Below are 72,089 nucleotides of genomic sequence, written 5' to 3'. Positions count from 1 at the left end.
TTATTGTCGCGAATTTCTAAAGCTCGCAGTAGATGTTCGTGAAGCCGAAATCAACAGATTAAAATTGTGTACAAATTGTCTTAAGCCATCACACGTTGCTGTTCAATGCAAGGGTCACCATTGCTCTCTTTGTAATAAACTGCATAATACACTTTTGCATAATGACGAAGTGCCTCAACCAATTGCATCAACATCGGCCAACTTTTGTTCAATCTCGCAAACAACACATGTTTTGCTCTCAACGGCTGTCGTAGCAGTCGCCGATTCAACGGGTGATTTTCAAAATTGTAGAGTCCTATTAGACGCGGGTTCACAGTCAAACCTCATTACATATGAAACTTGTACGAAATTGAAACTTCACTTAAAACCAATCAAAATACCAATCATGAGCATAAGTCAATCAGTCAGTAACATCACCCACAAGGTAGACATCCATTTCAAATCGCGTCATACGAATTTTGCAGCAAAGTTGGAATGTCTCGTTTTGCCTAAAATCACAGGCAATCTTCCAACAACGGCCATTGCAAAGTCTCTGATTCAAATACCGCCCAACATAAGATTAGCTGACGAAAATTTCAATGTGTCGCAGCCCGTAGACATACTACTTGGTGCCGAACAATTTTGGAAACTTTTATGCGTCGGTCAAATTCAAACATCAAAAGAATCGCCAATCTTCCAAAAAACCCAGTTAGGGTGGATTGTTGGAGGCAGCATTTCCCTTCCAAGATCAGTCATACCGTATCAATCATCCAGCAGTTGTAATCTTCTAAACATTTGAAATGCCAAATTAAATAGCAAACTTCAAAAATTTTGGGAATTAGAAGCCTGTAATCCTTCAAGGTCCATAGTTTACACAGAAGAAGAATTGCAATGCGAAGAGCATTTCTGCGACACCGTGCAACGATTGGCTGACGGGCGATTTCAGGTCAAACTACCATTCAAATCAAATACATCCACGGTCGGTAATTGTTTAAAAGTGGCGATTAAAAGATTGTATTCCTTGGAGAAACGGTTTCTCCAAAACAAGGAGCTTAAGATTCTATATTCAAATTTCCTGTCCGAGTACAAAGAGTCGCACCACATGACATTAGCAGGGTTTTTAGCAGATCTAAATTTATTATCAGCGCCGCAATTCTTTCTTCCGCATCACGCAGTATTCAAGGATGACGGAGAAACAAATAAAATACGGGTAGTTTTTGACGCGTCCGCGAGATCGGAAAATGGTATTTGTCTAAATGAGATTCTGTTAACCGGACCTAAAATTCAAAACGAATTATTTGACATTGTCTTGAGATTTAGGACATACAAGGACGCCTTTTCAGCGGACATTACCAAAATGTACCGCCAGATCATGGTCGATCCAGATGATCGCAAATACCAACAAATCATTTGGCGGGATGATCAAACTCAATCCCTACAAGTATTTACACTCAATACAGTTACATACGGGACATCATGTGCTCCTTACTTAGCTATCAGGTGCTTACGCGAATTAGCAGAAACTGAAAACAAAAATCACCCAAGAGCATGTAAATCAATTCGCGAAGATTTTTTCGTCGATGACGTGTTAACGGGTGCCAACACAATCGAGGACACAATAAATTTACGACAGGAAATACAAGACGTGCTGTCTAAAGGACTAGCTAAATGGGCTGCCAATATCACTAAAATCTTACCCAAAAACACCATAAACCGCGATGACCATCCTATTGAAGTAGACATTAAGAGCGAAAAATCCAAAACCCTCGGTTAACTGTGGGACACAAACAGTGATTCCCTGAAATATGAAATAAAATTGCCGGTTTTTCAAAAGAGGGTTACAAGGCGGTCAATTGTGTCGGCAACAGCTCAAATCTACGACCCCTTGGGTTTATTGGGACCAGTTATAGCCCTGGCAAAATTCTTAATCCAGTCATTATGGGTTTTAAAGTGCGATTGGGATGAAAGCGTCCCAATGTCAATACATTCTACCTGGACTACTTTACTTCAACAATTACAGTTTATTAATGCTATGCAAATTCCCAGACACATTACGGTACCAAACAAATTAACAGAGCTGCACGTATTTTGCGACAGTTCAGAAAAGGGGTACGGGTGTGCCGCCTACCTGCGAACAATAAGTACAGAAGGGTCAACAAAAGTAAATCTGCTAGGCGCCAAGTCTCGTGTAGCGCCACTCAAAACAATATCTTTACCACGCTTAGAACTCTGCGGGGCATTATTGGGTGCACGATTAGCACAAACAATAACCCAATCGTTATCAAAAAACCCAGATTTAAATATTAGCAAGCGGTACTTTTGGTCAGATTCTATGATTGTATTGTCCTGGATTGCAACCGTCCCCAGCTCCTTAAAAACTTTCGTTGCCAACAGAGTGGCCGAAATTCAATCAGTTACTAAAAATGATGAATGGCGCCACGTACCGTCTAAAGATAAACCATCTGATATAATTTCAAGGGGGATGATGCCCAATCAAATAGTTAATTCAAGCCTTTGGTGGCACGGGCCATCATAGCTGCAAGAGCATAGCGATCAGTGGCCAATTATGTCAAGCAATTTGGGAAATGAAATTCCTGAAATCAAAAAATCATCAGTCACACTAGTCACCACAAATCAGCAAACGTGTGACATCATAACAAAATATTCGAACTACACTGAACTCATTCGCACAATGGCATGGATTCTGCGTTTTATTGCCAACACCTCACATCCAACGAGCAAGTTATCTCGTAAATTGTCTGTTTTCGAATTAGAAGGCGCGTTAACAACTATCACAAAAATTGTGCAATTAACGGAATTTGCGGCAGAAATAGATCGTCTGCAAAAGGGAAAACCCATTCATCGCAAAAGCAAACTTCTATGTTTAAATCCATTTTTAGACGATCAAGGGATATTAAGAGTAGGTGGCAGAATCCAAAATAGCACATTAATTAGTAAATCACAAAAACATCCAGCCATTCTTCCAAAAAATCACCACTTCACATTATTGATAGTAAAAAAGGTACATTTAGATCATTTACACGCCGGCCCCCAGGCCACTCTCGCAGCATTGCGACAGATGTTTTGGATAATTTCGGGAAGAAGCACCGTTAGAAACATACTTCATAAATGCGTACGCTGCTTCCGCGCTCATCCACATACGCTAAATCAGATCATGGGAGATTTACCAAAATGCAGAATTGAACCAGCTCGTGCGTTTCACCACACAGGCGTTGATTACGCAGGTCCGATACTAATTAATGAAAATCGAGGCAGAGGCAAGCCAAAAATCTCAAAATCTTACATCGTTCATATGCATGGTGACAAAAGCTGTGCACTTAGAGTTGATTTTGGACTGCTCAACTGAATCTTTTTTAAAAGCATTAAAAAGGTTTATCTCGCGGCGAGGTAAACCACGTCAAATATTCTCAGACAATGCTACCACCTTTGTCGGTGCTGATCGAGAGTTGCAAGCCTTTAATGAACAAGTCATTGACAATTTAGCCAATAACTCAATAAAGTTTAAATTTATTCCACCTGGTGCTCCACACATGGGAGGTCTCTGGGAGTCTGCTGTTAAATCAGCAAAGATTCATTTAAAACGTGTTGTGGGCAATGCCTTGTTGACTCCAGAACAAATGTATACGCTTCTAACGCAAATTGAAGCATGTCTCAACTCGCGTCCCCTATCACCTCTATCATCTGATCCAAATGACCTTAATCCCCTAACTCCCGGCCATTTTATTATTGGAGCCCCACTCACCGCATATCCAGAGCCAAGCATCATCGATGTAAAGACTGCAACAGCAGTTTTGGAAGCGTTGGTCCATGGAGTATCTTAACAATCTCCAACAACGAAACAAATGGTGGTGGTGACCATTAGGACCTCATCAGGAACACTTAAGAGGCCCATTACGAAAGTGTGCCTTCTTCCCATAGACAGTTAAAAGTGCCGTGTGTACAAAAATCAATTTCGCGAGTGTGTATCAAAACAATAGTGCGTCATCCACATACGTGTGACAGTGCGCCATAAGTCGCTTTTAGTCTAACACTTTCTCACCTTTATGTTTATCTCGTATGTCAAGTCAATTAAAAGCTTAAAAATCTATGTAATCTAGTTCTTAGTCTATATTATTCATAACATTCTTTATTTCATTAATTATATTTGCCAAATAGCTTTCATTATCTTATGTTGTATTATACAGGGTCCGGCAACACTTGTGTCCACCCCCAAAATCGTCTTTAATTTTAAAAATAAAATTTTGAAAATTTGCATACGCTCATAGTTGACAAAGCTCTAGAAGCTGACGCAAAGATTTGTTTTTTATCACTAATAATTTTGGCGTCGCGACGCCTTAAAAATGTAATTTTTGGTTAATTGTGAGGGTTTGTGATATCAACCTCTAATTTAATTTTTTTTCAATATAAATGTGTTAAAAATATCTCAGTTGTCGTTTTAGATTCAATGCAAATTGTCTTCAAAATTTGAAAAAAAAATGCTATTTTATCAAGTTAGTTTCCAATTTTATTACGTCAAAATTGGGAACTACGTTTACAACCATCTGTCAACATCTTGTGTCCAAATGACAATTATCTCTTGGTTCGCTTTAGATTGTAACAAAAGTCTTAATTGGTGAAATTGTCGATTTGTCGATGTTAATTAACGATTTCTGGTGTCCATAAAGTGCAACATACCCGTGATAATCAAAATTAACCTTTATAAGAGTGAATAATGTGACTTGTGAAATTTTGGTGTAAACGTAGTTTGCCGCTGCGCTGTCAGAATTTTGAAAACTAACTTGATAAAACAGCGTTTTTTTCGCAAATTTTAAACACAATTTGCATTAGATTTACAATAAAAACTCCGATATTTGTATCACAGTTATGTTGGAAAAAAATTGAATTCGCGAATATTTCCGCAAAAAATCGAAAATCGCTAAAAATTATATTTCTTAGACGTCGCGACGCCAACCAAACCGTGATAAAAAACAAATTTTTGCGTCAGCTTCTAGAGCTTTGTCAACTATGAGCGTATGCAAATTTTCAAAATTTTAACTTTAAAATTAAAGACGATTTTAGGGGTGGACACAAGTGTTGCCGGACCCTGTATGTATAAGTATGTTCATTGCTCATGAATTGTATTAAAAACTAGGGTTTTCAAGGCGCCCGACCTATGTTGGGTGTACCAACATATTGCTGTTTACAGCACATTTTTCTTCGGTCGTAATCTGTGTTTATATTGAGCTTTGATAACGATAAGTGATATGGCGCAGACGACCACCATCGAGACTGTTACCATTTTGCAGGCCGCTTAAGTATAAGCATTCATTCCAATTTCAACATCCGAAGGAGACAGTTCTCGTCTTCGGATAAACACAAAATTCAATAAAGTAATACAACTTAAGCAAGTGTATCATTAAAAGCCAGATACACGACATTACAATTACTAAATCTTAAAATTGGTGGAATTTTTTTGGTCTTACCACAAAAATTTCGAAAAATTCGACTTTTTGATCTAAATTTTTGCAAATTAGTGATATTATTAAAACAAACAAAAGAACCAACATGCATGAATTTCGTTCCTGTCGTACTAAAAATAACGAAATTACAGTGTTGAAGAAAATTGACATTTTCACTGTTGTCCAAATAAAAATTTCTAAAAATTCTCCGTTTTGGTCTAAATTTTTCTAAATCGGTACTCTTAATAAGACAGTCAAGACCTATAAACTCCACAAATTTGGTTATAGTGGCATTAAAAATGAAGAACTTACAGGTCATTAAAAATTTTTGGTCAAAAAACAATAGTATATTATAATACAAGTTTATAAGCAAGCCTTTAAAACACGCACGACGAGTTTAAGAGCACGACGCGTCAGCGGAGTGCTTTTAACGTCGTAAGTGTTTTAAAGGCGCTTATAAACGAGTGTTATACGCTATTTTTTATTATACCTATCCATTTACAATCCTTAAGGAGCATTGAAAAATTGTGAATTTACCCAATAAAATTATCGAAGGTTGTTTGCGAATCGTTTTCGTAGAGACGGTTAGCAAGCAATTGTTTGTTTACGTTGTTAAGCACATTTTTTCACGTTTGTAAAAATCCGTTCAGAAAATGAGTGAAGATATTAAAAGGCTAGCAGAACATGCAGAACTGCGGTTAATTCTATCCGAAGCTGAGAAGTATACTGGACATCCTTTCCGACGAACTTTATACTATTATTGCAAACAGTGGTGGCATCGATGAGTTGAAACGTCAGGTGAGATGGAAATCCTCGAGTGTGGCTAGTAGCTATATTGAAGTATCCACTTTAAACAAAATAGTTGTTTCCAAACGCACTGCTGGTGTTCTGAACACATCGGTTGCTAAATCAACTTCATCAAGAGCTATGGACGTCCAACAGAAGAATGAAAATGAAAAAGCTTCTACTAGTTATGAATTAGAAGCAACAAACAACAGTAACCAGCTTCAAGCGGCCGGCTTTGAAATTTCAAACAATAGTAATTGTAATTTTCATGTATACAGGGTCTATCAGAACTAGCGGACCAAAATGAAACGATGTATTCACAATCTTCTGGGAATAATTGGAAAAATGTTTAAAAAAATCCATCTTTAATAGTGATCAGAAAATGAACAATTTAAACTAACCAATCGTGTTGTTGATGTTAAGTTACCTGAAAATTAGCTTTTCCTACTTTATTTGTAACTATGGATGCATCTTAAATATTTTTGCATTGTTGTTACACTGACGTAATTTTTTAGGTGACGTCTTCTCATAAAAATTGACAAGTTTATTTTGAGACCAACAAAATGAAATAATAAACTCAAACTTAAAATAAACAGAATCCGAAAAACAAATTAGTAAATAAATACAGAAATAACAAGAATGAATGAATTAGCGGTATAAATTTGAATAAATAGGTAAATAGTTTTTAAAGTAAATGTTCAAAGCTTCTTCCTTCCACTGGAATGCACAGAGCAGCTTTTCTCAGTAGACTTGCCCTAGCATTACTGACCATTTCAGCTGTTATTGAAGCAAATGCTTCTTGAATGCGGTTTCTTAACACGTTAATATTTTCAGGCATATTTCGGTACACCAAATTCTTGACGTGTCCCCAAAGGAAAAAATCTAAGAGCGTAAGGTCTGGCGATCTGGGGGGCCAACGTCTTGGGCCTCCGCGGTCTATCCATGTATTATAGGAAATCTAACATCTAAATGGTTCCTAGTTACATTTGCAAAATGTGCTGGGCATCCATCATGTTGGAACCAAATATGATTAATGTTAACATTTCTTAATCTTTGTAGAGGAATATTGTCTAGCAGCATGTCCAAATCATCAACTAAAAAATTTGTATAAATTTGGCCGTTGAGTCTAGCGGGAAATTCGTACGGGCCAACCTTAAAGAATGTGTGTGTTCAAAACAATTTACTATGGCGTTCCCAAAAATTCCAGCCCAAAGATTGACAGAAAATCTTTGCTGGGTATTACTTTGCCTGAAGACGTGCTGATTATCTCGCCCTCAAACATGAAAATTTCTTTGATTGAAAAATCCATCTTTTTGAAAGCAAGATTCGTCTGTAAACAATATGCTTCTGACGAAGTTCTCATTTGCTTCATGTTCTCGCAGAAGCCAAGTACAAAACTCCACTCTTAGAGGATAATCTTCCGGCGTAAGACATTGCACTTTAGTATAATGACATGGGTGCATTCGTTCGTCTTTAAGAATACGTTGCACAGAAGAGGTGGACATTTCAAGATTTCTGGCCACAATACTAATGCTCGTTTCAGGTTCCTCTTCAAAAATCTCAATAACCGCTTCTTCGTTGTCCACGGTTCTCGCAGTTCTTGGGGCACCCCCAACCTCCCTTCTGCATACTTTTAAATTACCAGATTCTCTTCCTCTCTGTACTAATCTTAAAATAACATTTCGGCTAGGCTGTTCCCTATTTGGAAAACGAAGTGCGTATTGCTGGATAGCTGTTGCACTGCGATTACACTCTCCATACAACAAGACCATATCAAAATATTCTTCCGGGGTAAACATAATTAATTATTAAATACAATGAAACCACAAATCAACGTTTGGAATGACTGTCTAATTGTCAGAAATACTTTGTTATGACATAACAGTCAATTATTTTTTGCACATTAACAATTAAATAGGTTTCTATGGTTAAAAATATATCTTTTAAGGTAATTTTACATCTACAACACGATTGGTCAATTAAAACCGTTCTTATTTTAAAATCCAACAAGGATGGATTTTTTTAAACAATTTTCTCTTTATCTGCAGAAGATCATTTATCCATGGGATGATTTTGGTCCGCCAGTTCTGAGAGACCCTGTATATTATAAATAAAAATTGGTCTTGACATTTCACTATTTCTTGTTACCTAGACGACTTTAAAGCTTTAGTGTTTTAAAGAGCCCTTTTTGCACGCTTTTGCGTGTTTTAATTTAGAATTATGATGCAGGTATAATAAAAAAAATTTTCTTGACTTCTCGAAATCAAAATTTCTAAAAATTCCCTTTTTCGGTCTAAATTTTTCTAATTCGACACTCTTAATAGGACAGTCGAGAGTGATGATTTCCACAAATGTCGTTAAAATCGCATAAAAAATAAAGAAACTACAAAATTAAAAAAAAAAGTGGTGGAATTTTTTTGGTCTTACCACAAAAATTTCTAAAAATTCCACTTTTTGATCTAAATTTTTGCAAATTAGTGATATTATTAAAACAAACAAAAGAACCAACATGCATAAATTTCGTTCCTGTCGCACTAGAAATAACGAAATTACAGTGTTGAAAAAATTGACATTTTCAGTTGTCCAAATAAAAATTTCTAAATATTCTCCGTTTTGGTCTAAAGTTTTCTAAATTGGTACTCTTAATAAGACAGTCAAGACCTATAAACTCCACAAATTTGGTTATAGTGGCATTAAAAATGAAGAACTTACAGGTCATTAAAAATTTTTCGTCAAAAAACAAAAATTTTTCTTGACTTCTCGAAATCAAAATTTCTAAAAATTCTCTTTTTCGGTCTAAATTTTTCTAATTCGACACTCTTAATAAGACAGTCTAGAGTGATAATCTCTACAAATTTCGTTAAAATCGCATAAAAAACTAAGAAATTACAGGATTAAAAAAAATTGGTGGCATTTTTTTAGTCTTAAAACGCAAATTTGTAAAAATTCGACTTTTTGATCTAAATTTTTGCAAATTAGTGATATTACTAAAACAAACAAAAGAACCAACATGCATAAACTTCGTTCCGGTCGCACTAAAAATAACGAAATTAGTGTTGAAAAAAATTGACATTTTCACTGTTGTCCAAATAAAAATTTCTAAAAATTCTCTTTTTCGGTTTAAATTTTTCTAAATCGACGCTCTTAATAAGCCAGTCGAGAGTGATAATCTCAACAAATGCCGTTAAAATCGTATAAAAAATAAAGAAATTACTAAATCTTAAAAAAAAAAAATGGTGGAATTTTTTTGGTCTTACCACAAAAATTTCGAAAAATTTGACTTTTTGTTCTAAATCTTTGCAAATTAGTGACATTACTAAAACAAACAAAAGAACCAACATGCATGAATTTCGTTCCTGTCGCACTAAAAATAACGAAATTACAGGATTGAAAAAAATTGACATTTTCAATTTCTAAATATTCTCCGTTTTGGTCTAAAGTTTTCTAAATTGGTACTCTTAATAAGACAGTCAAGACCTATAAATTCTACAAATTTAGTTATAGTGGCATTAAAAATGCAGAACTTACAGGTCATTAAACATTTTTGGTCAAAAAAGAAAAATTTTTCTTGACTTCTCGAAATCAAAATTTCTAAAAATTCTCTTTTTCGGTCTAAATTTTTCTAATTCGACACTCTTAATAAGACAGTATATGCGTTTATCATCAATTTGAGTAAGTTTGAGTCAGTTGAGTGACAAAATCACGTCGAAATGTAGACTTGTAAGGAGTTGATTTGTAAGACTGACCAGCTGGGAAAAAATATTTAAAAAGTCAAAGCCATAACCGCACTAGAGCGTTTGTTAAACTGTACTTGAACAAATTTGGTACCCAAACTTGTGAATTCGCGTTGCGACAAAAGAATGCCTTTGTTTTAATAATTTCGGCTAATTTTATGTTTATTTGTTTTTTGTTTTATTAAATAATTGGTTGATTGTTGCTTTTGTATTTTTTGTTTTTATTTTTTATCGGTATTTTTTCTATATCGCTCTATAACTCTTTCTGAGCTGTAGTCCAAATAATAAAATGCTATGTTAAAAACGCTTCGTTTGCCGAGTCTGAAATGCAAAATTCAAAACTCTTCCGCGGCGTTGGAGGTTTCAAGCCACAAGTAGCGTAGCTCCTCTTCTGGGAAATCACCATCATTACAACAAAGAACGATCTTCCCATTACAATTTGTTTGCTTTTGTTCGCCCGAAGCTCCTGCTTAATTGCGCTAAAGATGCCCATACGAATTAATAACCACCTGTCAGTATTAATAACCATAAACCTTCGACACGACTCGAAAGATCAATCGTGTGAATTTCGGAGAAAGTCGATTTAATTGGGAAAGCAAAACCATCAAACACATACCCAAAAGTGTAATTTATCTTTCCCATCGATCAATTAAAATAATACCAATGACCTCTTAACGTGGTCCACATTTCAGATGTTTCAGATGTGCTTCCCCTCCGGCGGCCATTATTTTGCAAAGCAAAAACAATGGTTTAATGAAAATTCTTGTTGCCGCTCCTCCGGCGGCCATCATGCCTTTCTATCTTCGGAAAAGTGATACGTTATGGTAATGATTGTTTACACAAGTGATAAGCATTGCTTGTCATCGATTATGATTCATTTGCGACGAGACGACGTTTTTGCTTCCCCTCTGGCGGCCATTAACGACCCAATTATTTTTCGAAACTAGATTGTTGTTACAGAGACTTACTTTGTAGCAATTATGTTTTCATCGTTAATTATGATTGGCGTTTTTTGCACTTTTACAGACATGGAATGGAAACCATTCCGATTATGGTCGTAATAGTGAAAATACATTTTAATTATTATTAATCAGACCCATTTTTCTAATAAAAAAAAGGCACAGAAAGTTTATTAAACCAGAAAGTGATAAGCTCGGCGGTTGTTTTTCTTTGTAATATTCATAACTAGGGCTCGGATACTTTGCGCTGTTTTTTGCGCTCGCTACGAGCGCTCGGCTATGTGCCTCGCAGTGGCAGTGGCGTATCATTTTTAAATGATGGAAAACCTATTGCCGTATTGTTTCGCATATAATAAGACGCTCCCGAATATACGTCGCACTCCTGTTTTATAAAAGCTATTCTGGATATTTTTTTAAATATCGAATAAACGCATCCTGATAAAATCTTACAGAAAAAAAACAAAAAAGGTTAATTTGATACTTAATGGGTATTTAATGCGTATTAGGTATTTAAGTACATAAATCCTAATAAAAATTGAATTTTTAATTTATGAACCCTAAACAAATTTATAAAAGAGATAAAAATGAAATTTATCCCATGTGTACAGCCAGTTCTTTCTTACGTAGGGAACTATGCACAGTAAAATTGTTAAACAATTAGTAGAGCCAATTTTCCTCCTATTGGGACAGTGCCATACTGATCCCTCATCGGCCGCCGCGCAATCTCCCACTCCTACCGTAGCTACGACACTGCAAAATAGCGCAAACAATCCGAGCCTTATTCATAACTGACATTCACTACGTTCTTGATCGGATTTTAATAATTTAGAAACCATCCAGTAGGCGAATAACTTCTCCTATTTCTAAATTTCGTTATTCTTTGGTTATGCAGTGGCCACGGTGAATCGAGTATATACGGTGGCCGCATCTCTCTAGCCGAACAGAATGATGACGTCACAATTGCCCTGTAGACAGCGCTTGCATGAACATTTTACGATTATTTCAATTAAATTATCATATCATATCAGAAAATTGTACAACAATTCTTTTCACTTTAGGGAAAAGCATTTTCTAACCATTTCTTAGCTGTAATTTAGCAGAAATATTTTCCTAGTTTTTTAACTGTTGTTACAATTTTTGTTTCTGTAACATGTTCTATCTGTTTTTTGAATTAAAAATAACAAAAAAACACGTAATAATAAAAAAGAAAAGTATGTATATAATACTAGTGTTGGTTTTTTTGTTTTTTTAGCATTTTTAGATTTTATGTGTGTTTGTGATTTTCTTTTTGCCCTCGCATATTCTTCTTGACTCGTATTTAATCTTTATACCTTCATATATGTGCGTTAAAAAAATATATTGTCAGCTTATTAAGTCGTTAAGTTGCTAAGTCCATTTCGATTTTTTTTAACCGAGGTCGACATATCTTCATTTTTTTTTTCTACAACCGTCAAAAAAAGGTGACATTTGCACACCATTTACATTGCGTGAAGTAACTGTTTTGCGCACTAGACTAAAAAAATAAACGAAAAAACACTGTGACAAAATAATGTCAAAGTTTATTTTCTTTTAAATTACAAAGGCCATAATTTAATTTATAACAATAATAAGCTCTGTACTTCCTGTAGATTTCAATGTACTCCGAATTTGAAACACTAAAAGTTCTTTCGCAGTGATTTTTACTATCCGGAACAGTAACAATCAAAACGGTCCCAACATCTTGAATGCCATCAACAGTCATTTTCATCAGTTCTTCTCGACGACAAGCGCTACTCCCAAAATTAAAGCTGACATTCAGAGTGGCTTTCAGCATGGAAAAAGTACTCCATAAAGTTGGTGGTTTTACCTTCCTGGACTTCTCTTCTAAATATGATAGTAATACGTTTTTCTTCGTGCACCATTCTCGAAATTGCATGTAGGCTTTCTCCTACACCGGTTTTGATTCACCAGGGAGAAGATTGGATATCGCAGCAGCAGCAACTGCTTCTACATCGTCGTCTTCGTTAGTAAAATCCATTGTTTGCACTCCAAAAGTGGAAAAACGCCAAAAAACGGTTTTTTGTTTATGAAAACAACAAGTGCATTTCCTTAGATACGCGCGACGCTGGTAACTCTAATTTCTGCAATTTTTTTTACAGGAGGAGTTTTATTCGATTACTAGCGGTTGTAGAAAAAATATTGTTTGTATTTCGTGGCTCATTCGTGTTTTTATGGCGCTTTCGAATGCCTTTACGGTCTCGACCAAAATTAGCATTCTTAAGCGCCATTAAAAAAACACTCATTTTGCGCACTTAATACAAAAATAACTATTTTTGGGGGAACGAAAATAGAATGGTTCTTAATTCTGAAATCATAACACATGAAAGGATCCAATGCTGTACTATTCTGTTATTCTTTTTATAAAATTGAAAACGCATTTTGTTCAAAAATGGACTTAGCAACTTAACAACTTAAACCGACGATATGTGGCAATAATGCTTTACAGCTTACAGCAGTGAATAATTTACGGTGTACAGTACAATATTTTGTTACAAAAAATATTATTAACAATACGTCGTACGAAAATGAGGCCAAAATGCATTTTCTAACTTGATAGTTTTGTAAAATACAATGAGTACGTTTTAAATGACCAACCGTTCTGAACTCTATTGTGTTTATTATTTTATTACGCGTTGATAAAAAATGCAAGGTGGCGTTTGATCAGACACCGACATCAAAAAGTGCCGAGTGTCTTGGCTTGAGACTGCAAATAATTTTGAGAAATATTTTAAATCTTTTCACAGTAAAGCCGTAAACAAAAATAAAAATATTGTTAAATCTATTACTAATGAAATAAAAAAAAAATTAAAGAATTTCCAGAGGAAATTATTACTACATATATTCTTCAACGCACATACAGGGTGATTTATAAAAAACGGCAGGCGTTGTAAAATTTTTATTTATGAACCAATTTCAAAAATTTTAAAAAGAAATTAAATAGATTTTAATTTACTATAAACTGCCGATTTTAGAATTTTTCTAAATGTCTTAGTATCTTTTGGGCGATACTCAACTTTCTTATTTTAAATTGGCACGCATATTTTTTTTTAGATTTTTTAGATTTTATTAACTTTAATTGCCTAATTTTTATCGTTTTTGATTATTTTTTTAAAAATATTTTTGTAAAAATAGAACATACTACACATTTCGGAATCATGAAAATTAATATCTTCCAAATTATGAAAAAAAATGACTCCCAATTTAATAATAAATAATAAATTTAATAATTATCTTATCTTGCAAAAGTAAAAAGTTGAATATCGCCCAAAATATACTAAGACATTTAGAAGCATTCTAAAATCATCAGGTTATAGTAAATTAAAAGCCATTTAAATCAATTTTTAAATTTTTGAAATCGGTTCAAACATAAAAAAAATTCTACAACGCCTGCCGTTTTTAAAAAATCACCCTGTATATAAGAGTTGAAAGATTAAATACTAGTCAAGAAGAATCCGCAGGGGCAAAAAGAAAGTCACGTACACACATAAAATCTAAAAATTCTAAAAAAAATGAAAAAATTATAACCTAATATTTTATCAAAACTTTTTTGTTTTCTTGTCAAAGCTGACATTTTTGGTTTAAATACTAAATAAGCTTTTGTTTGATGAATACATTAATTAACAGAAACATTTTTTATTTAAGGTTTTGGTCCACTTTTTCTCTGAACCCCACAATTATAATGTTTTGTGTATTTCTCTCTATATTCTAGTTTTAGGTCTTATATTTATATCTTGTATAATCCTTTTAATTCATGGGTACCAACACTAGTATTAGATACATACTTTTCATTTTTATTATTATGTGTTTGTTTGTTATTTTTAATTAAAAAACATATAGAACATGTTACAGAATTAAAAATTATAATAACAGTTAAAAGTAGACTATAAAATGTTACTTCTGGACCACGGCATTTGGCGTCTTAAAAATCACGGCAAAATCCTACAAATTTAACTGTTTGCCTAAAAGCAAACAACCAAAAAAGGGCTAAAACCCTTTAAAAAGCATTAATTTTTATGCACCCCAAAAGTACCCAAATATCTGTAGACCACCAAAAATTGGGCACACGAAAAAACGGGGTAGAATTCTACAAATTTAGTGTTTTTCCAAAAGTAGACAACCAAAAACGTTCCAAAAAACTTAGAAAATGCCTTGTTTTTAAACACCCCAAAATGGCTTTCTATTTCTGGACCAGGGCATTTGGCGTGTTAAAAAACAGGACAGAATCCTACAAATTTAGCTGTTTGCTCAAAAGTCAACAACCAAAAAAGGCATTAATTTTTATCCACACTCCAAAAGTACCCAAATATCTGTAGACCACCAAATATTGGGCACATGAAAAAACCGTTAAAATCTCCCAAAATAATGCAAAATCATCTCAAGAGCACTCTGAAAAACTTTCCAAATCCGTTGTTTTTAGACATTCCAAATGGCTTTGTATTTCTGGACCAGACCAGTTGGCGCATGCAAAAAAAAGTAAAAACATTACCAAATCAAAGAGGTATATTTGGCGCCCTACAAAACAAGGCAGGATCCTAAAAATTTATGTTTTCCCAAAAGTTAACAACCGAAAAAGACATAAAATCCTTCAAAAATCATAGTTTTTAATGTGAGCAAAAAATACTCTAAAGTTTCTTTTCTTGTAAATCAATAGCCCATCAGAAATTGGACATATGAGAAAACTGTTGTAAATCATCCAAAATCAAACCTAATTATGTTAAAAGCACCCAAAAAAAACCTTACCAGAATTCCTTGTTTTGAGTCACCCCAAAATGTATTTACTTCTAGACCAATACATTGGCGCATGCGAAAAATTCACCGGTCGGAATGGCGACTGGTAAAAATATTAGACAAATAAGAGCTCTTGTTTTTAAATACCTCAAAATAGATGAACCAAGTATTACGCTTCCCATCTACGATTATGCACATTGTTAATATTAGTTTTTAGTTTAAACAAACGGTTTCGGATTGAATGTATTACGTTTATGCCAATTTTCTTATTAATTAAAAAAATTGAATTTAGATTGTTTTTGTTATATCACAATTAAATTTTGTTACAATATAGGTAGTATAGTATAAAAAGTTAGAGACAAAATTTTAAACCACGGCCATTTAAACATTCACATTTCATGTGCATCAAAAGTTCAGTCTGCTCTGGATTGCCACTTTCCAGCCATTTCAAAATTTCGCTTACACTTTCGGAAAGATTCTTTCAAATCCGCCAAAGTTTTACAGCATTCCTTCACAAACATCTTTATGCTGTCTCAAGATTTCAACAAACATCCACAACTATTTTGAGAATTGATGTGAATTCAAATTGGAGCAAACGAAATAAGAATATTTCTGTATATTTGGCGTGACACTTTTAATTATGTATTATTATAATAAGTGAAATAACTGATAAATAAAATAATTGACTCGTTCTTTGAAATTTGTCAGATTAGTGACATCTGAAAACTCTAACCTTAAAAATGGCATGGTGGAACTAAAACGTTGGTTTCACAGTCGAAAAGTTACTAAAGTCACGTGAGTTAGTTCCGTATAATGAAAATACATACATATATCTACATATTACATGCATGTTTCATAGTGTCATAGTTACTAATCAACAAACGACAGGGTTCTTGCCTAGTTACTTACTACTATGGGAGTAGAAAAAATAAATTATTATTACACCAAAGTAACGACACGAACGAAAAATTAGTTTGTTTGCTTTATAATTATATAATTTGTTTTTGTAACACAACTACTAACTAAAATTGATTTTCTTATTTTGTGATATTAAAAAGGTACAGATTTTCTTATCTTACTTTGTTGTAATTAAGAGAATTGTTTATATTTAGTTATAATTTTCATTGAACATATAAATAATAATAGTTTGGTTTTTTTTCAACTTATTTTCTTACCATATCAAATATTATGTACCAACTAACATAAAGTCGTAAGTCCCGGTTTAATGAAATATTAAAAAATACTCAAGTAGAAATGTATAATTTAATCAAAGATTAAGGGCAAAAAAATGAGATTATTTTCCATTACAATTTACAGATTCTCAAACTACCTTAAAATCAGCGAAATGCACATAAAATAAAACAGGGTACATAACTAACAGAGAGAATGATTTTAACATTCATAGCTATCCTCTACAATTGTTTCTATGTTTGGTTCATCTTGCAGTGTTTTTTTCTCAAAATTTTCTAAATACCTGATGCTAACTTTACGATCATCAGAGAGATGAAGACCAATTAAAATTTTCTTTAAACCCTTTCTTTCATTTCCTTCAAGTTCAAATGCTTCATAGTATTTTTTCCGTAGACACTGTTTTAGGGCCTTCTTTGCAGAATCTTGTTTATGCCGCTTTAGTTCAATTATAATTACTGCACATTTTGAAATAATAATTAAATCAAGCTTGGGTGAGCATCCCTTTTTGATTGCAAATTCTGAAAAGCAATCCAACTTCCCACAACTAGAAATTAACATCCAAAGGTCACAGTGAAAGTGAAAATGAGCTTTTGGTAATTCTCGGTCGGTATACAAATTTTCCACAGATTTTTTAAACGCAACATATTTCATAGGTTCATGCTTCTCTCCACTTCCTAAAGACTTTAATGCATTCACAAATGACTCTTGTTGTTCTACAGTAAACAGGTTAGTTTTAAATTTTACCAAAGCCTCCTGAAGTTTGTCCGTAAATACTTGTTTCAATTCTAGATTCGGAATTTGTAATGTCCAATTCCCATCATTCTTGTCAATAACGTTAAAGTACCCACATTGTGTGAGAAACTGAAGAGCTAAGTCTACCTGCACTAGTTCGATACAATTCAAAATTGATTCACGTAATGATTTCAGATTATAAATATCGTTCAACTCTATAGTTGTTGCTATGATGGAAATTTTCTCATTGTCTCTAACGGCAGGAAACACCTTCTCCCGCATTTTTTCGAATTTAAATAGTTGGCAGATATATTTGGTTCCAACCGATTCAATCCAATAACTTTTTCGTACGAGATTCGGTAAATAATTGGTAATAGACACAGGATTAGAAATAGTTGTATCTTTGTCTCCCACTACAGTGTAATTGTTGTACCAAAGAGTAATTTCATCAAGAGCTTTTTCTCTTTGACTTCCTTCTTTGACACAGTTGTTAACTAAAGCGTTTACTTCTTCTCTGGTAAATCCAAAGAATTTATAATAATCATAATCCTTGTCCAAGAATGTTCTACGTTTCACATTGTTAGCTCCTAATGAAATCGTACCGCCTGATGCAGTGACAGAAAAAATTATTACTCGTTGAACAAATTGTGCTGATATCTCATCTTTACATAAAAGACGCATTAGTTCTCGTATGAAAAACATAATCTGTCGGTCTGATGAGTTTTCACTAAATAACATATTCATAAAAGGTGCGTCGAACTCGTCAATCAATATAATAATTTTCTTATGGGTTTGTTTTGTTTGATAGTGGACCGACAAAACCTCGATCAAATATTCAAAAGCCACCATTATGTATGATTGTGCTGTGTTACGATCTATTGCCTCTTTCCAATGATCATCATCATCGGCATATTTCAAATAGCACAAGAAAGGTTCAATATCCAGTCTTCCCATATTGTTACTTGACCAGCTGAATTTTTCACCATCTTCGTGAATTAAACATGTTTTATATTTTCTAAACAGCTTCATTATCATATTTCTAAGACTCTGCAAAAAGTCTCTATATGACGTTACTGTTAATTGTGCAAAATCAAGAAAAATTACTGGATGCTGTCCGCAATGCTTGCGAAAAAATCTTTTACTTCCACAACCATGATTCTCTATGCATTCTTCAGTGCATTTGTAAATTCTGAGATCCTGGAAAAGTTTATATTTCTCCAACTTTTGTTGTTCACTGCTGACAATTTCAAAAAACTTCTCCAGCATTTTGCAAGCCATAGTCTTGCCAAATCTGGGCGGTGCAGTGAGAAGTATTCTATGTGCATCCTTCATAACGCATTTAATAAACATAGACTTGTCCACAAAAGTCGATGTCCAACGAAGAACTTCAAAAACCAAGTCAGGATCCTGAAAAGACATAACAAATTGTAATTTCCATGAATTCCTATTTGAACATAAAACAAATTGTACATTTGTTCGAAGCAAGTTACTTACGTCTTCACTTTCATTTGAGCCTCCGGAAGTGTCCAAAGATGTTACATCATCCAGTAAATTTAATCCAAGTAATTCCTATAACAAAAGTGTAATACCATGTTACCGTGTGATACAATAATATGTCTGGTCTTACTTGGTCTGAATAGACAGGTTTACTTTCGACTTTTTTGCGCTTTGATGAGGATGAGGAGCCCTCCATCAGATCTACCTGAAAAAAATTTTATATTCAACGAATTTTTTTATCTGTAATCTGTATGAGTAAAAAAATATTAACAAAGTTCCGTTCAAAATGATTTAAAAAGATTCAAAATAAATTTTTTACAATAAATAAAAAAATGACCAATACTAAAGAGAACAAAATTGTAGCAGAATATTATACACCATTAAAAACAAGACAACCATCTGAACTCCAACAATTTCAATGAAGTAACTCAAATGAGAAATCGTAATTTTGCCATTGAATATCTCAATTCGACTGTAAATAAAAAACTAACAAAGACAGAATTTTGCAAATCTAAAAATATTTCTAGAAATTCCCTAAATATGGGACTAAATTCAGTTGGAATTAAGATTGCATGTAAAACGAGAACAAATGAGAACAAACGGGAACAATCCGGGACAAAAGAGAACAAATCGGAACAATTGGGAACAAAAGAGAGAAAAAATAAAATAAAAAATAAAAAAATATTCGATAATGTAGAACATAAAGCAGGTAGTCGTAAAAATATAAGTTTAGATGAAGAAGCACATAAATTAATTAGTAAATCTTTAGAAACTTTTCAATCATAAATGGACAAACTAGTTTCATACATTCCCAACGATGAGAAAGAAAAATGGAAAAAAGATTTAAAACCTATTATTACTGAAATAGACAGATTAGAAGATGGAGCAAAAATAGTCGGTTTCAAACAAGAAGTAGTAGATAAATATATTGCAAGAGCTAACAGCTAATTTATTCCTTGAACAATTAATTATGACAGACTGTGAACTAGAATCCGCTAATAATAAAATCGATGAATTGGAATATAAATTAGACAACTACAATAATTATGATCCTAAGAAATTAGCAGAATTAAGAAACAAAACAGTAGTAATACCATCAAACATCGATGATGTAAAGAAAAGAACTCTCAAAATATTTGAAAGACATACTAAAAATATGAGAGCAATAAATGAAAAAACTCAAAAATTGTAAATTAAATGGAAAGTACTGTATTCAAGAATTTAAATATATTCAATGAAGAATATCCAAAATTCAGAAAAAAGTTTTCAAGTCTTATTCAACAAGTTAATAAATTAAAAATTATTATTTTTATTCTTACGTTTATTATCGTAATTGTTATTATTGTTTTCTTAATTTATTACTTCAACGCTAATAAAAAATAGTTCAACAGTGTCCATGAACGTACCTATGATGATACTAATACGTGTCCATAAGCTAATGTATCTGTAGAATTAGGTAAAAGATATCTTTTATCATCTTTCCAACTTAGAGACTTTTTCTTTACTTCTTCAGTAAAAATATCATGTTTATGACTCCTAATCACTCTCTGTCTATGGAAGTATTCAGTTTGATTGAATAAGCAATTTTTGTAATCTTCAAAACTTATTTCTTTCTTCAATACTGCTTTCTTGATACCTTTTAATTTTTTTGAAACACACGTTTCAGTTCTGTAACTGTACATTTTTGACCTTAAACCTATGTATTCTAATATCTTAATACCATTCAATTCATCTTTGAATTTCCCTATTACTTTCTTATTTTTATCAGAATATAATGGATGGTCCTTTGGATAATCAGATGTATCAAAATAGTCGGGTTTGTTTTTCATAAATTCATAGAAATCAGCCATTTTAATCTCATATATGAAACTGTCGGTATCTCCATAAAGAAGTTTTATTTTTTCATTAAATTCTTTTTTAATTACATTGTAATGGAAGTTATACATTAATAATTTCGATAAATCTAATACGGCTTGCCCAATGTAAATTGGTTTATTAAACAATACTTTGGTTTTATAATTGTGAACTGCTGCCAGGTGTTTGCTAAATATAGTTCTGTGTTTAAAATTAGGTTTGTTTATCGCTTTTTGTAATTTTTCTTCATCACAATATAATTTAATATTTTGTTGGTTTCTAACAGATTGCATAGACTTACCATATGGTGCATTAACCATTAGTTTCCAGAAATCTTTTTCAAAATCATTTTTCGCCTTCTGTCTTTGTTCAGTATTAAATTTTACATTATACCTCTGTGAACCTTTGTTATTCTAATACCTAAACTTTTGTAAAGTTTTAATGTTTTGTAATGAATTATATAATTTTTCTTATCATAGAAATGACAAAGTAGTTTTTCTACTTTTCCGCCCGGGGGAATTCTATTTTCCGGAGCCAAAGGCAAGTCATTGAATTTGTTATGAATAGCCAAGTCTACAGGGAATGCTAAATCAACTTCTAAAACATAACCGGTATCACTATCTGATAACAGTATACCATCAACATTTTTAATTTCATCACAAGTCAACCATTTAAAGTTTTTTTCTGGTAATCTCTGAGATAAAGCCCATCCATATAGATTATTAGCATCTATATAGATAATCTGAGTATTTTCATCTGCCTGCGAATACCTGTTACTACACTGTGAAATACCTCCTCTAATTCCGTTTTCAAAAAACAAATACATTTCATAATCAGTTAATAATTCCAACTTCACTGAAGTATATTTGAGCATACAGTCCCAAGCTAACCCCGGAGTTGTATAATACCAAACAGGATCCAGTCCATAACTCTTTTCTAAACATAAATCTCTAAAATTTTCAAATACATCAGTTAATAGCAAAACATCTAGTTTTAAGTATAAATCATGCCATTCACCCAAGTTTTCAATTTTAAAATATTTCCATACTTTCACTGCATGTTTGAATTCTTCTTGAGAAATTCCTTCTTTTGTGAGCGAAGAATAAAATTTATCTATTGATGGAAGTTTTGTTTCAGAAAATTCCTTTTCTAATTATCTTGCTTTTTTCTTTCCTAAATAACACATCTAATTCATGATTTGAAAAGTATTTAATTATTTCTCTCAACTGACTTGATTCCAGATTAGATGACAAATTGTCTAGGCTACTTGCTAAAAATCTAAATGAATCGATAAATCTCAGTTCGATATATCCATTATCATCCATTCTTAAAATTTTACTGAAAGAAATATATTTCTCTTCGTTATTAGGTATTAATTTCAATTGACTTTTATCTTCTCCTAGATTTTTTATAAACAAATGACAATCGTAAGCGCTTAAATTATGAAACAAAATTGGAATAAACAATGGTTGTCTATATTTCAAATTGCATTTTCTACAAGCAGCTCCTCTATATTTTCCAGTGTAGTGATCATGATCTCTTACTTTTGGGTTTTCTATAGAAAAAAGATAACAAATTTTTGTTTTTTTATATTCTTCTAGTTCGATATCTTTTATGGGTTTATTTTCTTTTAATAACTTGTATATTGTTCTGGCATATTCAGTTATTCTTTTTATAAAACATTTATCACTTTCCTCTCCTCTGTAAATTTCCAATGGGTTACCAATATTATTATAAGCACTCTTAATGTATAATCCATAACCACAGGGAATATGAAATTGTGTTTTATGAGTATATGATGATTCAGGATTTGGTTCGCATGTATGAATAGGTTTCAGAATAGATTCAAAATCAGAATAAATTACATACGGATGTCTTAACATTCTTTGAATATTTTTAAATTTTAATATATTATCTTCAGGCATGTTCGGAACACATGGTTCATTACTAAAGCACACATTTTGATGTTTCTTTAAAGCATCTTTTTGTTTCTATTTACTTCCAACTGATCATTCAACAATCGACTCAAATTCTTATATAAAAAAAAATATATAAAATATAAAAAAAAATAAAAAAAATAATAACAAAAGATATTACATATACAGGGTCCGGCAACACTTGTGTCCACCCCTAAAATCGTCTTTAATTTTAAAGATAAAATTTTGAAAATTTGCATACGCTTATAGTTGACAAGGCTCTAGAAGCTGACACAAAAATTTGTTTTGATATCACGGTTTCTTTGGCGTCGCGACGCCTAAAAAGTTTAATTTTTAACGATTTTTGGGTTTTTGCGGTAATATTAGCGAATTCAATTTTTTTTCAACATAACTGTAATACAAATATTTGAGTTTTTATTTTAAATCTACTTTCAAATGGTGTTTAAAATTTGCGAAAAAAACGCTGTTTTATCAAGTTAGTTTTCAACATTTTGACGGTGCAGTGACAAACTACGTTTACACCAAAATTTCACAAGTCACTTCATTCACTCATATGAAGGTGAATTTTGATTAGCACGTTCTGAACACTAGAAATCGTTAATTAACATCGACAAAGCGACAATTTCGCCAAGTAAGACTTTTGTTACCTTCTAAATCGAACCAAAGAATAGATGTCATTTGTGACACAAGATGCTGACAGATGGGTGTAAACGTAGTTCCCAATTTTGACGTAATGAAATTGGAAACTAACTTGATAAAACAGAATTTTTTCCTCAAATTTTGAATACAATTTCCATTAAATCTAAAATGTCAACTGAGATATTTTTAATACATTTATATTGAAAAAAAATTAAATTAGAGGTTCATTTCATAAAACTTCACAATTAGCTAAAAAATACACTTTTAAGGCGTCGCGACGCCAAAACTATAAGTGATAAAAAATAAATTTTTGCGTCGGCTTCTAGAGCTTTGTCAACTATGAGTGTATGCAAATTTTCAAAATTTTATCTTTAAAATTAAAGACGATTTTGGGGGTGGACACAAGTGTTGCCGGACCCTGTATAGGTTTCACCAAATAATTTAAAAAAAACAATAAGGATTTTATTGGGTGTTCGTAATTTTAAATCCCTAATTATATAAAAATTATTAAATACAAATACAAAAACAGCTCAAGAAATTAGAGAATACTATAATATTACTTTGGAAGAAATATTTTATTCATATTTGGAATACACTAAAGACTTTTATTTGAATATAGAAAAATCACTCCATAAAGCAAATTGAAACGATAATCTGAAATTAAGAGAGATTGTCATGTTTTTTAGTCCGCATAAATCTAAGTGTGGGAAAGACATGTTTTCATGATAATTTAATCGATGATGACAACGTAAACAGATAACTCATCTTTTGATAACAAAAATTTTTGGACTGCAGATGTAAGGATCATTTTTAATGTATTTTGACACGCTGAATTCAAATCTGTGCTCAGTTTTTCTCCATCAAGTCTAGATTTTGAAATAGCATATGATTGTTGACCCCTCGTGATTGGTCGCGGGTCTCTGTCAAACTGAAAATATATTCAGAAATGGCAAGTAGAAAGTGTATGTTGTGAGTATGTTTTGTGTGGCTGTGATAATTATAACCTAAACCTACCTACCCAGTGTCATTTCTATCCAAACATTCCCTAATGTAAATTCTGAAAATTCTTGGATGTAAGTTGCTGTAGGTACGTTCTTTTTGGGAAAATCTTGTGAGAAATTACTGGATGACAAGTGCGAAGTCAAATAATAAACGTTTTTATAAACTGAATATAGGTAGGTATGCCCCTTTAATTATTCTATTAATTGCTATCATGTTTTGGGCGTGAAAACAACGTTTCTTCTTTTACGACATTGGAAAACGATACACTATACCACGTGGCTGTTCAGATGTTTCATTTATTTTAATTTTCGACACAACCGTTAAAAATTACCGAAAAGCAGACGACTTATATTTAACTTATAAACTTATAATACTATTAATAAATAACAAGACATTTTATTACTTACCAGCAGCTTTAACAATTAACACCAAACCAACACTGAAACGACTGAAACTGACAATCATCTGTCAACGCAGAACGCAGCGGAACGGACAAAACTGAATTATCGACCGAAAGAGCGTCGCGCGCCATCCTGGTCTAGATGGCGCTAACCATATTATCGTTTTTATTATAAAAATGTGTAATCACAAAATAAAAAAACCTCAAATTTAGTAAGTTGTGTAACAAAAACAAATTATACTTAAAAAACTTTAACGTTCACACCGTTACTACGAAACAATAATGACATTATTGGTTGCCTGCCGTTGAATACAACAAACAATTTCTATAACGGGAAAAACGAGTTCTAGGGTATTTTTGAGGGATGTTTATAGACCATACCAACGCTCGAGCATCGGCCGTCTTCTGTTTAATGAAAACGCTCAAAAGTCAAAATGCGTTATTCGTTATTAAATTTAAACGCTGGACGATCGAGCGTAATATAGCTATTTATTTGAGAAGGATATTAAGTAATTCATAATGAACGAGGACGTTACTTGTTAACGTCCGAGTTTTTTATGAATTACTTAATATCCGTAGTAAATACAAAGCTTTATCGAAACATGTACGAAGGTGGCAATGTTACCACTCAACAGTTCTGCAAATTTCCAATTTTTGACGGAAGTTTTGAACGCGATGAAACAGCGAGAAAAGCATTATCCAAGATATTTTATGTTAGAATTAATATAAATAAATGCAGATCTTCAGAATGTTTTTAATTTTGGTCTTTGGAGTTGCTTTCGTTTGCATAAAAACGTTGAATATTATGGATTAATGGCAACTGTGTTATTATGAAACGGTAACTATGCTATTATGAAACAGTAACTATGCTATTATGAATTATTTGTATCATCACTATTATGATGTACTTTACACGTAAGCATACAAAGGTATTAGATACATCTTAATGTTCATGTTTCGATAAAATAAATTTAGATACAATTGTTATAATTTGTTATAATTTGGACAAAGACCTCATGAGCGTCCACGGTGAATCGAGTATATACGGTGGCCGCATCTCTCTAGCCGAACAGAATGATGACGTCACAGTCGCCCTGTAGAGAGCGGTTGCATGAACATTTTACGATTATTTCAATTAAATTTCGCAGAAATAATGTTTAAACTTTTATTAACATATCAGAAAATTATACAGCGATTCTTTTCACTTTAGGGAAAAGCATTTTCTAACCATTTCTTAGCTATAATTTAGCAGAAATATTATTTTAACAGTAGACTATAAAATGTTACTTCTGGACCACGGCATTTGGCGTCTTAAAAATCACGGCAAAATCCTACAAATTTAACTGTTTGCCTAAAAGCAAACAACCAAAAAAGGGCCAAAACCCTTTAAAAAGCATTAATTTTTATGCACCCCAAAAGTACCCAAATATCTGTAGACCACCAAAAATTGGGCACATGAAAAAACCGTTAAAATCTCCCAAAATAATGCAAAATCATCTCAAGAGCACTCTGAAAAACTTTCCAAATCCGTTGTTTTTAGACATTCCAAATGGCTTTGTATTTCTGGACCAGACCAGTTGGCGCATGCAAAAAAAAGTAAAAACATTACCAAATCAAAGAGGTATATTTGGCGCCTTACAAAACAAGGCAGGATCCTAAAAATTTATGTTTTCCCAAAAGTTAACAACCGAAAAAGACATAAAATCCTTCAAAAATCATAGTTTTTAATGTGAGCAAAAAATACTCTAAAGTTTCTTTTCTTGTAAATCAATAGCCCATCAGAAATTGGACATATGAGAAAACTGTTGTAAATCATCCAAAATCAAACCTAATTATGTTAAAAGCACCCAAAAAAAACCTTACCAGAATTCCTTGTTTTGAGTCACCCCAAAATGTATTTACTTCTAGACCAATACATTGGCGCATGCGAAAAATTCACCGGTCGGAATGGCGACTGGTAAAAATATTAGACAAATAAGAGCTCTTGTTTTTAAATACCTCAAAATAGATGAACCAAGTATTACGCTTCCCATCTACGATTATGCACATTGTTAATATTAGTTAATAAAAATCTGCCATCTAGCAGAGAAAAAGAGAATAAAGTCTTCCTGTCTGCGACTCACAGATCGTTAAACCTAGCTTAATTGTCTATGCTGTGACTAAACATAAGGCCCATTAAAAATTTTTGGAATTTTTTGATTCGTTTTGAAATTCAGGCGAAGCCCTCATGAGCGTCCACGCAGTGGACTAGTGCGTAGCATGCGGAGCGAATTTTATTTTACAACTAGAATATATTCTATCGCTATGAAAAAGATTTTGCGCTTTATCAAGATTTGAACACGCAACAAATGAGCGCACATGTTTAAAGTGCGACGCTTAAACTTCTGGGCTAACACGGTTCTGTTTTATCAGCACGCCTATAATGGACTTTATACAAACGGTTTCGGATTGAATGTATTACGTTTATGCTAATTTTCTTATTAATTAAAAAAAATAAATTTGCTTCGCATGCTACGCACTAGTCCACTGTGTGGACGCTCATGAGGTCTTTGTCAAAATTTAATTATAACAAATTATAACAATAGGCTACCGGACACCAGAAAAATAGATGCATTTTATTATGTTTATGAGTTACGTATACGCATGAATCAATTACCAAACAGATTTTTTGTTCTCCAAAGGTCGGAATTATTAGCTAAATATTCGTTTGAAATCCAGCTTCGCGCTGTTAGTTTAAATAAGTCTTCAGTGACTACGTCATAACTCCTTTCTATGCATATGAATTGAGAAAACGCATACGTCAACGGAATGTTGCATTGGTGAGAGTGAGATAGAGTAATCGTAATAATTCCTAACTGGTTTCCGATTTATAGCACACTTGTGTCAACCAATCAGAAGTTTTGTTTTCATAAGTCAGGTCAGGAATCATCTGCACCGAACGTCATCTGTCCATTTTCGCTTTTCGATTATTGCAGCCCTAATGTAAGAAAGATACAAAAACTGCAGCAATTCACGTTCTGCACACACATTTTATGCATTCATAACCTCAATTCAAACTCAACTTCATCGTTTTCAACAATGACCTCGGCATTACCTGTACAGCCAATAGGCGTCGACTAAGAAGTTGTTACGTCACCAAGGCGCGTGTTTGAAACTATCCATTTTTTAAATAATTTTTTTTGGTATAAATAAAGTGCGCAAAAAAAATGGACACTGATTTTTAATGTTTTCAGACTGGACAGATTTATTTTTTGAAATAAAAAAAAAACAGTCCGGTAGCCTATTGTATAACAATTGAGCGTTTTCATTAAACAGAAGACGGCCGATGCTCGAGCGTTGGTATGGTCTATAAACATCCCTCAAAAATACCCTAGAACTCGTTTTTCCCGTTATAGAAATTGTTTGTTGTATTCAACGGTAGGCAACCAATAATGTCATTATTGTTCCGTAGTAACGGTGCGAACGGTATAAGTATAATTTGTTTTTGTTACACAACTTACTAAATTTGAGGTTTTTTTATTTTGTGATTACACATTTTTATAATAAAAACGATCAAGGCCGACTATATCCTTAAGAGGCCTGTCCGCTCGGGCCTTTTAGAAGTTCCTGTCAAAAAGTGCGGATTGTGGCGCCGTCTTGTGAAATTTTCCCCTACTACTGGGACAGTCATTGTCACTAACGCAGTGACATGTTATACTTTTCCAATTTGAGACTCGTTATTATGGCCCTGCAATAACGGTTACCGCTAACATTATCAGTGGTTTCAAGGTTGTAAAGAACCCTGCCATAAATTATTTCCTAGGTAGTCCGAGAGATCTCAAACCAGGAAGGGCTGCTGACATTTTCTAATTTTTTTCTGATTTCTTTTTAAAATTTAGCAAATATAATAAATCCTAACACTACTTAGTAAAATTGGTACATATATTTAAAAAAAAATAAAAGAAAATATTTAGGGTTTAGTGTCACGGATAGCTTTGGCACCAAATGCAAGTTTTGTGTCCGGTGCGGTTCTGGTCGAACCCTACTGATGAGCTGCAACCGCACTTTATGGTCTGCATTGTGAAGAAATTTAACTTTTACACAAAGAAGCACCCTCATAAAAACGAGTCTCAAATTGGAAAAGTATATAATATACCTAGACGGTGAAAAGCCGGTGGTGGGGGTAGAAATCCGTGTTCCTGGCATGGGCCATCTTGGAAATAGCATTTGTGTATGCAATGATATAAATCTGGTACACCGGTGTATCAAATGTTGCCTATATTGCAAAATCCGTTTTACATTTTGAAAAGCAAAAAAGATGTAATTTTAATTTATCTAAGATGTTTTTTCGACGACGTCATTAACACAAGTTGACAAGCATCGTTATTTATTAAAATAATGAGTTTTATAATAAAAATTTATTTGTAAAAAGTCAAGTTACATAGTCTGTTTTCTTTTCTTTGCTGCCGTAGAATTTCCAGTGATTTTTGATAAACTAGTTCCTAATTTATTGTAATCTAATAATAATAAGTGTAAATACTAAATGGTCTGTAGTTTTTATATTGTATAAAAATATTTAAAAATGTAGGAGTGATAATGATAAGTTTCGAAAATTTTTAAACTGGTCAAATAGAACCTAGCATTTTCTAATTAAAGCTCTTGTTTATTATTTTGGTTGTTTGGTATACAACTTTAGTCATAATTTATTAAATTTTGCATGTTTCTTCAAACTATTTTCGGTGGTTTATTTCAACTTAGAGTAAAACATTACACTTGAGAATTGCGGGTTGTCTAAAAATTTGAATCCACTATTTCCAATATGGCTGGTGAGTAGGAACATCATGGCGGGTACTTTGCACCATCTAGGTTATTTAGTTAAAGTCAATGCACTAACGAGACAAATAGGTTATGTTGATTTGTCAATTACGCCAGTAGTTACACTGTTTATCGAAAATAGGCACTTTTACGCTAATATTGGGAACGCATGATGACTCTCTACGCCAGGCGCGTGAAGCGGGTTCGAAGAGAAAGTCTGACAGCCCTTATCGGTGCGGAAGTAACAACAGAACCCTCTGCGCGGGACTCCGCGAAGATTTTGGGGTAGTAATCGACGGATACATGAGATTTTCTACAATATAACGCAACCGTTTCATAAAGTGGTGCCGTCTAATAAGAAACAATCCGCGGAAGGTAGTCGGGTGCAGCCATGCCATGGAGATCAAAGAAATTCGATCTCAATAGTTAAAACCGCGTTAGCCAAAGTGAAAAAAAGGCGACGTACTCGATCAACAACCCCCCTAAATGAAAATGAACGAGACGCACACCGCACAGCACCCACCGTTTCTTCTAAACTGCGGCATCAAGGTCAAGTGGAGTCCTGAGCAGGAGAACGCAAGAGAGGGTTGGTTTGTTAGATGAGAAATGCTGGTAGCCACAAAAGAGGAACTTAAAGACACCAAAACGATGAATTACGAATCGGAAAATGATTGACAGCGGAGATTTGACAATTTAGTTATTCGAATTAGCAGGTAGGTGACGCCACAATCCGCACGTCCATGGCTTGCTAGACGGGAACCCGTTTTCATAGGGAGCGAACAGGCCTCTTATACGGATAGAGTCTAAGGTCACTAGATCAAAGTGTCTGTTTTATAAGGTACCGCCATTAGTGACAAAAAGAAAGACAACGATATCTTCTGTCTATCTCTACATGCGCACTAAATTTTGTGTTGTTTGTGTGGACACATTGCTTTATGAACTGTCAATTCTTGTCAAATATCGTTTGTAATAAAATGGTTTGAATGTGCGATTTCTCAACAGGAATCGTTATGGTGTATTTGTTTCCTCCGCCGTAAGTAAATACTATTTGACGTTTTATGTACGACTACTTTCCACAAATTTCAGAAAACTCCAAATAGAAGCCGACAATCATTGTGACATTGGTTAAGCAGTACGTATTGGGGGAATACTAAAGTTGGTTTTTGTATATGAACCCTTGAGTACTTCTTATAAGGTTAAGGAATTTTGTACCTGTTAGTTTACGAATTCCGTGAACTAAATTTATATAATGTTCCCCAATTTGTCTTCAATCGCTTTTGTGTTTCAATAGCCCCAATACCAACATGAACTTCTTGCATTCAGGCGAATAACTCGTTCATCTTATTGTTAATATGAGTTGAAAATCAAATCTATAGGCAAGAAAATGGAAGAAGGAAGACCACTCACATGTGGTACATCACAAGACCTGCGTTATGGACAGAAATATTATTTCAAATGCCTAAAACACAAGCAATGATATTGTAAAGTGTAAGTATATCGGCCTCAACGGTAAACGTTCTCAAAATGTGTTGTAGGACCAACTGACTGCTATCCTTAATGTAACAGCGGGGCCTCATAAACTAGCAGGTGGACAAGACACAGTCATTGCACTCATCACTTGAACAGTGCAGATACACAGTCTCATGAGGAAGACACACCATCGCTTTCATTGCTCCTTACGTATTCAAATGGTCTCCTGTAGTGTTAAAAATAAATGTAATTTTGTATTTCAGGGTGATTTAAGTAAATAATTTTAACATAACCTTAATATTTGTTCTTGATTTTCATTTTGTTGCAGTTGTTTTGCATAAACTCATTCAAGATCTTAAACATGTCTACTTCTTCAAATTTGTAAATTCTTTCTTCTTAATAGCCCCTTTAAAATATCTCATGTACTTCATTTTCTGCTCATGTATTTGCTACTTCCATTTGTGCAATGCTTTCTCTCAGTTACTTTAACATCTCATCATTGTTACTACATCGTCGGGAGAAGCTACAATATAATAAGTGCTAATAGCAAATTCTAATTAGGGCGTTACTGCATACAAGTCGAATCGTTGGAGATTAGAAAAGACAGTGCTTGAAGTCCGAGACCGTTTCTGAGTGTTGCACCTCCTTAACGTGCTAAAATGGAATAGATTCTAATGTCGGTTCGCTCACCTCTTACGTATTCACATAGTCTGTTATAATGTTGGAACCAATTTTCTTTTTGTACCCACGATTTATTAAAGTGTATTTTGAACAAATAATTTGAAGATAACCTTAAATTTTGTTAATGACAAATTTTACGTCAACAATTTTATGACAATTCCCTAGAATCTTGCGTCTCGTTCTAACCCATTGCTTTATGGACTATGTATGTCCCTCTTGAATTGCGCACTGAAAACTAATGGCGGTACCTTATAAAAACAGACACTTTGATCTAGTGACCTTAAAACGATAATATGCTTAGCGCCATCTAGACCAGGATGGCGCGCGACGCTCTTTCGGTCGATAATTCAGTTTTGTCCGTTCCGCTGCGTTCTGCGTTGACAGATGATTGACAGTTTCAGTCGTTTCAGTGTCGGTTTGGTGTTAATTGTTAAAGCTGCTGGTAAGTAATAAAATGTCTTGTTATTTATTAATAGTATTATAAGTTTATAAGTTAAATATAAGTCGTCTGCTTTTCGGTAATTTTTAACGGTTGTGTCGAAAATTAAAATAAATGAAACATCTGAACAGCCACGTGGTATAGTGTATCGTTTTCCAATGTCGTAAAAGAAGAAACGTTGTTTTCACGCCCAAAACATGATAGCAATTAATAGAATAATTAAAGGGGCATACCTACCTATATTCAGTTTATAAAAACGTTTATTATTTGACTTCGCACTTGTCATCCAGTAATTTCTCACAAGATTTTCCCAAAAAGAACGTACCTACAGCAACTTACATCCAAGAATTTTCAGAATTTACATTAGGGAATGTTTGGATAGAAATGACACTGGGTAGGTAGGTTTAGGTTATAATTATCACAGCCACGCAAAACATACTCACAACATACACTTTCTACTTGCCATTTCTGAATATATTTTCAGTTTGACAGAGACCCGCGACCAATCACGAGGGGTCAACAATCATATGCTATTTCAAAATCTAGACGCGATGGAGAAAAACTGAGCACAGATTTGAATTCAGCGTGTCAAAATACATTCAAAATGATCCTTACATCTGCAGTCCAAAAATTTTTGTTATCAAAAGATGAGTTATCTGTTTACGTTGTCATCATCGATTAAATTATCATGAAAACATGTCTTTCCCACACTTAGATTTATGCGGACTAAAAAACATGACAATCTCTCTTAATTTCAGATTATCGTTTCAATTTGCTTTATCTGATTCTCTTTATGGAGTGATTTTTCTATATTCAAATAAAAGTCTTTAGTGTATTCCAAATATGAATAAAATATTTTTTCCAAAGTAATATTATAGTATTCTCTAATTTCTTGAGCTGTTTTTGTATTTGTATTTAATAATTTTTATATAATTAGGGATTTAAAATTACGAACACCCAATAAAATCCTTATTGTTTTTTTTAAATTATTTGGTGAAACCTATACAGGGTGGCCCATCTAAGACTTTCGGGCTCAATATCTTTGTTATTTATGAACGGATTTTTTTAAAATTTAAAATATAATTTCTTGAATAGGTAAGGATGATGTGACATTACCAGCGTCATCCTTGTCTTAAAAATGTTAATTTTACTTGTCTTATTTTAAATTTTAATTAGTTAAAAGTTATGTCATTTTATAAAACAGCAATAATTATACGCGTGTGCCAAAAATCAACCGTCTAGCAAGTCAAGTTGCCGAGAAAAAGACAAAAAAGGACTTCAACATTTCCAAAAGATACTAACTGATAGTCGGCTATGAAACAATTGACTTCTACAGCGAGTTTAGAGTTTGGACATCCCTGACTTGTTGATGAATCCGTGACATTCATGACATTTGTGACATTCATTTGAGGTTATGTTTATTTTTGAGCATTATGATGAGGACTATTGATTTAAACATGCACATTCACGATTTTTTATCTCGATCTTTTAGTAACTAATCACAATGCATTGAACCGAGCATCGTTTCTCGACATTTGTGATATTTCTCGTTTGAGGTTATGTTTACTTTTAAGCATGATGATGAATATCATTCATTTAAACTTGCGCATAACGATTTATCCCGATCTTTTGAAATTGAAAACTAATCACAATGCATCAGACAGCGTTTTGGTGCAAAAATTTCATAGGCACAAGGAAATGTGAGCGAAAAACTTGTTGAAAGTTGGTCGTCACCAGAAAAATGATTGCAGAATGGTTCGTTATGAGGTGCAACTAGTATTTACGACTTCTTTAGCACTGTCACAGGTTTTTTGGAAATGGAAATTCAGTGACACGTATGCAGTGAAGCGATTTGACTCATTTATGATTGCATTTGCGTTAAAACAGTAATATCATTTATGATGAAGACAGAATTAGATGATCACAAGATTTCGTCCTTTTTCAGGAAACTACTTTACTTTGATTAACAAATAATTTGTTACAAGGTATTTTATTGTAAGGTACAAAGTTTTAACAGTGAATAAACTATACCAGTGACAATTATGGCAATGTAACACCATATTTTCTACAATAGTAATGAACGAATGTACAAAAATTTACAAATGTATCAGATATTTACACTGTTACAACATGTGTCTGTACTTTGAACATTTATAACAAGTGCAAATAATGCTGGAATATTGTAAGCGTTTGGTCACTGTCATTTTGCTTGTTGGCGATGCGATGAGATTTGGCTTTTTTTTACTAGCAACTCATTTCTTGAACTTTCTTGTAACGAAATGGACACAAACAATTAGGGGCAGCATAAGTTTTTGGATATGTTCTGTGATGGCGAAGAATGAATTTGAGGCCCCTTGGTCCGAGCAAATCGCTTGTCGCTTTCAACTGGAACAATTGCTTCGATGATACTAGTCATTTTCCTTCGCTGAACACTTACCATGTAATGTTGCGGCGACTCTTCATCGAATTCATCAACAAGCAGGGTTTTGCACTTTTAGCAGCTTGGTTACTGTCCGTCAAACATATCCACCCATGTTAGAAGAATCCAAGTGGCATAGTCGTTCATGGTGGTCAACAACACCGTCCAGAACGTTCTGCAATCGTTCTTAATGCTTGCAGCAGGGTACGATAGGGTGTCAATAAGAGTCCTTTACATGTTTGCATCTTTTGGCGGTTCATTGAGAAAAAACAGGTTCAATATTGAAAGTAACAGTCCGTGTTGAAGTATCATTTTCAGTGTGTTGCTTTCAGTCTTGTTCGTCTTTTTTCACTCGTCCAAATTATTAATTGGTTGTTTAAAGAATTATCCCATTGAAAGAGTCGACCGACGATACTTTGTTAGAAATATCATGTGTGCAATTTTCATTAGAACGCAGTTATAAATGATGTTCATTGTCATTTTGTTTCATTTTTTTCTTGCACTACTTCTTTGACTCGTTATTCTTTCTTAGTGAGAAATTGTCTTGATACCGTGCAAGCACATTTTTCATATGATAATAGAAGGGGTATAGTGGTCCTAGATCGTTAGGTAGTTCGCAAGGTTTGTTGAAGCAACAAATACAACTCGCAACATCATGCACCATATTCAGTTCAAAAACACGAATCTGAAATATCAGATGTAAACAGTGTTCCTACAATTTGCAATGACCTTAGAAAATGTAACTCACTATTATGCGTTTTTGGTGATCCAAAACCGCTTAGTTGTCGGTAAGTACATGTATCTGATTTCCATATTACTTATACGTCTTGGTATCATTAGTTGGTTTCCTATTCAAATATTAATGGTACTGTACGACCAATTTGGACTTGAAAAAACTTTCATGATAACACCTTTTAGCATGGCGGTCTTGAAAGTGTGCAGAATTGTGCCTACATTTGTCGATTCGACTTTGTTTCTACAAATCATAATTGAAACATACGAATTTATTAGTCGCATAGCCACTAAATACCACAAAACTCCGTTTTGACGTGGGTAAGCTTGTCTTTGCCGTTACTCTTGTAGGTTCTAAGCCACTCAACGATACAGCATTCTTCGTTACTTTTGCATACCAACTATACCGACTGCACCAGCATTTTTCGATAGCAGCACTACGTCCTAGATTTCATACGTATTGTGAACCAATTTTGACTTCTTGACTACGGCAGTTCACATATTGGAGCTTCGAGCTTAATCTACTTTGGATTAATGACATGATTAAACAAAAGAAAAATGTTAAAAGTATCTAGTACCCTACATTTTATAGGCGCAGTAAAGAAGTTTGTCGAAAAAGGATGAAATCAGTTAATTCTGTCTCCATCATAATTGAAATAACTGTTTTAACGTAAATGCAATCATAAATGAGTCAAATCGCTTCACTGCATACGTGTCACTGAATTTCCATTTCCAATAAACCAGTGACATTTCTAAAGAAGTCGTGAATTCTAGTTGCACCTCATAGCAAACCAATCTGCAATCATTTTTCTGGTGATAACCAACTTTCAACAAGTTTTTTTACTCACATTTCCTTGTGCCTACGCATTTTTTGCACCAAAACGTTGCCTGATGCATTGTGATTAGTTTCCAATTTCAAAAGATCGAGATAAATCGTTCTGCGCAAGTTTAAATCAATGATTTTCATCATCATGCTCAAAAGTAAACATAACCTCAAATGAGAAATATTACAAATGTCAAGAACGTCACTGACGTCAGCGATTATTGACAGACCGAACGCAGGGATGTCCAAAATTGGGCGTGGGAAATTATTTTTTTCATAGCCGACTATGATTTTGCATCTTTTGGAAATGTGTCTTTTTCTCTTTTTCTCGGCAACTTGACTAGCTAGACGGTTGAGTTTTGGCACACTCGGATAATTATTGATGTTTTATAAAATGACATAAATCTTAACTAATTAAAATTTAAAATAAGACAAGTAAAATTAACATTTTTAAGACAAGGATGACGCTGGTAATGTCACATCATCCTTACCTATTCAAGAAATTATATTTTAAATTTTAGAAAAATCCGTTCATAAATGACAAAGATATTGAGCCCGAAAGTCTTAGATGGGCCACCTGTATATAGTAATAACAAAAGTCTTACTTGGTGAAATTGTCGCTTTGTCGATGTTAATTAACGATTTCCGGTGTCCATAAAGTGCAACATGCCCGTGTAAATCAAAATTAACCTTTATAAAAGAGAATGAAGTGACTTGTGAAATTTTGGTGTAAACGTAGTTTGCCGCTGCACTGTCATAATTTTGAAAACTAACTTGATATAACAACGTTTTTTTCGCAAATTTTAAACACAATTTGCATTAGATTGAATTCGCGAATATTTCCGCAAAAACTGAAAAATCCCTAAAAATTATACTTCTTAAGCGTCGCGACGCCAACCAAACCGTGATAAAAAACAAATTTTTGCGACAGCTTCTAGAGCTTTGTCAACTATGAGCGTATGCAAATTTTCAAAATTTTATCTTTAAAATTAAAGACGATTTTGGGGGTGGACACAAGTGTTGCCGGACCCTGTATAGAAATTAAAAATTAAAAAAACAACAAAAGCTTTGGATCAGTTATTGTTATTAATTTGGTCTGATTATAAAAAATCCAATACAGTAAACCACCTATTTAATTTCTACGAAATTATTGAATTATAAATTTTCTTGCGAATACGGAGAGCGTATTCTTCATAATAATTATTTCCGAATATAGAAAATAATAGACAGTTATTATATCGTAGGTACATAAATAAAATTCAATCAAATCAGAATAGATCAAAATGTAAAAACCATATTTTTTCTACAAAGATGTTAAGAGAGAGAAAGAAATAATAAATCTGATTGTGTATTCGTAGAAATTATCGTTAAATGTGGTAAATGCGATAAATGCGCCCGCCGACCGAGAATGATGCAAAGCAAAAATGTGAATAAACGTGTGAAAGTATACCGGTTGAATAAGAAACATCAACATAATAATTATAATTGTATTTCTCTTGGATAATAAAAATCCAACCATTCATTGTAAAGTGACATATCAAGTTAAAGAAAGATGTAGTTACCGCGACACTTTCACCGCAAAGTTAGGATTTCTTGATAAAAAATCCCATATCATTTGCACATCTACGTGTCTCAAATTTTGTGTGTCGGCTTTTTGAAATCCCGTTTCCATTGTGTATAAATTCTTTTGCAAAAACAACCATAAATTACAACGCTGGTGTTAAACAAATGTTCTGCATACGGAATTCCATCAGTAGGCGGAGCGCGTAGCTGAGATGTGACGTCAAACCAATGAAAAAGTGTTTCAGCTCCCGCCTGAATATTTAAATTTCTTTAGCCAATTTTGGCAAAACCGTCATGTATTTTTCAAAAATTTTTGCACCACTGCGTTATTTGAACAATATTCTACAAAATTTGGTACAAAAACATATAGGTTACATTTTTTGCATTCTCCCTATTATAAAACCAAAGTATTGTTTAATAAACCAATTTACATTGGGCAAGCCGTATTAGATTTATCGAAATTATTAATGTATAACTTCCATTACAATGTAATTAAAAAAGAATTTAATGAAAAAATAAAACTTCTTTATGGAGATACCGACAGTTTCATATATGAGATTAAAATGGCTGATTTCTATGAATTTATGAAAAACAAACCCGACTATTTTGATACATCTGATTATCCAAAGGACCATCCATTATATTCTGATAAAAATAAGAAAGTAATAGGGAAATTCAAAGATGAATTGAATGGTATTAAGATATTAGAATACATAGGTTTAAGGTCAAAAATGTACAGTTACAGAACTGAAACGTGTGTTTCAAAAAAATTAAAAGGTATCAAGAAAGCAGTATTGAAGAAAGAAATAAGTTTTGAAGATTACAAAAATTGCTTATTCAATCAAACTGAATACTTCCATAGACAGAGAGTGATTAGGAGTCATAAACATGATATTTTTACTGAAGAAGTAAAGAAAAAGTCTCTAAGTTGGAAAGATGATAAAAGATATCTTTTACCTAATTCTACAGATACATTAGCTTATGGACACGTATTAGTATCATCATAGGTACGTTCATGGACACTGTTGAACTATTTTTTATTAGCGTTGAAGTAATAAATTAAGAAAACAATAATAACAATTACGATAATAAACGCAAGAATAAAAATAATAATTTTTAATTTATTAACTTGTTGAATAAGACTTGAAAACTTTTTTCTGAATTTTGGATATTCTTCATTGAATGTATTTAAATTCTTGAATACAGTACTTTCCATTTAATTTACAATTTTTGAGTTTTTTCATTTATTGCTCTCATATTTTTAGTATGTCTTTCAAATATTTTGAGAGTTCTTTTCTTTACATCATCGATGTTTGATGGTATTACTACTGTTTTGTTTCTTAATTCTGCTAATTTCTTAGGATCATAATTATTGTAGTTGTCTAATTTATATTCCAATTCATCGATTTTATTATTAGCGGATTCTAGTTCACAGTCTGTCATAATTAATTGTTCAAGGAATAAATTAGCTGTTAGCTCTTGCAATATATTTATCTACTACTTCTTGTTTGAAACCGACTATTTTTGCTCCATCTTCTAATCTGTCTATTTCAGTAATAATAGGTTTTAAATCTTTTTTCCATTTTTCTTTCTCATCGTTGGGAATGTATGAAACTAGTTTGTCCATTTATGATTGAAAAGTTTCTAAAGATTTACTAATTAATTTATGTGCTTCTTTATCTAAACTTATATTTTTACGACTACCTGCTTTATGTTCTACATTATCGAATATTTTTTTATTTTTTATTTTATTTTTTCTCTCTTTTGTTCCCAATTGTTCCGATTTGTTCTCTTTTGTCCCGGATTGTTCCCGTTTGTTCTCATTTGTTCTCGTTTTACATGCAATCTTAATTCCAACTGAATTTAGTCCCATATTTAGGGAATTTCTAGAAATATTTTTAGATTTGCAAAATTCTGTCTTTGTTAGTTTTTTATTTACAGTCGAATTGAGATATTCAATGGCAAAATTACGATTTCTCATTTGAGTTACTTCATTGAAATTGTTGGAGTTCAGATGGTTGTCTTGTTTTTAATGGTGTATAATATTCTGCTACAATTTTGTTCTCTTTAGTATTGGTCATTTTTTTATTTATTGTAAAAAAATTATTTTGAATCTTTTTAAATCATTTTGAACGGAACTTTGTTAATATTTTTTTACTCATACAGATTACAGATAAAAAAATTCGTTGAATATAAAATTTTTTTCAGGTAGATCTGATGGAGGGCTCCTCATCCTCATCAAAGCGCAAAAAAGTCGAAAGTAAACCTGTCTATTCAGACCAAGTAAGACCAGACATATTATTGTATCACACGGTAACATGGTATTACACTTTTGTTATAGGAATTACTTGGATTAAATTTACTGGATGATGTAACATCTTTGGACACTTCCGGAGGCTCAAATGAAAGTGAAGACGTAAGTAACTTGCTTCGAACAAATGTACAATTTGTTTTATGTTCAAATAGGAATTCATGGAAATTACAATTTGTTATGTCTTTTCAGGATCCTGACTTGGTTTTTGAAGTTCTTCGTTGGACATCGACTTTTGTGGACAAGTCTATGTTTATTAAATGCGTTATGAAGGATGCACATAGAATACTTCTCACTGCACCGCCCAGATTTGGCAAGACTATGGCTTGCAAAATGCTGGAGAAGTTTTTTGAAATTGTCAGCAGTGAACAACAAAAGTTGGAGAAATATAAACTTTTCCAGGATCTCAGAATTTACAAATGCACTGAAGAATGCATAGAGAATCATGGTTGTGGAAGTAAAAGATTTTTTCGCAAGCATTGCGGACAGCATCCAGTAATTTTTCTTGATTTTGCACAATTATCAGTAAGGTCATATAGCGACTTTTTGGAGAGTCTTAGAAATATGATAATGAAGCTGTTTAGAAAATATAAAACATGTTTAATTCACGAAGATGGTGAAAAATTCAGCTGGTCAAGTAACAATATGGGAAGACTGGATATTGAACGTTTCTTGCGCTATTTGAAATATGCCGATGATGATGATCATTGGAAAGAGGCAATAGATCGTAACACAGCACAATCATACATAAAAAGGGCTTTTAAATATTTGATCGAGGTTTTGTCGGTCCACTATCAAACAAAACAAACCCATAAGAAAATTATTATATTGATTGACGAGTTCGACGCACCTTTTATGAATATGTTATTTAGTGAAAACTCATCAGACCGACAGATTATGTTTTTCATACGAGAACTAATGCGTCTTTTATGTAAAGATGAGATATCGTAATATCGGCACAATTTGTTCAACGAGTAATAATTTTTTCTGTCACTGCATCAGGCGGTATGCTTTCATTAGGAGCTAACAATGTGCAACGTAGAACATTCTTGGACAAGGATTATGATTATTATAAATTCTTTGGATTTACCAGAGAAGAAGTAAACGCTTTAGTTAACAACTGTGTCAAAGAAGGAAGTCAAAGAGAAAAAGCTCTTGATGAAATTACTCTTTGGTACAACAATTACACTGTAGTGGGAGACAAAGATACAACTATTTCTAATCCTGTGTCTATTACCAATTATTTACCGAATCTCGTTCGAAAAAGTTATTGGATTGAATCGGTTGGAACCAAATATATCTGCCAACTATTTAAATTCGAAAAAATGCGGGAGAAGGTGTTTCCTGCCGTTAGAGACAATGAGAAAATTTCCATCATAGCAAAAACTATAGAGTTGAACGATATTTATAATCTGAAATCATTACGTGAATCAATTTTGAATTGTATCGAACTAGTGCAGGTAGACTTAGCTCTTCAGTTTCTCACACAATGTGGGTACTTTAACGTTGTTGACAAGAATGGTGGGAATTGGACATTACAAATTCCGAATCTAGAATTGAAACAAGTATTTACAGACAAACTTCAGGAGGCTTTGGTAAAATTCAAAACTAACCTGTTTACTGTAGAACAACAAGAGTCATTTGTGAATGCATTAAAGTCTTTAGGAAGTGGAGAGAAGCATGAACCTATGAAATATGTTGCGTTTAAAAAATCTGTGGAAAATTTGTATACCGACCGAGAATTACCAAAAGCTCATTTTCACTTTCACTGTGACCTTTGGATGTTAATTTCTAGTTGTGGGAAGTTGGATTGCTCACCCGAGCTTGATTTAATTATTATTTCAAAATGTGCAGTAATTATAATTGAACTAAAGCGGCATAAACAAGATTCTGCAAAGAAGGCCCTAAAACAGTGTCTACGGAAAAAATACTATGAAGCATTTGAACTTGAAGGAAATGAAAGAAAGGGTTTAAAGAAAATTTTAATTGGTCTTCATCTCTCTGATGATCGTAAAGTTAGCATCAGGTATTTAGAAAATTTTGAGAAAAAAACACTGCAAGATGAACCAAACATAGAAACAATTGTAGAGGATAGCTATGAATGTTAAAATCATTCTCTCTGTTAGTTATGTACCCTGTTTTATTTTATGTGCATTTCGCTGATTTTAAGGTAGTTTGAGAATCTGTAAATTGTAATGGAAAATAATCTCATTTTTTTGCCCTTAATCTTTGATTAAATTATACATTTCTACTTGAGTATTTTTTAATATTTCATTAAACCGGGACTTACGACTTTATGTTAGTTGGTACATAATATTTGATATGGTAAGAAAATAAGTTGAAAAAAAACCAAACTATTATTATTTATATGTTCAATGAAAATTATAACTAAATATAAACAATTCTCTTAATTACAACAAAGTAAGATAAGAAAATCTGTACCTTTTTAATATCACAAAATAAGAAAATCAATTTTAGTTAGTAGTTGTGTTACAAAAACAAATTATATAATTATAAAGCAAACAAACTAATTTTTCGTTCGTGTCGTTACTTTGGTGTAATAATAATTAATTTTTTCTACTCCCATAGTAGTAAGTAACTAGGCAAGAACCCTGTCGTTTGTTGATTAGTAACTATGACATTATGAAACATGCATGTAATATGTAGATATATGTATGTATTTTCATTATACGGAACTAACTCACGTGACTTTAGTAACTTTTCGACTGTGAAACCAACGTTTTAGTTCCACCATGCCATTTTTAAGGTTAGAGTTATCAGATGTCACTAATCTGACAAATTTCAAAGAACTAGTCAATTATTTTATTTATCAGTTATTTCACTTATTATAATAATACATAATTAAAAGTGTCACGCCAAATATACAGAAATATTCTTATTTCGTTTGCTCCAATTTGAATTCACATCAATTCTCAAAATAGTTGTGGATGTTTGTTGAAATCTTGAGACAGCATAAAGATGTTTGTGAAGGAATGCTGTAAAACTTTGGCGGATTTGAAAGAATCTTTCCGAAAGTGTAAGCGAAATTTTGAAATGGCTGGAAAGTGGCAATCCAGAGCAGACTGAACTTTTGATGCACATGAAATGTGAATGTTTAAATGGCCGTGGTTTAAAATTTTGTCTCTAACTTTTTATACTATACTACCTATATTGTAACAAAATTTAATTGTGATATAACAAAAACAACCTAAATTCAATTTTTTTAATTAATAAGAAAATTAGCATAAACGTAATACATTCAATCCGAAACCGTTTGTATAAAATCCATTATAGGCGTGCTGATAAAACAGAACCGTGTTAGCCCAGAAGTTTAAGCGTCGCACTTTAAACATGTGCGCTCATTTGTTGCGTGTTCAAATCTTGATAAAAAGCGCAAAATCTTTTATTCACAATCAGTCAACAATTGTTCATTTTCTAACTTTTCGTAAGGTGGAAAGTGAGCTGTTACTACGGTAATTCACTTCCCAACTCGCTGGGAAGTGACCATTTCCCGACCTCCAAATGCCAGATATCTAGATTTTTATAAATGAAGCAGGCCGCATTACTGAATTTGACATTTCTATCTTTTCATTTGGCGTCGAAGTTGATTTCAAAAAGTGTGTGAAATGGATGTTGAAGCTTCTAAACCGTTTAAAACTAGTACATTTTCCGGTGAATTTTACAAAAACTGAGAGGAATGTGAACATTTTAAGAGGAGAAACAACCCGCGATCTGCAGGAGTTTTAACTTTTCAAGTGAACAACGGAAACAAGGTCTGACACTGTATGTTGCAGGTTATGATCACACTTCGTTCACATTCAACATTAACAGTGTTCCCTCTAATATAATTTAACTTGTTAGTTTTAAGTTTCGTTGATTAAATATATTGTTCATCTTACTATTCAAGATATTTATAATAATAAAGTTGTATTGAAATCAAAAATTCCTAACCTAAAACTTCATGAGTTGACAGTAGCGACTTTGGTAGGAGGTTGAACCGACCAAATTGAACTCTTGATGCGTGCGCGTGTGAAAAAGTGGTTGTCTAGATATATCCACTCCAGCAGATGAGTCATTTCCAATGTAGAGCATGGACAGAAGTAATTTGGTAACAGTTTTTGGAAGCAAATAAACGTTTAACAATATTGGACTTTTAACTTTCTATATTATTTTTTTTAAATGATTGTGAATAAAATAGTATACAAACCTCGGTAGAAGTTCGATTCCTATCTCTCGAGAAATTGTCCACCTCGGCTGACGCCTCGGTGACAAACTTTTTCTCTCGAGAGGAATCATGAACTTCCCACCTCGGTATGTAATCTACTATTTCATAGCGATAGAATATATTCTAAAATAAAAATTTCTAGTTGTAAAATAAAAAATTCGCTCCGCATGCTACGCACTAGTCCACTATGTGGACGCTCATGAGGGCTTCGCCTGAATTTCAAAACGAATCAAAAAATTCCAAAAAATTTTAAAGGGCCTTATGTTTAGTCACAGCATAGACAATTAAGCTAGGTTTAACGATCTGTGAGTCGCAGACAGGAAGACTTTATTCTCTTTTTCTCTGCTAGATGGCAGATTTTTATTAACTAATATTAACAATGTGCATAATCGTAGATGGGAAGCGTAATACTTGGTTCATCTATTTTGAGGTATTTAAAAACAAGAGCTCTTATTTGTCTAATATTTTTACCAGTCGCCATTCCGACCGGTGAATTTTTCGCATGCGCCAATGTATTGGTCTAGAAGTAAATACATTTTGGGGTGACTCAAAACAAGGAATTCTGGTAAGGTTTTTTTTGGGTGCTTTTAACATAATTAGGTTTGATTTTGGATGATTTACAACAGTTTTCTCATATGTCCAATTTCTGATGGGCTATTGATTTACAAGAAAAGAAACTTTAGAGTATTTTTTGCTCACATTAAAAACTATGATTTTTGAAGGATTTTATGTCTTTTTCGGTTGTTAACTTTTGGGAAAACATAATTTTTTAGGATCCTGCCTTGTTTTGTAAGGCGCCAAATATACCTCTTTGATTTGGTAATGTTTTTACTTTTTTTTGCATGCGCCAACTGGTCTGGTCCAGAAATACAAAGCCATTTGGAATGTCTAAAAACAACGGATTTGGAAAGTTTTTCAGAGTGCTCTTGAGATGATTTTGCATGATTTTGGGAGATTTTAACGGTTTTTTCGTGTGCCCAATTTTTGGTGGTCTACTGATATTTGGGTACTTTTGGGGTGGATAAAAATTAATGCTTTTTGAGAGGTTTTTTTTTGCCTTTTTTTGGTTGTTGACTTTTGAGAAAACAGCTAAATTTGTAGGATTCTGTCCTGTTTTTTAACACGCCAAATGCCCTGGTCCAGAAGTAACATTTTATAGTTTACTCATTCCTGTTAAGGCAGTCTCCTAAATAGGTTTCCATGTGCCTAACGTAATTTGGCAATGCTGCTGTGTTACTGCCTCAGAAGTAGTATGTATTTTAGCATACAAGTCACCTTCATTTATTGGTTGACTTATTTTAATAGTATTTTTCCACTGGTTGAACAACTCTTCTATAGGGTTTAAAAAGGGACGTATGGGGGGTAAGAATATTAGAAAATGACCATGATTTCTTATTAATTGTTGGATTTCTTCAGTCCTGTGAAATCTCACGTTGTCCATCACCAAATGAGCGCCTCTAACATTGTCTTGTTGTAAATGATTGATCAAGTTTATCAAAAATTCTTCAAAATGTTTAATGTTGTATGGCCTGTCTTGAACTGTAAATAAATACAAGGAATTTACAGACATTGCGGCAGCAATAGAGTAATTTCGACCCCGTAATTGTGCTTTTACTTTGTTTGCTCGACAGTTTTTGGTGCGACCGTCTTGAGTGTACTTGAATTCCATATTCATCGATGAAAAACACTTTTTCTCGTTCAACCATTATTCTATTGTATTGTATTGCATATTCAAATCGAGCTTCAATGGTTTCTGGTGTATTTCGTCTATCTGGAACCCTCGAAATTCTCTTAACAGAAAAATGAAATTCTTTAGTAGCCTTGTTTATAGTTGATAGACTTATTTGCAACTCGGGAACCTATTTTAATAGTTTTTTTTTATCTATTGAAGAGTTAACGAAGAATCGTCATCCATCCAGTCACAAATTTCTTGTTTTTGTTGTTCGGTTAATTTTCTTGGACGGTGCCCACCACTTCTCTTCGCCACCTCGTTGGTTTTCTGGTATGTTGCGAAAATTTTTCGACAGTGTTTGCTAATACATTGAATTGTTGTCCTATACTCGTTGCCGTCCGACCGCTGTTAATGCCTCTAATAATTAATGCACGCTTTTCGTTTGAAATTTTTGTGCTTCGTCGTATTTCACGATCCATTTCAAGAAATAAATCAGTCGTGACTTTCAATTGACAAAACGTGAAACTGTTTTGACAAATGAGGAATGTGTTTGAAAACCAGCACTCTATTTTTTGCCGAGGGGAAACACTTTTGAGAAAAGGTGAAATGCTTTTGACAAAAGAGGAAAACCAAAAGAAAAACACTGTAATGTTACATATTAACTTATTAGTTATCATTACAGATCTATCAATGTTTCGTCCTTGTCTTCATTTCTACTAGTTCCATCCCCAACAAAACATTTGTTATCAAAACTTGTTCTTGTCGATCTCTTCGAAATTTGCAATCGAATTCCATCATCATTTTCAGGACATTTTTCATACTTCAACAGTCGCTCGAACGAGATCATTTGAATATCCAATTCAGTCCATTTGTGGAATCCTAATTTCAACCACCACGCTAAGAGAGTTATTTGTATAATGGTAACACTTTCATTTTCTGAAAAAACAATCTTATGCGATATTTTTAAAATTTCGCTACTTACGATTAGTACAAATAAAATAAACTACAATTATTACAGTGTAAAGTGTAACAACTAAGTCTTGTAGGAAACCAAACGCTTTTAACATGCAGTGAAGAGTGTAAGACGCAGAAGTGTGTTGGTTTATTAAATGTTCATGAAATTCTTCCTTGAGTTTGTTATTCATGTTAAAAGAACCAATTGTTGTTAAACCGTTCATAGTTGCACTGATGTATCCAATTATAGGACTAACACCTGAAAATATAACTCAGTTTTAGGAAGTCAGACAAACTTACCATTACTTGATGCTTCAAGAGTTTTGAAATTTCTTAGGCTTTCGAGAAACCACTGACGAAGTATGAACAACACAACAAAGAGGACAAACGTTGGAATCAAAAACAACACGTTTATGTAAACTATCGCAACAACGATTTCAAAAATTTGAAGTAAGATCTATTGGAAAACAGAAGTAGAGTGTTGTATTCCAATCAGTTTTGTTACCTGAAGTAGATCACCAAACAAAAAGGGTATCACCTCATCAACTGCACTGAGGTCTTTAGAAAATCGGTTAATGAGGCTTCTAATGGTGTTGTTTTGACAAAACTCCATCGAAATGTTGTTAATCAAAGTTTTGTGCAATTTCATCGAACACCTCTTGGCGAAGTTAAAGACGACGAAGCTTTTTACCAAGAAAGTCGCTCCAAAGAGCAGATTCATGATTCCATATGTTTGGTACCAAATTCTTAGTTTCGGGCTTTTGGTACTTGTCATGTTCGTCCTTAAACAAATCGTAAGTTCAAAGTTTACACTCGTAGCATACATACTCAAAAGTCAGTAAATTATTCATGTAACTATCTTCAACTTGTAGCATTACAAAAGAGGTGAAAACTATCATAAACGTGGCAAGACCACCCGTCAGAAGAAAGTACTTCTTGTAAGATTGGAGCCTGAACTTGCTGGAAAAGTCTTCTACGTCTAACAACTTGTCGTCTTTATCTTCGTTATCTTTAAAAGAAACTCGCGACTTGTCCAAACTTGCAGTCCAGAAATCCTCGCCCTTTTGTGTGTATGTAGCTCTAGCAAAATGGATTTTATACTTCAAGCTACAACTCGAGTTACCATCAACCATCGCCAGGTCACGATTCTCCAAGCTGTCCACGTCTTCCGATAGTTCACATAGTTCTAAGACTTTTTTGTAACGACCCTCATCAAACTGTTGGCCAAACAAGATATTCTGGCGAATGGTAGAATCAAAGACCCACGGCTCCATCAAGTCAGTTCGAGAGGTTTGGAGCAATCCTACTTCTTCAAAAACTTCTTCATACTTTCTAAGCGTTGCAAGGAACTCCGATGTTGAATAAACTGCTTGTGGAAGCTTCGTGCTCAGACTTTCCGACAACATAGAAATGTAAAAAAGAAGGTAAAGCAACGCCTCACTTCCCACGTGAAGATGAGCTAAAATTGACACATACAATATCGCCCTCATTGTTAAATGCCCAATGGTAAAACCGAACGCTTTCAAGTAGAAGAACTTCTTGACTGCAAATTGACAGTTAATTTGATTTAACACTTTGACACAATTACACCTTCTAGCTTCCAAAGTTTTGGACCGGTTTTTCTTCGCCAGGAAAGAGAGTCGTTGCGCGGTTTCCCCAAACATTTCTTTTTTAAAAAACATGATGTTTTCTCCAATCAAACCTGCAACATTGGAGGTTGAGCAATTCTGAAATATTTCAAAGCTTACCATGCACTGGTAGTACCACTAAAATTATACATGTAACGACTAAAACTGTGGGCCCAATTCGCAAGTAGAGAAAGTACGAAACTACAGTTAGTTTTACGAATGTTATCCACAACTCGTTCGCAGTTTTCATGAAGTTATCGATGACGATGGCGTTTTTAGCAAAGAGGCTGACAACAGTTCCAAATAACGTGTCTGTGTGGGTCAGATTCGATGTCAATATTTTCGTGTATAGTAAAGAGCACAGTCTTGTGCGCACCTTGAAGCAGAAACCTTCCATGTAAAGAGAGTAATTCTGTGTAAAAACACTGTTTAAGAACTTGAAAAGTGTCATTACCACCAGATAAAACCCCGCAGTAAAGTAATCTCTTTTCAAATAATACAACACTTTTTCTAAAAGATGAGGTTCGCTGATACTGTAAAATCGGTCGTATTAAACGCTCAAAGCGATTTGATTCCTTACATGAAAATTGTATCGGCTAGTAGTTTCATCAGTCCAAGACTAAAAAAACAAAGTCCAAAACATTTTAGAAATGTTTTGCGAAAAGCACTGTTGTCCTCCAAGGAGATTTCGTACATATTTTCTAGTTTTTGTGATCTCAGGTTTTTGGGAACTTCGTATAAATCGTCTTCTGTAAAAGGAGTGTGACACCCTTTTTTCAACAACTTGATGGCGTAGCTAAATTAAATAATTGAAATGTGATGTTGGCAAGTTTAGTGTACTCACATAAAACATATTTGAGATAAAGTGCTGGCGGTGTCTTTGGGATGTTTGATTCTTTGGTGTTTTGGTTTGTGATCCATTGTAACATTGACAGTACTGTAATGATCTGTAACCCAATTCCGCCAAAATTCAAATGAACCGCCAAACTCAAGAACCGCGAAATTTAAAATAAATAAAATGGCCGAAAATCGTGATCGTCTGAAACGGCTAGGACCTACGTTGTGTTGTGAAGGCGGATGTTCGTTGGATACAAAGCAGTGCATCGTCTTTTGGGGAAGAGCGTACCAACACAAAGCAATAAAATACACCAGACCAAATGTGGTTTAACTTGTTTTATTCAGACTTTAAAAGTTTGAATGGTTTTGATTTAAATTTTACAGCTAATTGTTCAAGAATTACAAGCATTTGAACAGACGAACTGATCATGTTACAAAATTCTTAATAATCTTTAATGTCAAAAGAAGTCACTTTACAAAGAAACGTTTCGGTACAAAAATGCAATAAACAAATTAACGGAAAGTGAATTACATCAAAAGAACTACAAAAATCTCCCATTCGCTCTGTTGTGAGTGTGATCAAACTACAAAAATTATTGAAAACAATATAACAATGAAAAACAACACACAATTTACCAAGTAAACATATACAAACAATTTATCAATAAACATTAATAATAAAAGTTAATTATTTTCAAAGGCGACACACAGAAACAGGACGGGATTAGGTTTTCGGAAGACCCGAAAATAATCCTTCCTATTCCGCAAGCATAGTACAGGCGGTGCCTTATCGAGAGTACTAACAAATTATAGCCAGATTAAGAGTAACCAACATCTCACCCGCGGAAGACCCGCTAGTTAGGTGAACCCTGACTACCCCGCGAGTCCCACGTAACAAGCTTCCAGCACTGGAGGGTTTTCGAAAGTCAAAATCAAAGTTTAATTTTGAATTGATCACACTCTGAAAAATCTACTAATATTAACGCGAGAGGCTGTTTGTTATGTTGAGTCTTTTGTGACGAAGAAAATCTGGAAAGGAGCATTGGGTTCGGACAAGTACAGAGCAGCTACGAAAACAAGGGACATACATAAAATACATAAACATATAAATTTTCAGTTTCAGTTTCAATAAAATACAATGGAAGAGAAAGTCGTGGACTTTAGGAAAAATGTACTCGTTTTTGCTCACGAATGACATAGAGCGATTCAAAAAGACATTCCCAGTTAATTTGATGTTGTAGTCGTATTTATTCAAAAAGATTCAAAAACGTGTTGTCGTTTTGCTTGTTTATTTTCGAATCTCTATTTTCCTTAGTTTCAATACAAGGCATGAATTGATTATAATATTTACATGAAATTGAACATATTCCCCCCCTTGAAGGGCTATGCGCTTCAAAATTAATACATAATGAAATATAAGAATTTTAACAATGAATACACTAGATATCACTTGGGATTACACAGATACGAGATACTGGTCGCATCACCTCTCCTGTTGACAGTCTTATGGTCACCACACGAATACAACCATCATGTCCTGGGTGTACTTTCGTAATACGACCTAATTTCCAACACTGAGGCATAGCAGTATCACGAAGAACTACAAGTGATCCTTCTTGCAGTAAAATTGCATGGTTCTGCTTCCATTTGCTGCGAGTTTGAAGTTCAGATATATATTCTTTTTGCCATCTATTCCAAAAATGCTGAACTAATTGTTGCATTCGTTGATACGTATTAAGTCTCTTCTCGTTTAGATCAATTAGTAGATCAGGGTCGGGAATTGAATGTAAGGATTTCCCAATAAGAAAATGACCAGGTGTTAACGCTTCTAAGTCTAATGGACTATCGGACAAAGGCGAAAGTGGTCTTGAGTTTAAAATTGCCTCAATTTGAATTAAAACTGTGTAGAATTGCTCAAAAGTAAGGCAAGCATTGCTAAGAATTCTTTTTAAATGAAATTTTACTGATTTAACTCCCGCTTCCCAAAGTCCACCAAAGTGAGGAGCTCGTGGGGGAATAAATTCCCATTGAATATTATTATTATTTAATTCTTTTTGTATAACGGTTTGCGTTGACTTGTTTTTGAGTAAATTAAATAGTTCTTTTAAATTAGCAGCAGCACCTTGAAAATTAGTACCGTTATCAGAATGAATCTTGTACGGTTTTCCTCGTCTTCCAATAAATCTGCGTAAACAAGCAATAAAACATTCAGATGTTAAATTGCTAACAATCTCAACATGCATAGCTTTAGTAGCAAAACAAATAAAAACAGCAATGTAACATTTGACAATCTTTGCGTTTCGAAGTTGCCGGTCTTTTATATTAAATGGGCCTGCATAATAATTGGAAGTATAATTGGAAGTATGGGCAAATTCCTATTTTTTACACAAGTCACGCAATTATGAACTATACGTTTGCAAAGACTTTTTCCGTTCACTGGCCAAAATTCATCTCTTACTAGTGAGAGCAAATTTTGTGGACCTGAATGCAATGAAAATTTATGGAAATGATTAATAATGATAAAAGTCAGTTTATGTTTAGGATGAAGTATGATTGGGTGTTTTTTGTTAAATGGGTAATTTGAATGATGAAGTCTTCCTCCTACTCTAAGAATCCCGGATTCATCTAGAAAAGGATTCAAATTAAGAATTTTACTAGTTGACTTCAATGTTTTTCCTTTTTTTAAATTTGTTATTTCTGATGGAAATGATTCTATTTGTGATAATTTTAAAATACATGTGAGTGCCTCTTGTAACTCAGAAGTGGTAAGATTTCCAAATTGTCTGTTTCTCAAATTTTTGCTCGCATTTGATTTAAATCGTAGCAAATACGCTGTAATGCGTTTTAATTTGTTAAATGAAGAATACAAATTGAAGTATTCATGTGATTCAATTTTGTCTTTTTTAGTAACATCAGTGTTAAGATGTAAATAGGCCTTTTTTGTTTCTGGCAAAGTTTCATTTTTTACAGGAAACAATAAATTAGGCCAATGTTTCATATTTTGTTTTAAGAACGAAGGACCATTAAACCATAAAGTGCAATTTAATAAGTTGTCTGGAGTACAACCGCGACTTATGAGGTCGGCTGGGTTGTTTATGGATTCGACATGTTTCCAGTTTGATGGTGAAGAAATATCTTGAATAGATGCCACTCTGTTTGCTACGAAAGTGGTTCGGTAATACGATGGAGAATTTATCCATTGAAGAGTTATGATAGAATCTGACCAGTAAAATACTGAATCAACTTTGATAGAACTTTTGTTGATTATTTTATGCATTAATTGTGCTGCTAAAAGTGCTGCACACAGTTCTAAGCATGGTAACGATTTTTTCTTCAAAGGTGCTACTCGCGATTTTGCACACAGTAAATGAATAGAAACGTTATTGCTTGAATCAATGCATCTAAGATATATAACTGCACCATAAGCCTTTTCACTGGCGTCAGCAAAAGCATGAAGTTGAATTTGCACTGGATCTGTTTTTGTTGCACATCTAGGAATTTTAATTAAATTTAAGTGAGTTAGATTTTTCTCAAAATTGAGCCAGGCGTCAGCAATCGATTGAGGGACTTTGTCATCCCAAGATAACTTCAGTTGCCAAAGCTCCTGAATGATTAGTTTCGCCACCAAGATGATTGGACCTAACAGTCCCAATGGATCAAATATTTGACATACTGTTGAAAGTATGTTTCGTTTAGTAGGTGTTTGAGTTAATGAACTCTTCACTGCAAATTGAAATGTATCCTCTTTAGCATTCCATATAACTCCTAAAGTTTTTGCATTATCATGATTGCTTAATGTCAGAATATCAAAATTAACCTGCTTTGTGTTAATGTCGCGGACTATCTCGTCATTATTCGAAATATATTTCCTCAATTCAAAACCAGCTGAGTTTAAAATTATATCAAGTTCTTTGCGTATCTGATTAACTTCATCAACGTTTTTTCCACCTGTTAAAAGATCATCAACATAGAAACATTGAGAAATGATTTTGCAAGTCTTTGGGTACTGATCTTTATATAATTCTGCTAATCGCATCAAACATTTAGTGGCCAAATATGGAGCTGAACTTGTTCCATAAGTTACCGTATTGAGTTTAAATATTTTGAGTTCTTCAGAAGGATCATCTCTCCAAAAAATAAGTTGATATAACTGATCGGTTGGTTTAACTAATACTTGCCTATACATTTTCATAATGTCAGCGGCCAAAACAATCTGATGTTGCCTAAAGTTGATAAGATTAGTAAATAAATCGTTTTGAAGAGTTGGTCCAACCATCAAAATATCGTTTAAAGATAACTCGGTACTTGTTTTCGTAGACGCGTTAAAAACGACTCGCAGTTTTGTCGTTAAACTGTCTGATCTTATGACTGGATGATGAGGTAAAAAATAATGTTTCGCGTTTTCAATTTCAGAAGGATTAATTTGACTCATATGATTTAGTTCAGTATATTCATGAATAAAATTAGAGTATTCTTGTTTCAATGATGGATTGTTATCAAGCCTTTTTTCAAGATTTAAGAAACGTTTTAATGCAACAGTTTTAGAATCACCAAGAGATTCAGGATTTTCTTTAAAAGGTAAAGATACCACAAATCGACCTTCTTCATTGCGATATGTATTTAATTCAAAATGATTTTCACAATTTTGTTCTTCTGGGGTAAGTTTTGATGATAAAATTTGTGGTTCATCTAAACTCCAGAACTTTTTAACGTCATTGTCTAATTCTAGAAAATGATCTACAGAATGACAAGCAATAATTGTGTGATTTGAATTCATTGTTGATGCTTTAAGTCCTGGAATTTTTCCTGCTACAATCCATCCCAATTTTGTTTTGATTAAAAATGTCTCATTAGAAACACTCAGCTTGATCATTTGACCTTCCAATATTTTATAATATTCACATACTCCTAGCAATAAATCTATTGGACCTGAATTGCTGAAATTTGTATCTGCTAGTTGTAGTTCAGTAGGAATATTGAGCATTTCTGAGTTAAATGATGTGAGTGGAAGACTCTCAGTGACTTTGGGAATAACATAGCAAGACAAGCTAGATGAATAATCGCTGACTTCGGAGTAAATTTGAACCGTAGTTCTTTGCTTAATTTCAGAAAAAGAATTGTTAATACCTCCAATGCCTAGTTTAACATTTGTTGTTTTTATATTTAATTTGCGACACAAGTTTTCAGACATAAGATTACTTTGAGAACCTGGATCAAGAAGACACCGAACAGAACACCATTCACCTGAAGGCATCTTGACTTTGACCATAGCTGTTGATAACAGTACTTGATTTAACGTAGATTTTGAATTAGAATGATTAACAATACTGTCAGCGTTTGTGGATGGGATCTCAGGATGTAGTAAACTGTGATGCAGTTGGTTGCATTGGTTGCATCTAGAGGTAGACTTACAATTAGCCACGACATGATTAGACCTTAAACAATTTTCGCAAAGTTTAGGTAGTTTTTTTACAAAATTCAGTTTGTCTTCAAAAGTGAGCTTAATAAATTTAAAACATTTGTTTAATGTATGATTATTATTGTTGCAAAACTCACATTTTAAGGGACTTGAATTAAATGCTGTGTTACTCATCGTTTTTCTAAAGAATGGTTTTACTAATCTCTGATTTGGTGCAGCATAATTAATTTTGGAATCAGTTTTATTAGGAGTTGAAGTTTTATCAATTTTTTCCAAAAGTGTGCACTGATGTGTTAAAAATTCATCTAAATCATCAAGTGTTGGTAATTGATCTGAAATATGAATTTTACTAAAAGCACGTTTGGTGTTTTCTTCAAATTTTTCAAAAATTATATGATTAATGATTACTCCCCATGTTTCTATTGGAACTCCCAATTTTTTTAGAGCACGCATGTTTTTATTTAAACTGTCTTGAATGTGCCTTAATTGAGTATATGACTCTGTTTTCATTGGCGTAATATTTAAAATCGCGCTTATGTGGCTGTGTGACAACAAACTAATGTTTTGAAACCGTTTTGTTAAAGAATTCCAAATCTTTTCATAGTTGTCAGAAGTCATACTGACATTTTGAACAAGAGAAGCAGCGTTTCCTGTTAAAGATATTTTTAAGTATTGAATTTTTTCGAAATTGGTTAGACTTCTGTTGTTGTGTACCATTTCGGTAAAAGAATCCTGAAATTCAAGCCAACTGCAGTAATCACCGTTAAAACTTTGCAGTTTGAGCACTGGCAAATTAACTTTGACATGATTTTTATGTTCACTGTTTGTTGCAGATTTACCTTCATTTTGGCTAGTAAGTAGTGATTCCGCTGCTGTTAAAATTTCAAAATATGAATCAGAAAACGATTTAATTTGCTCATCTGTCAACGACTGATCTAACGATTCCAAAATTGAACAGTTATTATGGAATTCAGTTAGCAATGGTTTTAACTGAGTAACTCTTACTTGGAGCTCTGTTCTGTTTTTTAAATTAAGAGTTTCTTTATCTAAAGATTCAATAAAATCAAAACAATCTCGCATTTGCCTATTTAATGAGTTTACTTTTGCCAAAGCTAATTTATGTTCCGATCTTTTGGGAGCCATTTCCTTATTGGTTAAACAAAACTAGGAACAGGCAATATGGACCAGGAATGGGTAGGAATAAAGGATAGGGCTGACCTTGTCTAAACTTGTGACTTATCTTCGATAGCTTTCTGTATTCGTCTGTCTCTGGTCTGGTTTGATGATGGAGCTGGATACCTTGCAGGAAGTTCACTGCCAAACGTCTCGATGTGGATTCCGCTTTCAGATTTTGGGACACAATGCACAGACGATGACTAAACGTATTTGGTATCGCTATCCGGCTTCGAATTGACCAATTTGTAGTCGTATTTATTCAAAAAGATTCAAAAACGTGTTGTCGTTTTGCTTGTTTATTTTCGAATCTCTATTTTCCTTAGTTTCAATACAAGGCATGAATTGATTATAATATTTACATGAAATTGAACAGATGTATTTCACAATTTCTTTAAAATCCTATTCTATTTTTAATCCTTCGAACTCAACAGTAAAAATTCCTTGAACAGAATCGAATAAAATTCAAGTTCCCAAAAGTATCGGGTTTCCACGAATCTAAACTGCTTCTGCACGTGTCTTATCGGACGGTGGGCGAACACTGATTGAATCCAGACGCTTACGTCATCGGAAAAACGCGTTACTTTAGAATTGTACAGAAAATAGCTACTTTACATGAATCCGGAGAAACTTCCTTCTTAAGACAACAAATGACAAAAATTATTACATACCAAAAGATGACAACACACAAGCGCTTCTACAAGAAGCCCTAAAAGAGTCACTACACGCCCGTCAAAGCCAATGGGTTTAAAAAAAAATTATTTACAAGATTTTGACAAACTACAAATTAACAAAACACAAAATGAAAAATTAAAACAAAATAGGAATTAAAATTAACACTTGGAAAAATTTGGCGAAACGCACTCGATAACACAGCACCTTGGTAACTACCAAAGTCGTACCAAGAATGAATGCCTCCGGCGTCGCCCGCCTCCTCCGCTGTGGCGGCGGTGAACTACCAAGTCCACCAACTTCTTAACGCAAAAATTCCTGCTGTCGTTGTGGCGCGAAAAGTTTGAAATTTAAATTTGAAGTGGGACACTACAGTACTGACTAGGTAAAGATTTCTGGTTTGGTATTAATTAATCTTTACACAATGACAGGTAATAAAGTACGAGATTGTCCGGACGAAAATATTTTTCTGGTAATTGCTTGATACGTTGTGGCTTATTAGCATCATAGAAAAAAACCGTAAATGAAGATAAACATCACGATAAAGGTACAATTAGGAACGTCGTTGAAGTTAGCGTCATTTTATCGGATTCATTTTCATAAATTAAACGCCGCAGTACTTCGCCTCAAATGACGCATGCATGCCGGTCGCACTTTTCACATGCGAATTTCCACCGATCGTCGTCTTTTTTTCACACAATTTTTGACCAAATGACACCGTAATGACCTTCTGCCCCATCTTCAATCAAAATTCTCCTTCTACATGAGAACAAAGTGGTAAAACTCAACCCTTAACCTAACTAGAAAATTATTATTCATTTCAACCTTCAATAGTAATGTAGCTTCATAAATACGACATCGAAAAATTACAAATAAATCACTTAGTAATCCCCCATATTGCATATACGCCCACCACCCGTCTGAGGGTGGCAATCTCAACCCCTCAAACACCACCTCCGATTATTTTGAAAAATCCGCAATGTAGCCTTTTGAATTTGACATGGAAAAATTACAAATAAATCACTTAGTAATCCCCCATATCGCATATACGCCCACCACCCGTCAGAGGGTGGCAATCTCAACCCCTCAAACACCACCTCCGATTATTTTGAAAAATCCGCAATGTAGCCTTTTGAATTTGACATGGAAAAATTACAAATAAATCACTTAGTAATCCCCCATATCGCAAATACTCCCACCACCCGTCAGAGGGTGGCAATCTCAACCCCTCAAACACCTTTGAAATTTCAATTTTGCATGGACTTTGGATTTTTATTTTAACTAAATTTACTTTTTATTTATAAGGTAAATAAATACAAATAATTTTGAGAAAATCAATGCATATACTATGTAGGTGTCTCAGAATTTCTGAACGACTCGATAACCTCAGGTTCTGCCTAATTATTGCATTAAGCAAATGAAATTGAAATAGCTCCTTAGATTTTACATTAGAGCAATGTAACGCTAACCAATCACAAATATTTTATGAATCAATATTCAAATGTACCATACATTGTTAGATACTTAGCAACATCGTTTTTGTTATAAAAAGAAACGTATTTGATTGTTTAATTTTATATTGCATTAATTAATTTGTTTTTAGCAAATTAACTCATCTTCGCTAGTTCTGAGACACTCTGGATGTTATATGTTTTGAGTACCCACCTAATTATCTAATTAGACTAATAACAATAAAAAATTCGCTAAGTTGGTTGTTTTGTTTTGACCATCCTTTTCGTTGACACGTCACCAGCAAGGAATTGTTGTGTGCCGTTGTGTTTCTCTGTCGTGCTTACGGGGATTAACTAGTGAAAAAGCGAGATTCCTTAAATTGTGGTTTATTGCTAATATTTACATTCCGGGTTGGAGTCCGGATCAGTACCTCTTAAGAACTAAATCTAAAATCTAAGAAAAATGCGTGGTCGGAATAGTCGCACCCCCACTCCGTCTTAAGGGAGAGTTATGAGATGTGACTAATTGAACATATGTGAATGAGGGTGGCTGGAATTAATTACAACACCTCCCCCCTTGAATTAAAATTTTGCGGCTAGTCGCAAAATTTTTACAAAAGTGAAACAAAAGGAATAAGAAATTATATAACATAAAACAATGCATAAAGTCTCAATCTAATAGTAGTAATAACTAATATAAAATATACAAAAATTGAAATACGACATTAACAAAAGAATATTTTGTGAGATAAAAAAAACAATTAAATCATAATTAATACAAATAATATATGATAGAAACTATGCTAAAAAAAATATATATATACATATGAAATTAATTCAGACATTATACAATATATAATGTGGTACATACATACATATTCGTGGGACATAACATCCAAAATAGAATAATGTATTTAATTTATTAATTTGATACGTGATGATAGTAAAACACTCGTAATTTAAAATGAAAATAGTTGAAACGAGGATCAATTCGGATGTGTGAAAAAAAAATCGTAAGAAAGAGAAACAAAAATAATTATACGTCGTTTTCTGGTAAATTATATTTCTTTAAACGATTGAAATGGACTTTTTGGTGTTTTCTGTTTACTAAAATGGTACAATTGACATCAGAGTCGACGGAAACAATTTCATATGGGCCTTTGTAAATTGGTTGGAGCTTTTTACATTTACTAACAGGAACACTTTCATCCTCTAACAGAACCAAATCGCCCACACTAAAATTTTCAGTTTTAGAAGTTTTGTCGTAATAAATTTTGGCTTTTTTTTTGGCGTTAAGTAAATTCTCTCGAGCTGCTTGATGACAATGCTGTAATTTAGATTTAAGTTCATTGGCGTAATCGTCTAAGTTATAGGATACTTCTGGGGATTTTTTTATTGAGGTAGGTAATTTGGGTAGTCTGCCATAGACTAATTCAAAAGGTGTAAATTTTGTAGCTGAATGAGGAGTAGAATTGTATGTAAAGGTGGCATAAGGAAGAAAATTATCCCAGTTGTCACTGTCTTTGTTGACAAAATTTCGCAAATACTCGTTTAATGTTCGATGTGATCTTTCTACGCTTCCTTGGGTTTGTGGATGATAACTAGTTCCATGTAACTTTTTAATTGACAATAATTTACAAATATCTTTGAATAAAGTAGACATGAAATTCGTTCCTTGATCGCTTAATTTGGAATCGGGTATTCCGTGCTGACATATTACATTTTCAACAAAACTTTTTGCAACTGTTGTACTTTCCTGATTCGGTATTGGTGCACTTATAACAAATTTGGTTAAGTCGTCCACGATTGTTAAAATGTATTTATTGTTATTGTCGGTAATTGGGAATGGTCCAGAAATATCTAAGTTTACTTTTTCAAATGCTTTTATTACTGATGTTGTTGATACTTGCATTGGCATTTTGATTTTAACTGTTATTTGATTTTAATCTATTAAAGGTTCTGTTAACACCTTGATGACCACCTAAAGGTGTTAAATGATATTCGCGTAATATTTCCTGTATTTCTTGTGATGAATATTTTTTTTTTCTAATTTGCTTCTAGAATAAATCTATTCAAGTACCCGAATGACGTATTTTGGGTGTTAGAATAAGACGTTGGCGTGCGAGAATAAACTAGTAAAATTTACTCTATTGATGTTGGTAGCGTTGATCTTGAATTGTCAACCGCTGTCAACGACAAACGTGAAAAATGAAACTCACCAATAAACGAAAAGAAATTGTGTTTAATTAATTATTGTTAAGAAAAGTGCAGTTATTATAAACATTAACTGTTATATGAGAAGTGTCATGGGAATTTACAGTGACACCATGGACATTCTTGTCTGATACAATATTCTGTTGCAAATTATTTTGTTCTAAATTAACAGAACAGCTTGGTAGGTTCGAAGCAACTGACCCAAGCATTTCAGACACTTCAATTTTTTTTCTTGTAGATGCCTCAACATAACCTTCAGCAACAGCTGAAGATTTCCAGCCTCCGTGGCGCTTAATGGTTAATAGATCACCACCATGAGAGCCGTTGCGCTGGTTCTTCGGAAACAATGTCCTGTAAAACCTTCTGGGTTTGACAACTTGAGAAAAACTGCGATTTCTTTTGGCACTTTACCCATGGTATTAATGCCAATTGGAGAATTCACACAGAAACCTTTCCGATAAGTTAAGAAAAATCGCTTATGTGTCACATTTTTAGGTCTTAAGTTAGCATATTTCTTGATTAAATTAATCCATTGTGGATGTGTTATTAGAAATTGTCTTGGAACGTTGTTTTTTGTTTTAAGAATCGACACCATGATAGAATCTAATCTATATTCAATATCCTCAATCGACAAATTCGTTAATTCCTCACGCCTACATGCTCCGTTATATCCAAATATCAGGATGACCTAAAAGTTCACCAGTTATAAAGCAACAATCAAAAAAGTAAAATTTAGTTACTTTCATCGCCAAGTATGTTTCATCATTTGCTTCTTGAATAAATTTATGAATATCCCCTTCTTCTAAGATTTCAGATTTCTTTGGTTTGTAACCTAACGATCTTTTTAACAGTGCCTGTAATTTTCGGTATTTGGCGATATCTACATCCATTTTGATGTTTATACAGGATCTTAACATCGAATAGATCCTCCATAAGGTAGATGACTTATACTTTTGGCGTTGAAGATCAAAATACGCAACTTTCGGATATTCCTTCTATGTTATTTTCATGACGCCACTCTTAAAATTTTTGAAATTCCTTTTCATACTGGGATCTCGACTTGTCCGGCAGTAATGATTCTAACGTTTTTTTCGCAATTTCTTTAATTTTTGGCGGCGTAAGAGATGTATTTCTTTCAGCATTCATTTTACGCAAAAATTGACACTGACGTTTTAAATTAATTTTTTCAAAGCCGCCTTAAAATATTGTACATAAATCTTACCAACCACTTCCAAAATCCCTAGATTGAAATTTTTTCTGTTTTAATTTATAAAAGTGCATGAGAGGGCAAATTAGAAAAAATAGTATAAAACACTCATTACAGAAGGGCATTCAAGCACTCATTTGTTCCTCAACGCGCCGCTTCGCGACTTGTTTCGGAATTTCAAATTCGTGCTTGAATGCATGCCTTCTGCAATTCGTATTTTAATATACTATTCTGGTGTTGTCATGAAAAATTAGAATTTGAACTGGTGATGATTTAAAAATGTATCGAAGCATTGAACGAACTGCTGAAGTTTTCAGATTTTGAGCTTTTATGGATGCGCTTGAAATAGCAATTTTTGTGATTTTATTATGTTCACAAAAACTATTTAAATTAATCAATCCTCGAAAAACGTTTTGATTGGAAGCTGTATCTGCAACGTTATCTTTTACGATTAAGTATATCAAAAATCTTCCATCTGACTTTAAGTGAGCAATTTCTTGTATGTCGGCATTTTGCGCTTTTAGCTCGAATAAACTGTTGTAGTGTTCAATTTTTGTATCAAAGTTTATGTCCGTAAAATGTAAATGATCGTACTCATCGGAACAATCTGCGATTGAATCCGTAGTATCAATGATATTAGGATTGTTGATCACGGTTTTTTCTACAGCTGATTTATATTGTTCGAACTCTTCATCTCGTTCACTTTGTGTTAAGTAAATTCGGCTTAGAGCATCGGCATTTGAATTTTGTTTTCCTGGCTTATAAATTACTTCGTACTCGTATTCTTCTAATTTTAATCTGAATCGCATGAGTCGTGAAGATGGGTTTGAAATCGAAAATAAGTAAATTAAAGGTTTATGATCTGTTAAAATTTTGAATTTCTTTCCGTAGATGTTGAACACCATAAATAATCGCTAACAATTCTCGTTCGATGGTGGAATAATTCTTTTCCGATTTGTTTAATGCTCTGGACGCGAACGCGATTGGCAAGTCTCGACCAATTGGTCCCTGTGACAAAACAGCGCCGATTGCATTTTGACTCGCGTCTGTAGTCACTATAAATTCTTCAGCGTAATTGGGGTATTGTAAGATTGGCGGATTTGTTAATTGCAATTTTAATGTTTCGAAAGATTCTTCGCACAGTGCGGACCAAACAAAAGGAACATTTCGTTTTAATAAATTTTCGGTAATAAGAGGCAAGTCCAAGAAATGATCTAACTTGATCAGCATTTTTTGGTCTAGGGTAATTTTTTACGACGCTGATTTTACTCGGATCCGGCTTAATACCTTCGTCGGATATTAGGTGACCTAAGTAAGTGATTTCTTTTCTAAGGAATTCACATTTAGAAGGCTGTAATTTTAAATTATATTGTCTGAGTCTTGAAAAAACTTCAATTAGTTTAGTATTATGATCCCGTAATGAACCACCATATATAACTATATCGTCAAGGTAGACGAAACATTTTATCCCTTGCAGACCTGAGAGTACAGTATTCATCAATCTTTGAAATGTTGCTGGTGACGATTTTAGTCCCATAGGTAAACGTTTGTATTGGTAATGCCCTTCAAAAGAAAATGCTGTGCACGGTTTACTTTCATCATCTAATAAAATTTGATGAAATCCTGTTGCCAAATCAATAACTGAAAAATATTTCGAATTTCCTAATTGCTCTAAAATTTCGGAAATATTAGGCAAAGGATAAGCGTCTGATTGCGTAACATCATTAAGTTTCCTGAAATCGACCACTAATCTCCACTTTTTATTACCGTTACCATCTGTTTTCTTAGGGACTATTAAAATTGGCGAATTATAGGGTGAATTGCTATTTTCAATTACATCATTTTGTAACATGTCGTTAATTTGACGACGAATTTTTGATTTTCGGGTAACCGATAGGGTTTAACGTGAACAGGCTTGTTAGATAATAGGGAAATATGATGTCTTAGAGCATCTGTATAAGTAAGTTGGTCTCCTTCTAAATAAAAAATATCGTTGAATTCTCTGCAAATGTTAATTATTGATTCTTTTTCCTCTATATTCATATAATTTGTTTGAATTAAGGATTCCAATTTTTTCAATCTTTCGGATTCAACATTATTTTGCGATAAGGATATGGCGTGATAATCTTCGAGATTATGGAATTCTAAGTCGTGCGGATCAAATTGTACAGCTGTCTCGTTGGTATTAATTACGTTTAGGATAAAATGACCTTTGGTGTTTCCGACGATGCAGTTGGGAACGAACAACCCTGCTACTAATTCCTTTTGCACGCATAATTTAGGTTTTTTGACTGAATCGGCGTCGATCGGCACCTGCACTCTGATTTCGGATCTGGCGGGTATTTCACGCTTATTATTTGACATCTGTTTAGGGGAGCTTAGATTGACATTAGTTTTCGGCAAGATTTCCAACTGAAATCCGTGTTCAAAGTTGACCGCATCTTGATTAAAATTTATTACTGCCCCTAGTTTTGCTAATAAATCTCGGCCAAATATACCATCATGGGGTATGGGAAAGTTCGAAGGAACTATATGAAACGGGTGGATTACGACTGTGTCGCCTAATTGAATTTGTGCGTTACAAACACCAAGAGTTTTAACGTTTTCATTGGTAATGCCTTTTAATTTCATCGTCTGTGCGGTATTTACTATAAAGTCTTGATCTGCCACGTTTCGTTTAAAAATACACAGATCAGCACCGGTATCTAGAATTAAATTTGCTGTTTTAGACGCAGCTAAATCTATCGGAACAGTTACAAAATTTGGTTGTGACTTTATTGTGATGTTGAAAACTTTTGAATGAATTTCTGCGGTACCATTTAATGGGCGTTTTCGAGATTGCGCATCCGAGTTCCGTTGCCCGATGAACTCGGAGCAGGCTCGTTTCCCGGATTGTTTTGAGAATTTTGTGAGTTATTCGAATTATTATAACGTGAATTATTATATTCTCTTTTTCGGCATACATCTATGGTATGACCCCTTATTTTACATTTTATCGACAAAAATTGTTATTATTATTTGGATCTTGAAAGAAATTATTTTGTCGATTTGAATTTGTGAAAGGTCTTTGATTCGTGTTATTAGAATTATAATTAGAGTGATTGTTGTGAGACCTTTGATTTGCATTGTTGGAATTGTGATAAAAATTAAAAGAGGATCGATTTAAATTTAAATTATTAGATTTTTGAGAACCTTGCAGTTTAGCTGATTTTTCTTCCTCAACTGCAGCCTCTATAGCTTCATGCAATTCTTGAAATCGCGACGCTTTGATAATTAGTTTACTTGGCTCATTCAGACCGTCTACAAAGGCCTTTAACGCTGAATGTTTATTTAACTTTTTGACGTACTGAGACGCATCTGCGCCTTGTTCTTTGATGCACGCGTCGTCCAGATCGGATGTCAATTGTATGATTTTATTTGCAAATTCTCGCACCGGATCTTTATTTTGTTTAATACTCAAAAGTGCGACTGGTATCTGCGGAGTCAGGTCAGGTTCTCACATGACATCAAGTTATTCATTGTGTCTTTAAAAAATTCACTAAACTGAAATAGAAATGTTATCTATTATCTATTTTCTATGTTTTTTACTATTCGTAGGGAAGATTGAATGTATCAACTATTACAGAGTTGCCTTTTAAACGATTCCTGACTTAACCCTTCTATTCCTCGTTCTTGCGAAAGGAATAAAATTAAGCCAAATTGCACATGCTTTAAAAAGTAACACACTTGACCAAACTTGAACCGGAATCGGAAGATTGGCGATAAATCCTTGTTAAAATCAAACCTGAGGAGCGAAGTTTTCGTAAATGTTAAGTAACACCCAAGAGAAGTAACATTACCGGCATATAACAGTTAAAAAACTATCCGGCCAACTTTTGTAACGGCGGACGTCAGAAATCTAAAAAAATACACTGCTTCGTGCGATGGTTCACAAAAACAAATATTGTTATCATTATAAAAAGGCTTCTTGAAGGTTTAAATTGCAGGTTTACATGCTCTGCGACACTTGTTAGGTTAGATATTAACTTTTCAAAATACACTTGAAGTTAGCGTTTAACAAAAAGATGTGGCAACAGCGCTTGACGTGTTAGGGAGAACCAAATTACCAACCTCAATGAGATCTCTGAAAAATTACTAACAAAAATATTTATTTGTCGTTTGAGAGCCAAAACGGCATGCATTGTGTTAAGGCAGACTTAAGTCATAGAATAGTGTCGCTCTTTTGGCAAAATTTCGTCCACGGGACCGATAAAACAGAGAAATAAAATGGTCACGTGATGTAAACAAACGAAATGCTCGGTACCGATAATTATCGTTAGAGAACCAAAATCGCACCCTTAGAGTTTTAGTCGAAAACACTCGCTAATTCTTTTTTTTAACGTAACTGTGATAAAAAAGTTTTTGTTTTTATTTTAAATTTTTTGCAAATTGTGGTTTAAATTTGAGATAAAACGCTAGTTTTATATTTATATTATATTTATCATGACGAAACACTTGTAAACTACATTTATATTCCAAATTTCACAAATCACTTCATTTATTTGTCTGAAGGTATTTGAGATCATAGGGCTTTTGATCCAATCTAAAGTGAACTAAAGGATCGTTTGGTGTATGCGTAGTTCCAATTTTGACAAATTTGATAAAAACGCATTTTTCTTCAAATTTAAAAGCAATTTGAATCATATCTAAAATGACAACTGAGGAGATACAGGGTGATTTTTTTAAAACGGCAGACGTTGTAGAATTTTTATTTATGAACCGATTTTAAAAATTTAAAAAACAAATTAAATGGTTTTTAATTTACTATAAACTGATGATTTTAAAAATTTTCTAAATGTTTTAGTATCTTTTGGGCGATACTCAACTTTCTTATTTTAAATTGGAACTCATATTTTGTTTTTCATAATTTGGAAGATATTAATTCTCTTAATTCAAAAATGTATAATATTTTCTACTTTAACAAAAAAATATTTTTAAAAAAATTATCAAAATTGAAAAAAATAAGCAATAAAAGTTAATAAAATCTAGGTGCATGGTGTCAAATAAAAAAATGCCGTTATTGTAATATCAAAAAGCAGCAAATAACAGAAACCATTGGCATTTTTTTTGAAATTATTAATAACAAAAAACAATAATAATTACAAATCAGAAAAAACAACTACCTAATTTGGGGAGAATGACCCTCCAAAATAGAAGGATTTATCAGTCTCTTCACTTTTTCTTTAAGTTAGTAAACGGGTTTTCGGATTGTCCAAATATTTTGGCAGATCTAAAATTTCTAGTACCTGCGTATCATGTAAGATTGAATCGTTTGATAATGGTCAATTACACTAGAACTGATTACTATGAAAATAGTCCTTTAATTCGAATGTTAAACAATGTTAACGCATGGCATGATAAAATCGAATTTTTTGGTATGTCAAAGGGTAAAATTTAAAAAAACCGCTTCTGTTGTCCTAATCTAGTTTGTACTTGTATTGTATTTGTATTTTCTTGTTGTATTATTTTTAATCTGTTTTTGTGTTACTGTTTGTATTATTTTATTTCATGTATAAGTTCTGCGTTAATAAACATTTATTATTATTTATTAAGTAAAATGCTGTTGAAACGCCATCCCGTTTTTTTCATGGCGCAATTGACACCTACGAGAAATGCATTGTGCATTGTAAGGTGTAGCCCCATCTTGTTGAAAGAAAACTTGTTCTTTCTGTTATTTGCTGTTTTTTGAAATTACAATAACGATATTGTATTATTTGACACCACGCACCTAGATTTTACTAACATTTATTGCCTAATTTTTTTCATTTTTGATATTTTTTTTAATTTTTTTTTTGTAAAAGTAGAACATATTACACATTTCTGAATCAAGAAAATTAATATCTTCCAACTTATGAAAAAAAATATAGGTGCCGATTTAAAATAAGAAAGTTGAGTATCGCCCAAAAGATATTAAGACATTTAGAAAATTTTTAAAATCATCAGTTTATAGTAAATTAAAAACCATTTAATTTGTTTTTTAAATTTTTAAAATCGGTTCATAAATAAAAATTCTACAACGCCTGCCGTTTTAAAAAAATCACCCTGTATGTTTAACACATTTATATATGTATTAAAAAAATCATTTAGCGTTTTGTTCCACTATGGCTTAAAAATGGCTAAAATTTACACATTACAATTTTAAAGCGACGCAACGACAAAATTATTGGTGATAAAAAACAAATTTTTGTCTATTTTTTTCAATTTTGATAATTTTTTTTAAATATTTTTTTGTAAAAGTAGAACATATTACACATTTCTGAATCAAGAAAATTAATATTTTCCAAATTATCCAAAAAAATATGGGTGCCAATTTAAAATAAGAAAGTTGAATATCGCCCAAAAGATAATAAGGCATTTAAAAAAATTCTAAAATCATCAGTTTATAGTAAATTATAGTAAAACATTATAGTAAATTAAAAACCATTTAATTTGTTTCTTTAATTTTTGAAATCGTTTCATAAATAAAAATTCTACAAGGTCAGCCGTTTTTAAAAAATCACCCTGTATTAAATAACACTAAAAAGCAAATCAAAATTCGGACTTTTTCTCTTGGGGTTCAATTTGATAAGTACGTTTTGCTCCATAAGTTCCGGATTCAGAGATTATTTTTTTAGGTTCTAGCGCACAAACATTAATTTTTTTGACTTTTTCTTAAAACTTGCAGAGTTATGGGATTGCTCGACAGTGTTTTGGAATGCTAATTTGATTAGTTTTCCAAAGACCTATAAATTTTATTGCTGGGATAAGTATATATTTTCCATGATATTTTTGAGAAACTGATCTTGATGTTCTAAAAAAAGGCAGTTTCTACTGATTTTTATATGCAATTTTGTATATAGAATTATTATATTATATCAGTTCCTTTTTGTAATGCATTATTAAAAAGATTAAGAGCTTGTCTTTTTGGAGCATTGATAAATGTATTGCTATGTCTTATCGTTTAGAAGTTACAGGATAAAACACATCGCGAAGTTGGTTTTTTGACGAGTTCATACAAAAAATGCTATTGGTTAAAAAATCTTAATATCTAGACACATTCTATTAAGTTTTAAAATTACTTAAATGCTAACACAGCGCAGATTAATACGTTTTAGAAAACTTCTTGATGATGAAAAAGTTCTTAGTTAGAAGTGGGAATGTAGAAAATGTGAAGAATCCAGAGGATATCTAGTGAGCTTGGGTAATCTTGAGAATCTAGAGGGAATGTAGAGTCACTACAGAATTGAGAAAATTTAATGGAAATCTGGTCTAAAAAAACTAGAAAGAGTCTAGAAAGTTTACTGGGAGTCTAGAAGTTTTGGAGAATCTAGAGGATGTCTAGCACACCTTGATAAATCTAGAGCACCTAGAAAATGAACTGAGAGTCAAAAATTGCAGAATATAGCGGGTGTCTAACGAAACTGGATATCTAGAGAATCTCGAAATTCTAGTGGAAATCTAGAGTCTAAGAACAGTACAGAAAATCTAGAGAATTCAGGCAATTAAGGAACGACTCCTCACTGAAAGCGACAACGATTGATTTCTTTCTAATTAATAAAAAGCAACAAACATGTAATTGTGTTTACTTTAATTCCGATTTAATTCTTATTCTTAACCCGGCCCTGTCCCAAATTCGTTCTTGACCACTTTCGGGTACCTGAAAATGATTTACAATTGGGTTGCTGGCACTTTTAAGAACCCTCATAATCTTTGCGGTAATGAGAACCGTCTGCCATAAAAACGTTAGAAGAATTGGAACAGTATAATAGCAATACACACTCTGTATTGTAGGTTTTGCGGCGCTGATGCCAAAAAATATACAGAGTATACCCGAATAATGTGTAAAGATTTTAACCGCTGTAGATAATGATTTTGCAAAAAAATCGAAGGCAAAAATTTTTCGGATTATCCGTGGAGTCGCGATAAAGACATTTTTTACCACTTTTATATTAACGTTTTTATTCCTAACTTTTCGATCGCCTGGACTGACATTGGTATTGGAACTGGTATTGGGGTTAAAATCTTTGCATTTTATTTGGGTGCACTCTGTATATGTAACAAGCAGTACTAGAAACATACCTAAAATATTACTTCAATAAAATTATTGCAGATTATGACTACAAAAAGTCGATCTTCTGTCCTTGGTAAAGCCAGTATGACCGGAAGTGACTTTTTGTCTACAGACACTGCAGGAAGTGATTCTACGGAATCGTTTCGAATGGAGGATACAAGAAAGGAGTCTAATAAAATGTTCTTTTCTGACTGAAAAATGTGAAAATCGTTTTTGCAACTCTTTGTTAAATAAAATTTCTCAATTTTCTTTTCATTTAATTTATCCTAGCCTTGGAATTCTTATGGTCTCTTATCAGATTTTATTGTTTTTCCACACCAAATTTCATTTCAAAACTGACAAATGTCAAATTTAGGGAGGACATTAATGCCAATCTCGTCATCTCAGAATGTCGTCACGATGCCAACCTTAAATAAAGAAATAACTATCAAAGTGTAAATTCGCGAACTTTATACAACTGTAAAGACGGAAAATACAAGAAAAGTGGATCAAAAACTAATAATTTTCTTGGCAAACGAGACCGATATGTCTTTTTGATATAAATCCACAAATATTAAAGCTTTTTCTAATAAATCGTTATCATTTAAATTTTGCAAAGTGGCAGCTTGCAAGACAAATCAGCGAGAAATCGTCGTTTAGCATCGAAATAAGCGGATTTCTCTAAGAATTTTGATGATTTCGTGCAGATTTCAGCCGTTTTCTCGCGATTTAGCCGTTGAATTTTAATAAAAACTGGTGGTTTGGTAGATTTCGAGCTCTTCTTTACGAATTCAAGCCAGAAAACAGCGAAAATCAGCGAGAAATTGTCGTTTTGCATCGAAATAAGCGGATTTCTCTAAGAATTTAGGTGATTTCGTGCAGATTTCAGCCGTTTTCTCGCGATTTAGCCGTTGAATTTTAATAAAAACTGGTGGTTTGGTGGATTTCGAGCTCTTCTTTACGAATTCAAGTCAGAAAACTGCGAAAATCAGCGAGAACTTGTCGTTTTGCATCGAAATAAGCGGATTTCTCTAAGAATTTTGATGATTTCGTGCAGATTTCAGCCGTTTTCTCGCGATTTAGCCGTTGAATTTTAATAAAAACTGGTGGTTTGGTGGATTTCGAGCTCTTCTTTACGAATTCAAGCCAGAAAACAGCGAAAATCAGCGAGAAATTGTCGTTTTGCATCGAAATAAGCGGATTTCTCTAAGAATTTTGATGATTTCGTGCAGATTTCAGCCGTTTTCTCGCGATTTAGCCGTTGAATTTTAATAAAAACTGGTGGTTTGGTGGATTTCGAGCTCTTCTTTACGAATTCAAGCCAGAAAACAGCGAAAATCAGCGAGAAATTGTCGTTTTGCATCGAAATAAGCGGATTTCTCTAAGAATTTAGGTGATTTCGTGCAGATTTCAGCCGTTTTCTCGCGATTTAGCCGTTGAATTTTAATAAAAACTGGTGGTTTGGTGGATTTCGAGCTCTTCTTTACGAATTCAAGTCAGAAAACTGCGAAAATCAGCGAGAACTTGTCGTTTTGCATCGAAATAAGCGGATTTCTCTAAGAATTTTGATGATTTCGTGCAGATTTCAGCCGTTTTCTCGCGATTTAGCCGTTGAATTTTAATAAAAACTGGTGGTTTGGTGGATTTCGAGCTCTTCTTTACGAATTCAAGCCAGAAAACAGCGAAAATCAGCGAGAAATTGTCGTTTTGCATCGAAATAAGCGGATTTCTCTAAGAATTTTGATGATTTCGTGCAGATTTCAGCCGTTTTCTCGCGATTTAGCCGTTGAATTTTAATAAAAACTGGTGGTTTGGTAGATTTCGAGCTCTTCTTTACGAATTCAAGCCAGAAAACAGCGAAAATCAGCGAGAAATTGTCGTTTTGCATCGAAATAAGCGGATTTCTCTAAGAATTTAGGTGATTTCCTGCAGATTTCAGCCGTTTTCTCGCGATTTAGCCGTTGAATTTTAATAAAAACTGGTGGTTTGGTGGATTTCGAGCTGTTCTTTACGAATTCAAGCCAGAAAACAGCGAAAATCAGCGAGAAATTGTCGTTTTGCATCGAAATAAGCGGATTTCTCTAAGAATTTAGGTGATTTCGTGCAGATTTCAGCCGTTTTCTCGCGATTTAGCCGTTGAATTTTAATAAAAACTGGTGGTTTGGTAGATTTCGAGCTCTTCTTTACGAATTCAAGCCAGAAAACAGCGAAAATCAGCGAGAAATTGTCGTTTTGCATCGAAATAAGCGGATTTCTCTAAGAATTTAGGTGATTTCGTGCAGATTTCAGCCGTTTTCCTCGCGATTTAGCCGTTGAATTTTAATAAAAACTGGTGGTTTGGTGGATTTCGAGCTGTTCTTTACGAATTCAAGCCAGAAAACAGCGAAAATCAGCGAGAAAT

General features: G+C 33.3%; 4 protein-coding genes and 2 long non-coding RNA genes across 8 annotated transcripts; 2 read left to right on the top strand and 4 right to left on the bottom strand.

The window, feature by feature from the left end:
• Positions 1–16,933: 16,933 nt before the first annotated feature.
• LOC148167764 (uncharacterized) lies at positions 16,934–19,315 on the bottom strand. Its single transcript, XM_088045344.1, has 2 exons — positions 19,235–19,315; positions 16,934–19,176 (listed from the first exon to the last, which is right to left on the bottom strand). The coding sequence occupies exons 1-2, from the start codon at positions 19,298–19,300 to the stop codon at positions 17,077–17,079; spliced, it is 2,166 nt and encodes a 721-aa protein (XP_087901470.1). The 5' UTR covers positions 19,301–19,315; the 3' UTR covers positions 16,934–17,076.
• Positions 19,316–34,548: 15,233 nt separating this feature from the next.
• On the bottom strand, positions 34,549–36,065 carry LOC148167763 (uncharacterized). Of its 3 annotated transcripts, none has more exons than XR_015770806.1 (3): positions 35,488–36,065; positions 34,758–35,424; positions 34,549–34,705 (listed from the first exon to the last, which is right to left on the bottom strand). It is a non-coding gene; the product is annotated as an uncharacterized LOC148167763 (long non-coding RNA). The 3 variants fall into 3 exon arrangements; XR_015770805.1 differs by having other exon boundaries at positions 34,549–35,424; positions 35,488–35,715; positions 35,770–36,065; XR_015770804.1 differs by having other exon boundaries at positions 34,549–35,424.
• Positions 36,066–40,058: 3,993 nt separating this feature from the next.
• Positions 40,059–42,419, top strand: LOC148167762 (uncharacterized). The gene is made up of 2 exons (XM_088045635.1): positions 40,059–40,140; positions 40,199–42,419. The coding sequence occupies exons 1-2, from the start codon at positions 40,075–40,077 to the stop codon at positions 41,117–41,119; spliced, it is 987 nt and encodes a 328-aa protein (XP_087901761.1). The 5' UTR covers positions 40,059–40,074; the 3' UTR covers positions 41,120–42,419.
• A 4,292-nt stretch (positions 42,420–46,711) lies between these two features.
• Positions 46,712–48,693, bottom strand: LOC148167761 (putative multidrug resistance-associated protein lethal(2)03659). The gene is made up of 6 exons (XM_088045237.1): positions 48,610–48,693; positions 47,848–48,562; positions 47,525–47,801; positions 47,326–47,476; positions 47,048–47,278; positions 46,712–47,001 (listed from the first exon to the last, which is right to left on the bottom strand). The coding sequence occupies exons 2-6, from the start codon at positions 48,507–48,509 to the stop codon at positions 46,742–46,744; spliced, it is 1,581 nt and encodes a 526-aa protein (XP_087901363.1). The 5' UTR covers positions 48,510–48,562; positions 48,610–48,693; the 3' UTR covers positions 46,712–46,741.
• A 63-nt stretch (positions 48,694–48,756) lies between these two features.
• On the bottom strand, positions 48,757–50,057 carry LOC148167760 (ATP-binding cassette sub-family C member 4-like). The gene is made up of 3 exons (XM_088045238.1): positions 49,492–50,057; positions 49,228–49,443; positions 48,757–49,180 (listed from the first exon to the last, which is right to left on the bottom strand). Exons 1-3 carry the CDS (start codon positions 49,749–49,751, stop codon positions 48,757–48,759), a joined length of 900 nt encoding a protein of 299 aa, XP_087901364.1. The 5' UTR covers positions 49,752–50,057.
• Positions 50,058–60,337: 10,280 nt separating this feature from the next.
• LOC148167759 (uncharacterized) lies at positions 60,338–61,015 on the top strand. The gene is made up of 2 exons (XR_015770739.1): positions 60,338–60,594; positions 60,652–61,015. It is a non-coding gene; the product is annotated as an uncharacterized LOC148167759 (long non-coding RNA).
• The last annotated feature ends 11,074 nt before the right edge of the window (positions 61,016–72,089 follow it).

The sequence above is a fragment of the Gnatocerus cornutus genome, chromosome 9 (assembly GCF_029298725.1).
Source record: "Gnatocerus cornutus isolate USDA-ARS CGAHR chromosome 9, icGnaCorn1.1, whole genome shotgun sequence".
Taxonomy (NCBI): domain Eukaryota; kingdom Metazoa; phylum Arthropoda; class Insecta; order Coleoptera; family Tenebrionidae; genus Gnatocerus; species Gnatocerus cornutus.
Note: the sequence above shows the minus strand (reverse complement) of the source record. Positions and strands in the feature narration are given on the sequence as shown.

Excerpts from the sequence above, each read along its gene's own strand:
- LOC148167764 (XM_088045344.1), bottom strand. The coding sequence starts at position 19,300 with ATGGAGGGCTCCTCATCCTCATCAAAGCGCAAAAAAGTCGAAAGTAAA. Across the intron at positions 19,177-19,234 it reads AACCTGTCTATTCAGACCAA|GAATTACTTGGATTAAATTT; the intron begins GTAAGACCAGAC and ends CTTTTGTTATAG.
- LOC148167762 (XM_088045635.1), top strand. The coding sequence starts at position 40,075 with ATGGAGGGCTCCTCATCCTCATCAAAGCGCAAAAAAGTCGAAAGTAAA. Across the intron at positions 40,141-40,198 it reads AACCTGTCTATTCAGACCAA|GAATTACTTGGATTAAATTT; the intron begins GTAAGACCAGAC and ends CTTTTGTTATAG.
- LOC148167761 (XM_088045237.1), bottom strand. The coding sequence starts at position 48,509 with ATGAGGGCGATATTGTATGTGTCAATTTTAGCTCATCTTCACGTGGGA. Across the intron at positions 47,279-47,325 it reads CAAAACTCTTGAAGCATCAA|GTGTTAGTCCTATAATTGGA; the intron begins GTAATGGTAAGT and ends TTATATTTTCAG. Across the intron at positions 47,002-47,047 it reads TTATTTTATTTGTACTAATC|AAAATGAAAGTGTTACCATT; the intron begins GTAAGTAGCGAA and ends TTGTTTTTTCAG.
- LOC148167760 (XM_088045238.1), bottom strand. The coding sequence starts at position 49,751 with ATGCACTGCTTTGTATCCAACGAACATCCGCCTTCACAACACAACGTA. Across the intron at positions 49,444-49,491 it reads TTATCTCAAATATGTTTTAT|CTACGCCATCAAGTTGTTGA; the intron begins GTGAGTACACTA and ends TATTTAATTTAG. Across the intron at positions 49,181-49,227 it reads CTAGCCGATACAATTTTCAT|TATCAGCGAACCTCATCTTT; the intron begins GTAAGGAATCAA and ends CCGATTTTACAG.